Consider the following 72,089-nt stretch of genomic DNA (forward strand, 5'->3'; position numbering starts at 1 on the left):
GCAATGCTTCATTATCTAGCCAAAGTCTATAGACATGAAATGTAACAATAGTAAGATAATGATATTGACTTTTTTAACAAACATACTAGAACTTTTATACAGCCTAGACTTTTATCAATGCCTTAAAACAGTCACCTTAGGAGGCTGAGGTTTTGTTTAATTTTAGCTTTTAGTTTTTAACAGTGGTTTTGTTTTAACACCACAGCAGGAATTGCTACTAAGGCTGCCCAATGCTTTCTGTTGAATATTTTCAATGGAGAAAAATTTTTGTCGCTCGAGGGTGGGTTTTGATTTTTGGAAATAGTCAAATACTATCTGGAGCCAGGGTAACTAGTGAATGGGCAGCTAAGTGTTAGTTTAAATAACATCTTCTTCCCTAAGTTTGGCTGTAGTGACACAAAATGTCTTCTGAGCTTATTTAGTACTTGTTGGCAAATGTAAGACATGTGAAAATTCACACTGCTCCTGTGCCTTTAATCAAAGAACTGTAGCATTAGAAGAAATCTTAGAGGTTAGAAAATTCAAACCCTTAGTTGAGAGAAATAAGAAGGTCAAAATGGTGACATTTCACTTAAGACAATGCTTTTTGCTTGACTGTAGAAGTTTAAGTAATTACAATTTTGTTTAGTTCTTGAATACTGCAAACATTTGGATGTTGTGTGTATGTGGTCAGTGACTGTGTTTGTATTAGTAGGACCTACTTCCAGAGAGTCTGCCCAGCTCTCAAGTAATTTCCGTACTGCGCAACTGTCCTCTTGCTCCACATCAGATTCTTGAAAGCGCAGATGCACGACCCTGCTATCCGTGTTGGGAGGGTAACACCTGCCCTTGGAGATGGCTGGCTGGACCAGCAGTAACACCTGACCCAAGACGGACCAGTGAAATCCTCTCTTCTGGGAATTTGAAATTGGCACTTAGGAAGTCATTCAATACAGCTGGATCTAGAAGATACAGTGTCAGGAATTAAAATTTTCCTCCTGGACCAGAGAGCCAAGAAAGCTGGTCTAGAGAGAAAGAAAAGCAATACAGAAGACATGATGAAAAAGGTAAAAATAGGATTAAGGCTCCCAGTTAGAGCCTTCATGAAGCTTGATTGTATTATTGCCCTTAAGTCTTTGAGTTAACACTTCATCCTCAAATGATGTGGTTTAAATGTCTATTTTTAAGTTATATTGAACTGGTTTGCTACTTGCAGCCCACTAGATCATACCCAACAGATTGCAAGTAAAAGTCGTTCAGTTGTGTCCAACTCTTTGAGAACCCATGGACTATACAGTCCATGGAATTCTCCAGGCCAGAATACTGGAGTGGGTAGCCTTTCCCTTCTCCAGGGGATCTTCCCAACCCAGGGATTGGACCCAGGTCTCCTGCATTGCAGGCGGGATTCTTTATCAACTGAGCTATCAGGGAAGTCAACAGATTATGTTTATATATCAACTCCCAAGAGGGAAATGAATCCTCCAGCCCCTCTCAGGAACTGAAGGTCCTTTGATGAGGACCTGACGACTTTTCTGAGAGAAAGCGGAATGAAACAAAGGGTCAGGGCCTAGGCCAGGAGACCTGAGCTGTCTGCCATCTGCAGCTTTCGAGAGATGACCAGGGGTGAGCAGGACTCCAGGTGAGGTATGAGAGAGTTGAGGCATCTGGACCGTGGCACACCGATGGAGGCTGTGGGAAAGGGACAGCTTTGAATGTGACCTGCGTGAACCTGTGAAAGGTCCTGTCTGATGGAGCCTGGGGAGAGAAGGAAAAGCGACTATAACCCTGCCATTCTCAAGCATTCAACTCATTCAGAGGCAGCCTCCTTACCCCCATTGCTTAGGAGATAGAAACCCAAGCTCTTAAAGCAGATGAACGAGAAGTAGGGCCTGATCTCCATCTCCACTCACCTTCCAGCACATTCATGCTTTCTGATGCAGAACCACGAAGCTACTAGCATGCCCCCCCCCTCCCCTGCACACCTCTATGCCTGCGTACGCCAAGTTTCCTCTGCTTGGACTGCCCTGCATGCTCACCTCTCCTTCTCCATCCTAGCAGCCCACTCCCTTAGCCTAGAAAATTCCTATTCAACTTTTCAAACTCTCTGAGACAGTCAACACTGGGAGAACTTCTCTGGCCTTTCTCTACCACAAGGTGAAATTAATCCCTCTTTTTCCTGAACTACTTCAGTGCCTTATAAAACATTTCCACAACCGTCCTCTCCTGCACTCTGTTGTAATGATTTGTTGATATTTTTTCATCAACAAATGAAATTGTTTGTTGTTTCATTTGTTAAATGAACTGCTAACCTGTGAACAATGTGAAAACAGGAACCATGTCTCATTCACTGTTTTTTTTTTTTTTAATATTTATTTTTATTTATTTGGCTACCCCAGGTCTTAGTTGCAGCATGCAGGATCTTCTATCTTCATTGTGGCATGCAGGACCTTTTCATTGCAGCATGTAAACTCTTAGATGCGGCATGGGGGATCTAGTTCTCTGACCAGAGATAGAACCTGGGCCCCCTGCATTGGGAGTGTGGAGTCTTAGCCACTGGACCACCAAGAGGTTCCTCTCATTCATTTCTGAATGTCCAACAACTAATAGTGGAGTCCACAATTACTACCCTGTAGCTGGTAGCTAACACCTTTTGTGTGTTCTGTATACATGGAGAGAAATGAACGGAAATTATGTAGTCATTTTCTGCAGAGGCACTAAGATATTTGTTCTAGAGACCTCCCTTACCTTAGTGAAAATGACTTTTGAAACTTCCTGCATTCTTAACTATGCTGCCTGCTGCTTTCCCAGGAGGTTAAGTGGATGTTCTATACATGAGAGCTATTAGAAGCTATGTCGCTCAAGAGGTTTATTTGTGTACAAGGGGCTCATGCTAACCCTGGGGACCCTGAGAGTGAAGGCAAATGGCAATTATTTCTCCCTGGTTCCTATGAACCCTCCTTAATACAACTGGAAGAGGTTCTGCACTGGCATAACTCTAAAAACTCTGTGAAGCAGTAATGATATCTGTTTTCTATTCAACATTTTAGGCATAGTATTCAGATACTATACGTATACAGTATACAGATACAAATGAGGCAGCCAATAAATATGTATTAAAAATAAAGGATGGGAGGAGTGGAGGGAAAGGGGGGGGGAGGAGGAAGAGTAAGGAGGAGGCTTTATAAGGAGGGGGGCTTTATAAGGAAAGGTTCTAATTATTGGGGAAAAACTAAATTCACCCTGTAAAACAGACTACAAAGAGCAAAATCAGTTAAGTGTAAAACATTCACAGTAAATGATAAATATTGTACAGCAATAGTCCCTAGCCTTTTTGGCTCCAGGGACTGGTTTCATGGAAGAAACTTTTTCCATGGATGTGGGGAGTGGGATGATTCAGGCGGTGATACAAGCCGTAGGGAGCAATGGGGCACTGCTCACCTCCTGCTGAGCAGCCCTATTCCTAATGACTGCCCTATAGGGGTTGGGGATTATGGACCCCTGTTGTAGAGAATGGCTTCATTGTTTAGTGTACACTATCCCTTCCATCTAGTCAAAGCTATGGTTTTTCCAGTAGTCATGCATGGATGTGAGAGTTGGACTATAAAGGAAACTGAGTGCCAAAGAATTGATGCTTTTGACCTGTGGTGTTGGAGAAGGCTCTTGAGAATCCCGTGGACTGCAAGGAGATCCAACCAGTCCATCCTAAATGAGATCAGTCCTGGGTGTTCATTGGAAGGACTGGTGCTGAAGCTGAAACTCCAATACTCTGGCTACCTGATGCAAAGAGCTGACTCATTTGAAAAGACCCTGATGCTGCGAAAGACTGAAGGCAGGAGGAGAAAAGGACAACAGAGGATGAGATGGTTGGATGGCATCACCGACTCTATGGACATGACTTTGAGTAAGCTGCAGGTGTTGGTGATGGACAGGGAGGCCTGGCGTGCTGCAGTCCATGTGGTTGCAAAGAGTAGGACATGACTGGGCAACTGAACTGAACTGATCCCTTACCAAGGCGATGGTAAAGGTTTTCCTTTAAGTGGTGGCATCAGCCTAAAATCAAGATCCCTGTGTGGTCCTGTATCTCCAACCCGAGTTTCTTCCTTGAAGATCCCACCCTGGCCCTGGTACTTTGGTGTTGATTTCAAAAACTTTTCATTCATCAGTTGGAATAACTGAGCAGTCTGTCCGTAAGTTCCAGTCGTTCCTTATCCAGTGCACAGAGTTCAGTAACTATACGTGTGTTACTCATACAAGGGTTACGTCACTTAACCTTGTTCTACATCCAAGGGCTTCCCAGGTGCCTCAGTGGTAAAGAATCTGCCTGCCGATGCAGGAGACCCAGGAGATGCAGGTTTGATCCCTGTGGGGAGGCTACCCTGGAGGAAGAAATGGCAACCCACTCCAGTATTCTTGCCTGGAAAATTCCATGGACAAAGGAGCCTGGCTGGCTATAGTCCATTTGACACAAATAATTAGGTTATCTTCCACACCACCTTCTCAGCTGGAATCGTCCATGATTCCGTTTCATGATCTAATGTGTATGTAGCTACCACAAAACACTTAATTGGAAAAGACTTATGGCATAGTTTTATTGAATTATTATCACTTTAAACTGTTGTCACTCTAAAGCTGAGATAAGATTTGAAAGTGAGTTAGGAAATAATTATAGAAGAAAGAGAATTTCAGTGAAGGGGACACTCTCAGCCTCAAAGGTATTCTGTATGGGCATGTATCCTCCAAAGCCATGAATGTCTAAGCCACTTCTTTTGCACAAAAGCAGGAAATTTTTTAGAGAAGACAGCTCTTTGACAACTGTATAGCTTTGTGGGACTCCCACTGCTCTGGTGTTACATGGTTTGGGGGAAGAATGCGCGCGTGTGCTCAGTAGAGTGTAATAAGTGTGCCTACCTCAGACAGCTGTTGTGCAATCTAAATGATAATGCATGTATGCAGTTAGCACAATGTCTACACATAGTAAATAGACAAAGTAGCAGAATTGTAACTTACATTGAACTTGGCCTCATCCTATGTCCTCAACAATTGATCAAGAAAAAAGAGAATACAAATAGTTCGCTTGTGTGGTCACTAAATGAGTGAGTGTGCAACCTGAGGGGAGCAGGAGAAGGAAGCTATGACTCTGTGGGCCCTGGGTCAGTCTCAGCGCCTAAGTGCCTCTCATATCACGAGCATCTCTTTGCCCCTCAGTTGATCTTTAAAGTATGCATTTGTTCATGCCATGTACCTTAAATGTCAGCCAGCTATTTCGTCTGGTGCACACACTGATGAAACACCAATCTGCTCTGATGTTGGAAGAACAGATAGACATGTTAAGCTCATTCAGAGTTGTGGTTTCCTGGACTCCAGAGTGACTTGATAAGAAATCAAAGACAGTTCTGATGAAATGTCATTCTTGCCCTAGGCTTTGCCTTGCTATTCTAATTCCTTCCTTGGATACACTGTCACCTTAAACATAGTCATCATGGTAGTCATCATCATCATCATCTCTAATGGCCTGTCACAAGTCCCTGTGGTCAGTCTGGAAATTCCATCTTTGGGCGTGGTCCTCAGTTGTTGTTCAGTCGCTGAGTCGCATTCGACTCTGTGACCCCTTGGACTGCAGCACACCAGGCCCCCTTGTCCTTCACTATCTCCTGGAATTTGCTCAAATTCATGTCCTTTGACTCAGTAATCCTATCTAACCATCTCATCCTCTGTCAGCCCCTGCCCCTGCCCTCAATCTTTCCCAGCATCAGGGTCTTTTCTAATGAGTTGGCTCTTTGCATCAAGTGGCCAAAGTATTAGAGCTTCAGAGTTCCCCTCAAAAGATTATAAAATCTCCCTACTTCACACACTATACAACAGAACTCTCCCTAGAGTCTCTTGGGGTGGGATGCAAAGGGTCTTTCAGGCTCTCTCAGTTGATCAGCACATAACTTGGGGATCAGTTCTAAGGTCCCGTGCACCTACTCAGGACCAGGACTAGGGAGAGGCTAGTGACATCCTGTCTCAAGCACAAATTCAGGGGGACACAAAATCTCAGTAGGTAAATCATATCTTAATGCAATATTTTTTAAAATTAATGCAACATTTTTTTTAATTAAGCAAAAAATCTATAGGGAATAAAATTTTATACAAAGACCAGATTGGTGACTTTTTTTCCTTTTGCCTTGTACTCAAAATAACTTGGCCTGGCACTGACCCTACTTTCCAGGGTCCCTCACCCTCCTCAGCCATACACCAAAGATGTGTTGACCCTCAGAGCCCCTTTGAATGATTGCAGAATCATAAAATCAGCTCAATTTTGTCATATACTCCATACACTGTATTTCTAAATGGAAGGCACTATTCTAGGTGCCTTCAATATCACAGTAAATAACCAGATACAACTTTTGCCTCCGTGGGGCTTGCATCTAAGTTGGGGAAACAGCAAAGAAAGAAATGAAAAAAAAAATACAAATGATGTTAGGTGCAGTAGAGCAAGAGAATCAGAGTTCTATGGGTGGAGCTAAGAAGTGAAAATTTAAATAGGATGGTCAGGAAGAGTGAAGAAGCAAGTGATGGGGTATCTGGAGGGAAATCAGCCCATGCAGAGGGACCAGCAAGTGCAAGCTTTCTGGAAATGGTTGTTCTGGGTGGGGGTGGAGGTTAAAATAGCAGCCTCCCTGCCAGAGCAGAGGGCTTCATGTAGATAAATGGTAACGATCCATGCCTGGCAGCACTGGCAATAGAGATAGCAAACTCAGTGACAAAAGGAAAATCTTTGGTTTGGGTGGATGGGTGGATATCTGAAAAAGAATGAGGGCTCAGAAAGGGGGAAGGGAAGTTGGTGGGTGTCTGCCTTAGGAGCTCACTTTTTAATAAGGACGTGAGATGAAGTGGACTCCTAGAAGCAGAGGTCTTCATACGGAGGTGAGAGTGTTGACAGGGGAGGAATAAAAGCTTGAGGAAAACATGAACCTCTCCTCACTTTTTGGCCCTTCTCGGTACATAGAAAGTGGTGTCAAGGCAACAGTCAGAGGTAGAGCAATTCTTGGTCTGCACTTCAGTCTTATAACAAGAAAACCATTAATTACTCTAATGGCTAACAGAGCTTTTCCTTGTGCATGTAACATTGGTCCTAAGATCACAGTATGGAGTAATGGACATGGAGTCCAGTTGGAATGCCTTGAGGCTTATATCAGCAAAATGGTTAACACAAGCAAAGCTGTGGTTGTCATTCAAGCTCTATTCAGCTGCAGACACCAAATTCCGAATATGTGGGTGATAAAAATTGCAGTGATGGGTACTTAATCATTGTTCCAGGCCCTTCATAGAGCAAGGACTACAGAACCCTTCTGGTGATTAGGCTTCTGATGAATAGTCTTCTTTCTGGCTTCTGATCAAGAAATGCTATAAAGGTTGATAAAGAAACCAATATCTGAAACAGTACTGTTATACTCAGATACTTGGTATAGAATTCAATCATGGTATAATTGCTTTTTATCAGTTAATAATAAACATTCAGAATTCCATGTAGGAGTATCAGTCGATAGCACTGTCAAAGATTTTTGAAGATGTTTACAAGTTTAAAGGATCCTACATTGTTCATTTTTGCTCAAAACAATATTATAATTCTTCTTAAGAGTTGATTTATTTCTTGACCCAGAAGATGAAAGAACACCGCTAAGATTTTTTCTTGGGCAAACTCTTGGGTTTGTGTTCAAAAGACAGAAACCTCTAAGCTAAAGACAAACCTTAGACTGAGGAGACAGGAGAGATCTAATAGCCTGAACCAGTGCTCCCAGCAATGGCAGAGAGCAACTTTTTGCAAAATAGCTTTTCTTCAAAAAATTATTTTGCAATGTGTAGATACTTGGATTTAATTTTCAGTTTATATAAAATATCATCTCATGAAATTCTAAAATCTTTTTTCGTCTTACACATAATTTCTACTCTGAGATAAAAATAAAAAAGAACTCTGCCTGCCTTCTCTCCAAATTTGCTAGACTTGAGAATTATCTCAAAATTTCCCATATTATGAATCTTCTCTGAATAGGAGAGAATATTAGCCAGAATAGATTAAGTTATGATACAGTTACAAATATACCCTAAAGTCTCCATGGTTTCATTCATTCCATAAATGTTTATTTCTAGCTATTGCTTAGTTCAATGTGTGTGAGGCAGGCTTCCTTCATCTTATCAGTACAGCATCAGGAACATGAGGATCTAAGACCCGTGTGGTCACCATGGCAGAAGGAGAGAGCTGGAAAATTAGATGGAGTCATTTTACCTGCTTCTAATGACCAGACCCCTGTCACATGACCCCAACCTACTAGGGAAGCTGGTGAGCAAACGCACTAGAGCTTATGCATGATATAGTGAGCACCATCAGCTCTGCTTCAGCCTGATTTATGCTTCCGAGTACCTCTTTTTCCCTTGCTCTCACATGCAGAAACCAGTCACACCACCCCCACCTCCTGGAGTCAACCCTAAATCCACTACATTCAGCTTCAAGTTCAGGGTCTCTGTGTGATGGGCAATAGTCTCTATTAAGTTTGCACATGGTTTCTCCCAGTCCAGAGACCAGTGAATTCTAAAAAAGGATTATCTCTCTAGCCAGTAGGAATTTGCTGTCTGACTCAGGGAGCTCAATCCTGTGCTCTGTGACAACCTAGAGGGGTAGGATGTGGTGGGGGGTGGGAGGGAAGTTCAAGAGGGAGGGGCTACATGTATACCTATGGCTGATTCATGTTGCTGTATGGCAGAAACCAGCACAAAATTGTAAAAATTAAATTTTACTATTAAAAATTTTTAAAATATGACACAAAGAAAAGTACAGCAAAAAAAAAAGATCATCTTGTCCAAAGTACAATGGTGTAATAAAGACAGAATTACCACAATCAGTTCAGTTCAGTCGCTCAGTTGTGTCTGACTCTTTGCGACCCCATGAATCATAGCACGCCAGGCCTCCCTGTCCATCACCAACTCCCAGAGCTCACTCAAACTCATGTCCATCGAGTCGGTGATGCCATCCAGCCATCTCATCCTCTGTCGTCCCCTTCTCCTCCTGCCCCCAGTCCCTTCCAGCATCAGGGTCTTTTCCAACGAGTCAACTCTTCACATCAGGTGGCCAAAGTATTGGAGTTTCAGCTTCAGCATCAGTCCTTCCAGTGAAGACCCAGGACTGATCTCCTTTAGGATGGACTAGTTGTATCTCCTTGCAGTCCAAGGGACTCTCAAAAGTCTTCTCCAACACCACAGTTTAAAAGCATCAACTTTTCAGTGCTCAGCTTTCTTCACAGTCCTGCTCTCACATCCATACATGACCAGTGGAAAAACAATAGCCTTGATTAGATGACCTTTGTTGGCAAAGTAATGTCTCTGCTTTTTAATATGCTGTCTAGGTTGGTCATAACTTTCCTTTCAAGGAGTAAGCTCTTTTAATTTCATGGCTGCAATCAGTGATTTTGGAGCCCAAAAATAGATGCTCCTAGTTAAAAGAGCAGAAGAAAGAGATACAAAGTAACCACATATCTGGGGTTCTGAAATCCTGCTGGCCAGGTTGTAGAGACTCCACCCAAGGAGAGGCTAGTTCCTTGATTAGCTCACTGACTCAATGGACATGAGTTTGGGTAAACTCCGGAAGTTGGTGATGGATAGGGAGGCCTGGCGTGCTACAGTTCACGAAGTTGCAAAGAGTTGGACATGATTGAGTGACTGAACTGAACTGAACTGAACTCTCCTCTAAAGGGACTTGTATATCCTCTTCTCTGATCACTCTGAAACGGGGATGAGAAATCATCTCCTCCTCAAGGCTGTGACTTTCAACATTTGCTTCTGTTCATGGAAGGCTGGGAACCAAACATTATAGAACTCAAAATACTTTTCCCTCAAAAATTCAATAGAATTTTGATCTATTTGGTTCTAGTCATCTCCATGTAGTAGTAAATACAACCAAAGATATCTTTTAGTTATTGTTTTCAAGTCTACTCTATTTCTTTGTTTCTTCTCTCCATTCCTATCTTTTTCAACTTAATGGTGACCACCTTTCAAGTTTGGAAAGTCACTCCTGTAATCTGATCTATGCTCAGTCAGTTTACATTTTATTGGGTGTTTGCTGCTCAAAGCATTTTTCTACTTCTTGCCTTTTAGAATCTGGAAGCAATAAGCTTTTCCAATCCTGCAGTGCCTCAGATTTCTGGAATCAATTTTTGTTTGTAAACTGGTCAGTTCTCTTCTGAGTTCATCTCTTCTTTATCTCTTCTTCCACTCCAACCCCCAAAACATAGCCAATTGTAGCCAACACACAATACTAACATGCTGTTTTCCAGCATTTTCTCCTAGAGATAACAGCTCACTAAGCACATGGTTTGTCTCCCAAATTATTGTAGATAGTAAGTTTTCCAAATGTTTTGGCTTGTATAACATGAATCAAGATTTTTCCAGACTTCAGTGTTAATTTCTTCACCATCTATTGGTCATCCGCTATTCATTGCCACATACTAATACCTTGTGACTTAACAAAAGTGACTTAGTGGTTTTCAGTGAGTTAACAAAATATTATTTCCAGCTCATACAATGTATGATCCATGACAGATAGCCCTCTCCTGTATTACAGCTATAACATCCTGATTCCTGGCCTCCAAGGTCACTGGATCTGGGGGATAAAAAGGCTGGATAACCACACTAGAAAACTTTAAGGGATGTTCTAGAAGTGGTTTACATTATTTCATCTCACCTTTCACTTTTCATGGGTCAGATCCCCATGAAAAACCCTAACCTAAGTGAAGAGTAACTTAAGAAACATAGAGCACATGGGTTTAGAGATGGAGCACTCTGTCACATATAGCACCAAAATACCAAATCCAAAAATAGCTACAAAAGAAATCTGAAGTTTGGGCAGGTTACTTTACCATCAAGTCTTTGTTCTCGTTATAAAATGAACTTTATTTCATTTAACTATAAAAGCATGATTGTGAATATTTAACACCATAACATGTAAAGTTCTAGCATAATATCTGGTTAGAATAGTGTCTCCAAAAAAGGTTTGTAAAAACCCAATAGAGTATTTCTAGCTTATTAAGGTTTCATGCATTGGGATATCCTATTCTAATTCAGGACTTTGCATCCTTTATAAAATAATTACAGCAAGCAGTTTTAACGATTGGCAGCCATGCAAGTTCCCTTTCAGATGTCTGTTGATTGCAACTTTAAAACTAGGGGCTTTCCTGGTGGCTCAGTGGTAAAGAATCTGCCTGCAATGCAGAAGAGGAATGTTTGATCCCTGGGTTGGGAAGAACCCCTAGAGAAGGAAATGGCAACCCGGTCTAGTATTCTTTCCTGGGAAATCCCATGAACAGAGGAGCATGGCAGGCTACAGACCATGGGGTTGCAAGAGTAAGAGATGACTTAGCAACTAAACCACCACCACCACTTTAAGATTTAGGGGGTTTTGTTGGGAATCTTAGCATTCCTTATGGTTTTGCTTTCAAAAGCCCCAGTCTACGTGTAGATTGGATAACTTCTGAAGGATCTGATAGGAAGGATGGACTGATGGTCCAAATGAGGTGATGTTCTCTTTGGACTGGCTACTTGAGACAAGGATAGTTTATCTGAGAGGTGACTCCAGGAAGCAGGATAAGTGAGAAGGGAACTGAGGAAGGAACTGAAGACAGTAATGGGTATGTTGTGACTGGGTTACCACAGTGGGCAATGGGGAGTTCTCTGGGGCTTTCCAGGACATTCTATAGAACATGCTTTATATTTTTTCCATGAGAGCTTGGAGAACCTGGATCGACTCCTGTCTCTTAATGTTTGACGATCGTTCTTGGGACGTTACTCTCCATACCTCTATCCCTCCTCCTGCACAAGTGGGCATGTCCTCTAGCCAGAGAGCTCCCCCAGGCAGCAAGAGAGAAGACACCATTGGAGCATCTGGAAATTGTCCACAGGTGCCCTCTGGAGTGGAGATGGTGCTAGAGATGAGTGGGATACAAACAGCAAAGAGTCTGTATTAAAGTAATTCCCCTTGGAATCTCTGAATCGCCAGGCCATGTAGCCACAACTCCTTACCAGCATCTCTCTCTTTTATTATTATTGATAACTCTTCAGTGTATCTTCAAATTTTCAAATTATGGTTTCTCCCAAGAAATAAAGAAGTTATACATTGTAAAATTTGCTTCTTTCCCCGTGCAGGGCTGTCTTGCCACTCTCTACTGGATTTTGCCACTTTCTCCTTCTTGTTATATTTTATAAGTGCCAAATTCTCCCTTTTGTCACAAAACAATGCCCTTTTTTCCCCACAGAACAATGTTGAAGAGCTCTTGACTGCCAAGCTGGTAGTTATTGAGAAGTGGAGGGAATTTTTACTGAAACTGAAGAGATGGCTACCATCAAGGTAGAAAACAGGTTAAAGCAGAGTCACACACATAAGCCCAACAGAGAAGAGGAGGATGGGTGAGTTACAAAAACCAGAGAGGGCAGCGAGCAGCTACTTTTGAGGTAGAGTCCAGAACCCGGGATCAGGAAGGCCAGAGGTGAGCAAGGATTGGTTGAGTATCAGTAGGAAGAGCAATTGCTTGGGAATGCCTGCTATCTTCAGCTTGTGTTTAGAAGTCAGGCTAAGTGAGCACCTGAGGTTAAAGTCCAGAATGAAGCAGACAACAGAAACCCTGATACAATTTCTAGACTTTGCCTCCCAAACCACCCAATCTCAATCACTCCAATTTGCCATTTTTATTACATTTGAACTCATTTTTGTTATCTTATTTTTCAGTTTAAAATGTTTCCCTGGGTTAGAGTTCCCTTTTAATTCTGGATTAAAAAGTTATACTCTTCATAACTCAAACAACAACAGTTTGGCAGGAAGTTAGCAGGAACATATGGGCCTCAGCATTTTGATGCCCAGACTGGCTTCTGCCAAAACACTGCTTTGCTGTCATATAGATAGCAGCAATGTTTGGGACTGTTGGGGAATCATCCCACACATCTCGGGCTGGGGAATGCTGCCTCCTGACAGCCTTTGTGCATAGCTAAGGGGCTTCCTGTCCCTAAGTCTGAGCACCGTCAAGGGTGAGAGAGTGGAGGAGTCAGTTAGTGTCCACTGGTTAGAGCTTCACGAGCTCCAGGCAATGCTCCCCTAACTTCAGGGATCCAACAACACTGACAGGAGGGCTGGGACAGGAATGCAGAGGGTATTGGTCAGAATCCAAGTCAGAAAACAGAAACCACTTTCTTTTTAAAAAGAGGGGATTTAATCAAAGTGATTGGGTATACAGGTAATGGAAGCACTAAAAGTCAACCAGGAGATAGTAAAGCAACCCAGAGATTAGCTGGAAGAGGAGGCCATTAGCACCTTTGCATGGACGAGTCAGTGGAGCTCAGTGGAAGCTAAAACTGTGATGGACTTATCCCATGGGATCTGGAACTGGAGAAGAAACTCAGTGACTGCAGACACCTCCTGAGGCTGCCAGGTAGGGGGAAATATCCTGACTTCTCTGCTTCCCACACTCCAGTTTCTTCTGGTGCCTTGTACTAAATGAAACAGAAGATAGTAGGCATGGGGACCTGGGACACTCTCCTCAGGGAGTAGACCCCTGGAAATATGGAACTGAACAAAAAAGAGCTAGAGTGGATCTGAGAGCAAATAGGCTAGGACTGACTTGCATGGGGTATGAAATATTAATAGCTGGAATGGAATAAGCCATCCAATCCCACAGTCTAATGTCAGTCAGTCTGTTCAGTCACTCAGTCATGTCCGACTCTTTGCAGCCCCATGAATCACAGCATGCCAGGCCTCCCTGTCCATCACCAACTCCCAGAGATTACTCAAACTCATGTCCATTGAGTCAGTGATGCCATCCAGCCATCTCATCCTCTGTCATCCCCTTCTCCTTCTGCCCCCAATCCTTTCCAGCATCAGGGTCTTTTCCAATGAGTCAACTCTTTGCATCTGGTGGCCAAAGTATTGGAGTTTCAGCTTCAGCATCAGTCCTTCCAATGAAGACCCAGGACTGATCTCCTTTAGGATGGACTGGTTGGATCTCCTTGCAGTCCAAGGGATTCTCAAGAGTCTTCTCCAATACCACAGATCAAAACCATCAATTCTTCAGCACTCAGCTTTCTTCACAGTCCAACTCTCATATCCATAGATGACCACTGGAAAAACCATAGCCTTGACTAGACAGACCTTTGTTGGCAAAGTGATATCTCTGCTTTTTAATATGCTATCTAGGTTGGTCATAGCTTTCCTTCCAAGGAGTAAGCATCTTTTAATTTCATGGCTGCAATCACCATCTGCAGTGATTTTGGAGCCCAAAAAAATAGTCTGACACTGTTTCCCCATCTATTTCCCATGAAGTGATGGGACCAGATGCCATGATCTTAGTTTTCTGAATGTTGAGCTTTAAGCCAACTTTTTCACTCTCCTCTTTCACTTTCATGAAGAGGCTTTTTAGTTCCTCTTCACTTTCTGCCATAAGGGTGGTGTCATCTGCATATCTGAGGTTATTGATATTTCTCCTGGCAATCTTTATTCCAAGTACACCCAGACCCTCACCAATTTTTCTTGGATCAACTCAGGACTCAGAATATTGTCACAAAAGAAAAATAACAATCACATCATCGTCATCTGATATTTACACTAGTTATTTGATGTAACCCTTCTCTGTTCTGATAGACTATTATTTCTCCACTAGAAAACTCAGGCAGAGAGAAGTCATAGATTTGTCCTCGGAAGCAATGGAACCAGTGTTAGGACAGAGGTTGTCCAGTCACAGAGCCCGTTCTCCATCCGCTCCCTCACCTCCCCCATGCTTCCTCAACTCTTCTACCTCCGCTCAATAGAGATCTGACCCTCCTCACATGCTATTCACAGAGGGTCCTAAGGGGCCATGACTTAGAAGTCTGTGAGCCTCTTCTGAGATTCCCCACGAACAGCTATCTCAGAGTAACTTGTAGAAGTGCCCGAGGATAGGATGATGTTTCTTACCTTATTTTTCCATTGCTTAAAGGTTGCTCATTCATTCTTGGCTCCTGTCCTTTGGTGGCAAAGATAAATGATAGGTTTAGTTTTTCCATTTGCTAATTATAAATCCACCTTATTTTCTCTTAAAATCTATGCCAACAATTTCTTTTAGATATGTACTGGCTATCCTAAACCCCTTTTGTCACGATCTTTGTGTTATTTTATTTCTAAGCTGCTGGGGACCCTACGCATAAATTGCCATTAAGGTAGCAATGGCAGGCTAGTAGGTGACAGAAGACACCACTTTGAGCAGAAGTTAACTCTTGAAACTTGTAGCTAAGGGATCTCCAAGCTGAAATAAAACAAAGAGAAAGTGAAGCTTGAGTCTGGAGACTATAGGCGTTGGAGTATGGTGTACAAAGAGGCCCAGTCTATCCCCCAGTGCCTAGTTCTTCAAAATACAGAAGGTCTATGGCAGTGGGTGATAGAAAGTCATGTAGGGGCCATAGCGAGACTGTTTATATATATGATTAAGCCAGGCCACAGAGGACTGGAGAAACACTGGAGCACCATGTTGAGGCTTAAAAATCCCCAAAAAATAACCAGAGTAGGCAGTCACAGTATCAGAGTACAGAGCTCAGCTGTGGAGAATGTACTTCGTTCACCTATTTGTAACCAAAATTTTTGAGGCTGGAGATGCTAAAGCCAAATTATACTTGCCTCTGAGGTATCTACAGTGTAACAGGGAAGGCCTGAAGTAAACACATAAAAAAAAAAAAAAACTTAATAAGTAACATAATAACAAAAGGTGATGAGGACATAAAAGGAGAAGCATCCTAATTCCAAGGAAGAAGCAATAATATGCTAGAAATCTCTGAGATAAGAGAGAACATGGCTTGCTTAGGAAAATGCAAATGGTAAGTCATGAGAAGTGCCATTAGAGAGATGAACTGGGGGCTACTTCACTGACTAGGTTTAGAAATCGTGTTAAAGGATGTGTTTTCTTTTTCCCAAACTCAGTTGGAACGGGTTTTAAGAAGGGGAGGAACATGAAGAAATGTGGGTTTAGAAAGACCATCCTGACATCATGACAGATGATGGATTGGACAGGAATCAGGCTAGAGGCAGGAGAGAGGTTAAGGGATTGTTGCAGTAATAGGGAAGAAATGGAAAAGTTCTGGAATAAGATATTAACAGTGAGAACAAATAGAAAGGGTGGCTATAAGAGACTACTTAAGAATGTGTAAGAGATAATCATTAGTAACTGCTTGAAAGCAGGGGTGGGAGAGAATTATGATTATGGCCAACTTTCAGGCTTGAAAACTTTCAAATAGTTCCAGTCTCTAAACCAGACCACACAGAGATGAGGTCAGTTTTGGACAGGTTGGGTTTGGGCTTCTGTGAGGTAATTCAAGTAGAGATCCTGCCATAAATCTAGCAAAAGTATCTAAACTAGTAGTAAATATTTGGGGGAATCATTAGCATTGGTTTGGACCACTGGAATAGAGAAACATCATCACCCAGGAAAGACATTGGCGATAAGAATGTTGTAGTTGGCTCTCTGGGGAATACCCACACCTAAGGAGATGGGAAAAGAAAACTGAAAAGGAAGGACCAGAATAAAAGAAGGAAGAGTTCAGTGTCACAAGAATCAAAGGGGAGAATTAAAAAAAAAAAAATTTAACATGGCCAAAATACTACCAACAAGATGCGGGCTAAAGTGTTTCTGTTGGTTTTGACAAGTAGATAACTGACACTTTTACACTTCCTCTGGACATTTCCTCATTTCCTTTGAGTTGTGTGACTTTAAGAAAGTAGTTTAATATTAATCCTACTTCACAGAGTTTTTGTGAAAATTAAATGAAATCTCTGCCTAACTAGGACAGGCTTGTCTCTTTCTAGAATTTACTTCCCTTAGGCATATATGCATCCACGGTGTTCCAATATGTTTTTAAAAATACATGACCTTGAAGAAGAGATAACCTTTTCAATAAATGATGCTGGAGCAACTGGACATCCACATGTAAAATTTAAATTAAAAAAAAGAATTTAGACACAAACCTTGCACCCTTCACAAAAATTAACTCAAAATGGATCACAGACATAAATGTAAAATGCAAAACTATAAACCTCCTAGAAGATAGTATAGGAAAAATTTAGGCAACTTTGGCTATGTTGATGACTTTTTAGATAAAATACCCAGAAGGTACAACGCATGAAATAATTGATAAGCTGGACTTCATTAAAATTAAAAACATCTACTTTGAAAAAGATACTGTCAAGAGAGTGAGAAGAAAGCCACAGCCTGGGAGAAAGCATTTACAAAAGACATATCAAATAATATGTCTTTGCAGAAGACACATCTAATAAAGTTCTTTGTATGTCCAAAATACACAAAGAACTCTTAACACTGAATGATAAGAAAATGAACAATCAGATTTTTTAAATGTGCAAAAGTTTGAATAGACACCTCACCAAAGAAGATACACGTGGAAGATAAGCATAGAGAAAATTCTCAACATCATATGTCATAGGAAAATACAAATTAAAACAACAGTGAGATACCACTACATACCTATTATAACAGCCAAAATCCAAAGCACCGATAACACCGAATGCTCATGAGGATTTGAAGCAACTGGAACTCTCATTAATTGCTGGTATGGCCACTTTGGAAGACAGTTTGGTTTCTTACAAAACTCAGTTCAAAATTGTTGCTTTGAACTGTGGTGTTGAAGACTCTTGAGAGTTCCTTGGACTGCAAGGAGATCAAACCAGTCCATCCTGAAGGAAATCAGTCCTGAAAATTCATTGCAAGGACAGATGCTGACGCTGAAGATCCAATACTTTGGCCACCTGATGCGAAGAGCTGACTTATTTGAAAAGACCCTGATGCTGGGAAAGATTGAAGGCAGGAGGAGAAGGGGACGATGGAGGATGAGATGGTAGGATGACATATCAACTCAATGGACATGAATTTGAGCAAACTCTGGGAGATGGTGATGGACAGGGAAGCTTGGTGTGCTGTAGTCCACGGGGTCACAAAGAGTCAGTCACAACTGAGTGACTGAACAATAACAAAATGGAGTCAATAAAAAGATTATCAGTTGCTAGGAGGTGGGAGGGTGGGGATGAGAATGAATAGGCAGAGCACAGAGTAATTTTAGGGCAGTGAAATTGTTCTGTATGGTACTACAGTGGTGAATGCATGTCATTATACATTTGTTAAAATCCACAGAATATGCACACCAAGAGTGAATGTAAATGACAGACTTTGGTTGATTATGATGTCTAGATGTAGTTAATCAGGTATAACAAATGCACCACTCTAGTGTTAGGTGTTGAAAATGGAGGAGAGTTTAACAGGGAAGAGGACCAGAGGATATATGGGAATTCTCTGTACTTTCTGCTGAATTTGGGCGTGAACTTAAAACTTCTCTTTTTAAATGATGATTTATAAAAATCATCTATTAAATATATATATATAAACTTTAAAAATTTAATTTTAATATATTCTATATAAAAATATTTAAATTTAATTTTTCATTTTCCCCCTAGAAATAATGATTTGCCAAAGTCTCCTATATCTCAACTGAAAGTAGAAATAGAGACAGAATACATCACATTTGATAATATTGCTCCAGCTGATTTACTATATGACCCATCACGTCTTTCCCTTAAATTTGGAAAAGTATTCAATATTTAACATGAAGTATTATCTTGATAAATTTGTTAAAATTGGAGACAAGTCAATGACTTTCACTCTCTTTATTTCCAGTTTATGCTGAACTTGAGGTCCTAGCCAGTACATATCTATGTATATAAATCAAGAAAAAATATGTAGAAGATATAAAACTGTTTTTGCATATGATATGATTATATACTTAGAGAATCAAAGGGAATCTACTTTCTAGTAAAATGACCAAACTGATCTATAGACATCATATCATCCCAGTCAAAATCCCAGCAAACTATATATATATATATATATACATTGAGAAGATGATTTTAAAATTTAAATGAAAATTCAAAGGACTTAGAATGGCCAAGATAATCTTGAAGATGAAGAAGTTTGGAGTATTTATACTGTCAGGTTTTAAGACTTCTTCTAAACCTATGCAATTAAACAGTGTGCTGTTTGGATACAGATAAATCTATGTAATAGAATACAAAGTCCAAAAATATACCAGCATGTATTTAATTCTCTTGTTTTCAACAAAGGCCTCAGTGCATTTCAAAGATGAAAGAAAATTCTTTTCAATAAATGATGCTGAAGTGACTGCCTATCTCTATGCAGAAAAAATGAACTTTGACCACTAACTCACTCTATACATATGAAGTAACTTGGGATGGGTCACAGACATAAATGGGAAAGTATAAACTATAAAGTTATAGGAAAAGTTATAGGAAAATATCATTATAACTTTACAGTAAAGGAAGATTTCTTGGACAGAACGCAAAAAACACAAACCACAATAGAAAAAAATTAGTTGGACTTTGTCCAAATGGTCCACTTCTCATCAAGAGAAAGGTTTAAGAAAGTAAAAAATGCAAGCCCAAGGCTTTGGAGAAAATATTTGCAATATGTTTGTCTAACAAATATTTGCAATATGTATGTATCAAGACTATGCAAAAAGACAAATTTCAATAGAGCAATTGGTAAAACATCAAGTACTTTACCAAAGAAGATATTCAAGTGGCCAATAAGCATATGCAAAGATACTCAACATCATCGATCAATAGAGAACTGAAAATTAAAACCACAATGGGAAATTAAAAACACAAACATAAGAATGGCTAAAATTGTTTAAAGATGGACAAAACCAAATTGACAAGGGTCGAGAATAATTGGAACTCTCATGGGTAGCTAGTGAAGATATAAAATGGTCCACCACTTTGGAAAATTGAGAGTTTCTAAAGAAGTTGATACACACTCATTGTGACTAGCAATTTCATTCTCATCTGTATACCCAAAATGAATGAGTACAAGTTTCCACAAGAAGGTTGATCTAAAAATATTCATGGAAGTTCATTCATAATATATCCAAATGGGAAACAGCCTGAACATCCTTTAGCAGAAGAATAGATAAGCTTATTTTGGTGTATCCATTTGCTGTGTATCCACAGCAAAATACTACGCCACAAGAAAAAAGAAGCAATTACGAAACATGAAACAACATACACATACTTCAAAAGCAACATGTTGAGTCAAATAAGCCAACATAAAAGTACATGTACTATGATTTCATTTATATGAAGTGATAACAAGTTGAATTAATGTATGAAGATAGAAATCAAATAATTGCTACATTTGGGGGGATGGGATACTTACTGGAAAGGTCATGAAAAAATTTCTGGGAATATCCTTGATATGAGCCAGTCTGAGTCATGATTACTTCGTCTATCTCTCTATCTCTGTCTCTCATGTATATACAGGCTTCCCTGAGAACTCAGCTGGTAAAGAATCCACCTGCAATGCAGAAGACCCCGGTTTGATTCCTGGGTCAGGAAGACCCACTGGAGAAGGGATAGGCTACCCACCCCAGTATTCTTGGACTTCCCTTGTGGCTCAGCTGGTAAAGAATCCCCCTGCAATGTGGGAGACATGGGTCCTATCCCTGGGTTGGGAAGATTGCCTGGAGAAGGGAAAGGCTACCCATTCTCTAGTATTCTGGCCTGGAGAATTCCATGGACTGTACAGTCCACGGGGTCGCAAAGAGTTGAACATGACTGAGCGATCTTCACTTTCACTTTTTCACATATATATACACACACATATATATATACATAATAATATTTTAAGATTTATACTTTTTACTATATGAAAAAAATTAAAATGAAGAAATAGTGCTAAAATTCATATCTCTTTTCTTCATGGTTGGAGGTTCAAGATGCAGTAGTTTGTCTTTTATATTGGAGGGAGTGTCCTGGCACAATAAGACAATTAGATCCCTAAAAACATCACCAATGTGGGAGGCCCCTAGATCATCATAAGATTTCTTTCTCACTATGGTGTGCACACTTGTTTCAGGACATTAAGAGTACTTGCCATTTCCTGCTAAATAGTTCTGGCTAACATGATAACATTAGTATGCTGGATCAACTTCCTATCTTTTGGAATGTCAAGACTATCAAAACTAGGAAAGCATCATAACCCTGGGGCATAACTGTAGATGAACATGTACTCTTCTCATTCCCAGGTGAATCTGAACTTCTTTTGATCCTCCTTCATTATGGGAATTGAAAAGAATGCATTCACCAGATCAATAGCTGTATTCCAAGAGCTAGAGGCTATTTTGACCTTTTTAAGTAAAGATACCACATTTGGCACAGTAGCTGCAGCTAGGGCTTCCACTTGTTTAAGCTTGTGATAGTTCACCATCCTCTGCCATGATCCATCTGAGTTTTCAGGGACCACACAGTGAATCAAAAAAGAATAGTATCCACCACCTCAGCAACCTGTAAGTCTGGAGATCAGTACTCAGCTCTGCCATTCATCCCGGATGCAATATTGTTTTAATTTTAATTCCTTGCCAGGTGGAGGGTAGTGGTGCAAATTTAAGGGCGTCCTCTATTAGTTTTCTATTGTTGCTATAACAAATTACTACAAATTTCATGCTTAAAACAACAGAAATTTATTATTTTACAGTTTTGAAGTTCTCACTGTGATAAAATCAAGGTATTGGGAGAACTATATTCAGTCTGGAGGATCTGGGGAGAATCTCTTCCCTTGACTTTTCCAGTTTCTAAAGTCTTTCTACATCCCTTGGTTTATGACCTCTTCCTCTGCCTTCAAAGCCAGCATCATATCATCTTCAGATCTCTCTTTAAATCAGATTTTTTATTCTGACTCCTTTTTCCATTTATAGACCCATGATTACATTTGGGCCTCCCAGTTAATCTCGAATAATCTCTTTGGCCGAAGTTCAGCTGGTTAGCAACCTTAACCCTTTGCCATGTCACTTAACTTATTTGCAGGTTCCAGGGAGTAGGACATGGACATCTTTGCAAAGCCATTATCCTGCCACCATGCTTCCACTACCTTCCTCTAACATAACACTCCTCAGTCAAGTAATGGATGTGAGGGCTCTGTCAACCTCTAGGTAAATTCAGCCTAATGGTGCATTTAGGGCTTGAAAAATCATCACTGCATGTCCCACAGATCCACTGTATTCACTGTAAGATGGACTTGGGACTGGACTCTATCACACGACTTCCATAGCCCTGATAGATGATACTCTATCACTATCATCTATAATCCAGTACCCAATAGCCCTTGGAAAATCTGCTTTTCCTGAGTGTGCCATTATCAGGTAAACAACCGTAAGTCCTTTGGGGGTAGATTGGGGAAGTAGCTACTGCTATGACATCACATACTGCTCTGTGATGTCATACTTCTGTGACATCATAGCACCTTTCCTCCAAAGGAAATAACTTTCCCTTCAACTAGTGGATTCTGGGTCTGAGAATAGTGTGAGGGACTGTGATTTTCCAAAATGCAGCATCTGACATCAGTTTTCTGTTGGCCCACTACTGATTTTTTGTCATGTAAGTTGAAGAAGGAATTCATAGGGCCTGGACTCCATCTGAGGCCTGTCCGTGCTGATCGTGCTTGGCCGCCTCTCCAGTGGACTCTGAACTCTCTGCTTAGTGCCTGTGGGAGTGACAATGGAAGGATAAGACCCCCTCCGGACAGGGGAACCTTGAAGATCACATCCAGGTTACTCATCATCTAAGAGAAAACAGACACTGATCACCCCTGCCTCCGGACAGTATGTATCAGAATGTAAGCACAGCCTTATCGGTTATTAACTGGCTGGAATGTAACTGCGGGCTTATTGATTATTACCTGTTTGAACACATAACACGTGAATGATGGGGTTATTGTGATTGTATTTACCTTTCCTTTATAAGCACCAAGGGATTGGGGTGGTGGGTGGTGACATGTACACATGGGGTATAAAAGATTTTCACAAATGCTGGTCGGGGTCCTTGGCTAAGAGGAGACTCTGTCTTGGGTCTGCTGGTGTAATAAACTGCACTCCACTATCTGCATTGTCCTTCTGAGTGAGTTTGTTTCCCGGAAAGCATGGCTATAACAAAGTCAAGAAACACCATCATCAGAGGTTCACTTGTCTTGCCCCTAGGAATACCTTGATCTGTTAGATATCTTCACAGATTCCTGTGGGGCATGGGCTCCTCATTGTTATTCTAGCTGTACACCCATTATGGAAATTATATTCACCTTGCTTCTGATGGTTAAATGCTGCCACCTGGCCTCTAGTGGGCTGGAGGCTCATCATCCCCAATGATGCTAAGTAGTCTGGGTCTGTAATAACCTTCATTTCACCCTGCCTGGCTCACAAATGATAACCACCATTAACTTCTCTCCTCCCCTATTGCAATAGTGAAGGGATATCTTCTGGACCCTCTAGGGAACATAGCTGGTGTTTTTTTTTTTTTACTTTTTTATTATGTAATAAATCCATTCATAGATGTCCACATCTATGATCCTTTTGACCCTTTCCTTAATATGCTGCCAAGACAATTCTGGCATCTTCACTTTATTTACTCTAGGCCTCCAGAAAATGGGAGGCTTGTGAGTTAAGTTGCCGTTGCTGCAGTAGATTAGGCTGGGCTCCAGTAGCCCTTGCCAGGATGTAGATCCTGCCAGCACTCCTATCAATACACTTTTCCTTATCAAACCTTATATTCCTCCTCTCTGAGCAGCCTCAAGTTGCATTCCCAAGCATGTTGCCTTGAAATTTGTTGGTATATATAAGCCCATGTGTGCATACACATGTGCTAAGTCGCTTCAGTCATATCTGATTCTAGGTGACTCCACAGATTGTAGTCTGGAGATTCCTCTGTCAATGGGATTCTCCAGGCAAAAAACTGGAGTGGGCTGCCATGGACTCCCCCAGAGGATCTTCCTGACCCAGAGATCAACCCGGGGTCTGCTGCATTACAGGCAGAGTCTCTACCATCTGAGGCACCAGGGAAGCCCCCATATGTAAGCCCTTTGGTGAATAATTCCCCTTTTCCCATAGTGTTGGACATTGTGAGAAATTGTAATTTTCCAAGGTGGTACTTGACATCAACTTTCTACTCTCCCACTATTGATGTTCTGATCATATGAGTCAAGCAACAGAATCATCAAATGCCCAGTTTTCTTGCCCCTAGGAATAGCATAGTCTCTTAGATACCTCCCCAGAATCCTGTGGTTCATGGGTCCTCATTGTCATTCCAGCTATTTTCCTATTATGGATATTACACTCATCTGATGTACGAACAGTGCTTTGTACTTGCACTATAGTAAGACTTGACCCTAGTTTTTTATATAGACCAAAGGTGGGTCCATGAAGGCCCATGAGCTGGACACTGAAAATTGATGTAAAATTAAAAAGCAGAGCCACACCCATTTACGTATTATCTGGTTATGTTCATGCTACAGAGGCACAATTTAGTAGTAGAAACAAGGGCCCTATGTCCTGCAAACCCTAAAATATTGAATTTCTGACTCTCTTAAAAAGTTTGCCAACCCTAGTCTACATCAGTTATGTCTAATAGACCTTTCTGTGGTGATGAAACTCTCTAACTGCATTGTCCAACATGGTAGCTCCTAGCCATAAGTATTTACTGAGAACATATAATATGGCTAGTGACAGAGAAAAGATTCTTGATTTTATTTCATTTGCATTCATTTATAGTTTCATGAGGCTTGTGGCTGTTAGATTGGACAACACAAATGTTAAAGCAGTGAAGAAGTCCAGAAAAAGTAGAGATCTCAAGGAGGACAAACATCTTGAAGTCATTACTGCAGGAAAGGATCTTGCATAGTCTTCAGAAACTGCAAGGTTGCTTTCCTCCAGCCAAGGGGAAAGGCTCATCTCTACTGGTCCAGGGGTCAGAGAAATCTAGGGATTGACAGAGCTCAAACACCTCCTCCCAGAAGTCCTCATTCTAGGTCTCAAGTCATGGATGACTTCAAGAGGCTGACTTCATAGTTCCACCACTTATATCTAAATCTTGGGTCTGATTATTAGCACAGCCTTCTGGATCTTTTTATACAATGCCACTGATACATTTGGTTTTCAGACCACACCTTGAATTGATAGGTTGTTGATCTGAATCTTTTATTTTCTTCCTTCATTTGCATGTTAACAACAGCAACTAATTTCCCAGTCCTTGTATCTTTCAAGCTTTGGAGCCACTGCATAAACCAACACATCTCCTTCCACAGGATGCCCTTCTCAATCCAAAATAGGTGAAATCTAAGAAACAAGAACTTTGCCATGCCAAAGGTAATCATAACCTGACTTAAGTGGGGCTAGCCCGTCTTTCCCACCCGTGTCTCATTCTGAGTGTCTGTTTCCTATAACAACTGTTGGTATCAATATCCTTAGGCTGGGCTCTCCCAGAAGCAGCCTCTGAACAAGGATTTGAGTGTATGTGGTTCATGGGGGGCTGGTTCTAGAAGGGAGGGGTCAGAGAATGAGACAGCGAGACAGGAAAGGGTAGGAAGCCAATAGAAGGTACATTAATAATCAAGTCACTGTGGAGGGCAACTGGGGTTCAGCCCTGCTGGGACCTCCGGGAATCGTTATAGAGCACATCTCAGACTTGTCCTTCTCTAGCCCTGACTGAGAGAGGCTCCCAATGTGTCCATTTTCTGGCACTTCCTGCCTGTCCTATTCAAAAGATGAGATAAAAATCCTCAGGTGAAGAGTTGCAGGTGTTTGCCATCTTCCTATTCAGGAATGGTGAGTGTTGGGGTGACGTGAACAGGGGGGCATCAATGACATCTGCTGCAAGACTGACCACATTGAAAAGTTTGTGAGTTCATAATGGAACTGAAACAAAGAGGAATGGTCAAAGCAATAAAAGCAAAAATCAAAATGCAACGCACACACACACCCTCCTTGGTCCCCACTGGACGTCATCAGCATACAATACTTCACTCTGACAATTGGCCATTAAAGGGGAAAATGAAGCATTGAACCTAACTTTCCTGTATGAATTGTGTTTCAGCGTAATCAGCCCTGGTCAATGAGAAAAAAGTTTAAGAAAAATTATCATTTTCACCATTGTTTTGTAGGAGCAAAATAACATAAAGTCATTAATTCCCTTTAACATATTTCAGAATAAAAGAGGAGATGGGTAAAACAAGTAATGAGAAACCTTGACAAATGCCGAATAAATGGTGGTTCACTATACATTTTTTTTTTAACTAAAAGAGAAAGTCCTTTTCTTTTCTTTTCCCTTCCAGCACTATCATTAGCCTTGGGTTGAATACACATTCTTAAAATTCTGATTACCATTATTAAGATAAACAAAGCACTAAATAATGAACTGCAATTGACAGCTTTTTTCCTAAGATGCAAGTTCCAAATCATGGTGCCCATCCCTGCTTCGATCACACTATAACCTTCAAATTTCCCTAATGAACTGATTCACTTACACAAAACATGTTAGGATATCTTTCCCATGTACACATCTCAAAGGTTTGTTGTGTGGATTTTAAAAACAGTGACTATGGAGCTCCCATCAGAGAGTTTGGATCAAGGGGAAGGTCCTGAGCGTTGACACTAAATGTCTCCCACCATCTCCTCCCCTTCCCAAAGCTAAGAAGGAAAAAGATCCTTTCAGTTCCTTCCAAATGTAAATATATTACCTGAGAAGGGCACTAAGTTAACTTATTAGCACCTTTTAACACATAAGCAGAGTTTACTTTATCAGATTAACTGCAGCAAACAAAGTCCCTAGGCAATGGGTCTCTGGCTGCATGAATGGCAATGGGGACAAGGTAATGGGGAAAAGGAAATAAATAAAATTCTATCTTACATTTGTTTATGTATACGTACTTTCTGATCTTTCCCAGACTCTGATGTTGCAAATGACTGAGGGCAAGAGAAGGGGACCACAGAGGATGAGATGGTCGGAAGGCATCAGCGACTCAACGGACATGAGTTTGAATAAACTCTAGGAGATAGTGAAGGACAGGGGAGCCTGGCGTGCTACCGACCAGGGGGTTGCAAAGAGTTGGTCACAACTGAGCAACTGAGAAACAGCAACAGTGTACTTTCTGGGTGGCTTTTGTTGTCAATCGCATTTAATCGCTCCAGACCTCTGTTTAACAGAGATGGCTACAATAAGCTTAAATCATGGTCCCAGGTTCCAACAGCTAATAAGAACAGGTAGCATGAATCCTCTGACTCCACAGTCCAAATGAAGAGTGGATGTCTGGAGCCCAGAATGAGAACACGGAAGAAGAGCAAACAGCAGAGTGAGGACTTCTTAGACAAATATTGTATTTTAAAGCATATATATGGAATCAAGAAAAATGGTGCAGATGAACCTATTTGCGGGGCAGAAAAAGAGGGGCCGATGTAGAGAATGAGCATGTGGACACAGAAGAGAGGGAAAGGGAGGGTGGGAACAAATTGGGAGATTGGGATTACATATCTCCACCACCGTGGATAAAATAGGTAGCTAGTGGGAAGCTGCTATAAAGCCCAGGGAGCGCAGCTCACTGCTCTGTGACCTAGAGGGCTGAGATGGGGAGTGTAGTGGGAGGGGGCCTTAGGAGGGAGGGCATGCATGTGTACATACAGCTGATTCACAGTGTTGTGCAGCACACACTAACACAACATTGCAAAGAAAACATTTAATAAAGCTTTGTTATGCTTAAAAAAGGGAGAAAAGGTGGGATATTTGTCCCCTAGGCAAGGGGGTTCCCTTAGGCCTCTCTGATGTATCTGGGATTTCAGTTTCTGTATTTGTCTCAAGTTAGTCAATCCTAAAGGAAATCAATCCCAAATATCAATGAAAGGACTGAAGCTGAAGCTTCACCTGATGCGAAGAGCTGACTCACTGGAAAAGACTCTGATGCTGGGAAAGATTGAGGGCAGGAGGAGGATGGGGTGACAGGATGAGATGGTTGGATGGCACACTGACTCAATGGACATGAGTTTGAGCAAGCTCCGGGAGTTGGTGATGGACAGGGAAGCCTGGTGTGCTGCTGTCCATGGGGATGCAAAGAGTGAGACATGACTGAGCAAATGAACTGAACAGCTAAAAGCAAAATAAGACATTTCAAAATTTCTTAAACAGTTTCCAAATTATACCTATAGAATATATTATGATTCTGAAAAAAATCTAATTTCAGTTTTTGTGTTTTTGACTTCGGGCATGTGTGCTCAGTCACTTCAGTCATGTCTGACTCTTTGCGACTCTACGGACTGTAGCCCACTGTCCATGGGATACTCTAGGCAAGAATACTGGAGTGGGTTGCCATATCCACCTCCTGGGGATCTTCCCAACCCAGGGATCGAACCTGAGCCTCCTATGACTCCTGCATTGCAGGCAGACTCTTTACCATTAAGCCACCGAGAAAGCCCTCTTAACTTCTTATATGATATTTGAGATATCTGATTTTTTTTCTTGAAAAACTGTTGATAATTACCCCTATTTTAGTCATTTGAAATCCAAGGCACAGTGAATTTTAATGGCAAAAGACTGCCTATTTTTAACATCCTTTCCTGTGGAAAACACTTTAAAAAGGAAAGATTCTTGCATATCTTGCTGATTTTATAAGCCACATGTATTTGTAGCTTTAAAAATTCAATCATTAGAAAACTCTATAAATGAGACAGTTTCCCCCACAATCCTATTTTTCAGCAGGAACCCCAGTTAACAGCGATATGGCTCTTCTTTCAAACTTTTTATTTTGCAGTTTACAAAGCACTTTCACATACTTCATCTCACTGAAACCTCACAACAGCAGTATTCAATTATAAATGTGAGATTGTGGAAATTGTTTTCCAGTGAACTTTAATAACCTTCTCACAAAAGGGAGCTACCATGACTGACTACCTTCTATTCACATTTTTGCAAACCCAGGCCAGGATTTATTTACTGTGACCTTTCATGCTCCATTCAAACAGCAAAGAGCAAACTGGGTGGTAGAGAGCAGAATCAATCCAGAATCTGCTAAGCGTTTTGGTTCTATCAGCTACAGCCTCAACTAAACACAAAACGTTTGCATGGATCACAGATAAAGATGAAACAGTGTTCCAAAACACCATCAAGGATGCTTCTTCAGGATCACTCTAACAAAGAAAAATCTGGGACCTGCCAGTCTAAACTGTGGTATAAAACTGAGTCCAAATTACAGTAAACTGTATCTCCTCCCACATAAGCAGGTACAGATAGCCTCAACACACCAATTACCACTGGAGATAAAGTAACAGGTCTCAAATTAATGGAATAAAACAAGTCCCCCCGGGTTAAAGGCACAGTCTTTGGGTTAGCTGCTTAATTAGTAGGCTCTTTGTTCTAATAGATCTTTTAGACAAGATCTTGAAATCAAGTTGGGTCATGGGGAGGAGGGTATTAGAGAGAGCTTGAGAGTCTTAGCTGAATCTGGCCACCATATTTTTAAAATAGACTAATAGAAAGATAAGGACCTTGATTCCAGAAAGAGACAAATCAATCTCATCTCTTGAATTAGTTTGTACGTAATGAACTGTTTCCTTTAGCCTAGGAAGTAGCTTCAATGAAACCATTATAATGGCAAGGACTAACCATGATTAAATTTCCCTCCAAGGACAAACAAAAAGATAGTTAATTTTTTTTTTTTTAGTCTTAATCCGTTTTCTAAATCATAAACAAAGCCATTTACTAGATTAGTCATTTTTAGTATTGTGGCTTTAACCCTTGATGCTTGTGTATTTCTCTTCAACTCTTTGGTTTCAACTGGAAACAGCAGGAAGTAGTGCTGAAATGGATTTGATTTCCACTGAAACAAACAGGCAACAGCAAGTCTCTGAGCTCCCTGGCCTCAGAGCAAAATGTAGAGTGATCTGGAGTACTGTGACCTAGCTTGAAATGTTGTAATGGCCCTGATGGTGATTCATGTCTGCACAAGACAAACCGCTATCTCTCTAACCCATCACAGCTTAGGTGGGGCCTCCACCACAGAGCTGCCTTTGGTCAGCTCTGCTGGATTTGATGATGAGAATCTGGCAACCCGTCTAAAGAAAAGACATTCAGGGAATTTTAAGTCGTTAGGCTCAGCAGTTGTCATGTACAAATGATGTTCATTTATATTTTACTAGCCAAAATCTAATGCCACCCCAAATTGGGAAAGAAATATTTCAAATACTCATCAGGCCCAATCCTGCTTTAATGTAAAAAATGAGCTGTCCTACCTTTTTCCATCCTAGTCTCAGAAGGGAGATTTAATATTTCCTGACAGTGCTTTAAATACTTTGCTGTTCAGACTTCAATGAATCCACAATAATTATATCAGTTAAACCAGCTTGGTTTTTCCAAAGCTGTTTTAAGCTTAGGGTATTTTGAACTCCGTATCATGACATTCTTCCTTTGATATTAGGTTTAATAGAGAAAGAACCAGTACTCAGATGGGTCACTGCTTAACCATTTAACCCATTTACCTATCACCTATCTTTTTGTTTGTTTGTTTCTTGTTTTCATCTGTCAGTTCAAAGGTCTACAATTTCCCTGTCTCCTCCTTTCCAGTAACTTAATTGCACAGACTCTAGGAGCCATATGCTATTCTCAGTGGAGGGTTTCAAGGAAGGCCCAGTGGTTTTTAATTCCCAGGAGATGAAGCAATAAAGACTTCAGTAGATTATCATTAAGAATTGACTTAACAGTTAGTGTCCAACTAAGCCTTTTATAGGAGCTTTTGTTTTGTTGTTGCCATGAAGGAAACTGAAGAATTATCTTTGTTTCACAGATGGACAAAATGTGAGATAGTATACCATTGTTTTTGTTTGTTTGTTTGTTTTTGGTGAGGGAGGTATGGGGAAGTACCAGATTCTTTGCTGCTGCTGCTGCCAAGTCACTTCAGTCGTGTCCGACTCTGTGTGATCCCATAGACGGCAGCCCACCAGGCTCCCCCATCCCTGGGATTCTCCAGGCAAGAACACTGGAGTGGGTTGCCATTTCCTTCTCCAATGTGTGAAAGTGAGAAGTGAAAAGTGAAGTCGCTCTGTCATGGCCGGCTCTTAGCGACCCCATGAACTGCAGCCTACCAGGCTCCTCCATCCATGGGATTTTCCAGGCAAGAGTACTGGAGTGGGGTGCCATTGCCTTCTCTGATCAGATTCTTTAGCTGTAACTTAATGTTACCTACTCCTCACATTCTGACAGAATGTGGTCCACTGGAGAAGGGAATGGCAAACCACTTCAGTATTCTTGCCTTCAGAACCCCATGAACAGTATGAAAAGGTAAAATGATAGGATACTGAAAGAGGAACTCCCCAGGTCAGTAGGTGCCCAATATCCTACTGGAGCTCAGTGGAGAAATAACTGCAGAAAGAATGAGGGGATAGAGCCAAAGCAAAAACAACACCCATTTGTGAATGGGACTGGTGATAGAAGCAAGGTTCAATACTGTAAAGAGCAATATTGCATAGGAACCTGGAATGTTAGGTCCATGAATCAAGGCAAATTGGAAGTGGTCAAACGAGATGACAAGAGTGAACATCGACATTCTAGGAATCAGAGAACTAAGATGGACTGGAATGGGTGAATTTAACTCAGATGACCAGTATATCTACCACTGTGGGCAGGAATCCCTTAGAAGAAATGGAGTCACCATCATAGTCAACAAAAGAGTCCGAAATGTAGTACTTGGGTGCAATCTCAAAAACGACAGAATGATCTCTGTTCCTTTCCAAGTGAGAGGGTAACAGGCAGGAAGGCCAGGGGTCTCCAAACGGAGGAAAGAGGCTGCAAGTCCCAGACATTTTTCTCTCTCTTAAGCGGCAGGAGGAAACAAACCAGCGATATATTTTTTCCTTCTCTATACAAATTTAAAAGGAGGTTTCTCTTAAAATGCTGTGTTGCCCTGACACCTGGTTTCACCTGAAGCTAACTACTCTCAAACCTTAGGTTAACCAATACATTTCTTTTCTTATGGAAATGTTGTGTTAAGCTATGTTAATGTACCCCAGACTCTATCTTCAAGTTGGTTCTCCCAAACGGCCCAACCTATTTACTCAGGTATTATTCCCCTAATCTATGTAAATGAAACTATTTGTTGGTAATCTGCCCTTCTACAAGATTCAAGTCAATCATTTTATGGCCAGGGATGAATTATCTGGTGCCATTATAAATTTTATGACATCCCTTTCTTTTCTTAACAGATTGTGAGTGACTATATAACAATAATGTATCCTGCCTGAGGACAGTCTTTGGATTAAACCCTCTGGCTAATTCTGTTATCTTAAAACATTAATTATGGGAGTAGGCCTGGTCTTTACAAGGATGTATCCTGCCCGAGGACAATCTTTGGATTAAACGTTCTGGCCAACTCTGTTACCTTAAAATGTAACTTATGGGAGTGGGTCTGATGAGGTCTTTACAACCTCCATACATTCTTTGGATTCATTGGAGAGTATATAACTCCATTGCTAACACTAGCAAAGGGGTACTCTTTTGCCACCTTCTGATGCCTATGTCAGAAGCTTTCTCTATCTCCTTTATATTTTAATAAAACTTTATTACACAAAAGCTCTGAGCAATCCAGCCTCGTCTCTGGCCCCGGATTGAATTCATCTCCTTCGGGGGCCAAGAATCCCGTGTCTTATTGTTCAGTAACAACCTTTCACAAGGCAAACCATTCAATATCACGGTAATCCAAGTCTATGCCCTGAAGAATAATGCTGAAGAAGCAGAAGTTGAACAGTTCTACGAAAACATACAAGACCTTCTAGAACTAACACCCCCAAAAGATGTCCTTTTTATTATAAGGGACTGGAATGCAAAAGGAGGAAGTCAAGAAACACCTGGACTAACAGGCAAATTTGGCCTTGGAGTTATGGAATGAAGCAGGGCAAAGGCTAATAGACTTCTGCCAAGAGAACGTACGGGTCATAGCAAACCCTCTTCCAACAACACAAGAGAAGACTCTATACATGGACATCACCAGATGGTCAACACCGAAATCAGATTGATTATATTCTTTGTAGCCAAAGATGGAGAAGCTCTGTACAGTCAGCAAAAACAAGACCGGGAGCTGACTGTGGCTCAGATCATGAACTCCTTATTGCCAAATTCAGACTGAAATTGAAAAAAGTGGAGAAAACGATTAGACCATTCAGGTATGACCTAAATCAAATCCCTTATGACAACACAGTGGAAGTGAGAAATAGATTTAAGGGACTAGATCTGATAGACAGAGTGCCTGAAGAACTATGGACAGAGGTTCATGACTTTGTACAGGAGATAGGAATCAAGACCATCCCCAAGACAAATAAATGCAAAAAAGCAAAATGATTGTCTGAGGAGGCCTTACAAATAGCTGTGAAGAGAAGGGAAGTGAAAAGCAAAGGAGAAAAGGAAAGATATGCCCAATTGAATGCAGAGTTCCAAAGAATAGCAAGGAGAGATAAGAAAGCCTTCCTCGGTGATCAATGCAAAGAAATAGAGGAAAACAATAGAATGGGAAAGACTAGAGATCTCTTCAAGAAAATTAGAGATACCAGGGGAATATTTCATGCAAAGATGGGCTCAATAAAGGACAGAAATGGTATGGACCTAACAGAAGCAGAAGATATTAAGAAGAGATGGAAAGAATACACAGAAGAATTGTACAAAAAAGATCTTCATGACCCAGATTATCTCGATGGTGTGATCACTCACCTAGAGCCAGATATCCTGGAATGTGAAGTCAAGTAGGCCTTAGGAAGCATCACTATGAACAAAGCTAGTGGAAGTGATGGAATTCCAGTTGAGCTATTTCAAATCCTGAAAGATGATGCTGCACTCAATATGCCAGCAAATTGGGAAAACTCAGCAGTGGCCACCATACTAGAAAAGGTCAGTTTTCATTCCAATCCCAAAGAAAGGTAATGCCAAAGAGTGCTCAAACTAATGCACAATTACACATTTCACACGCTAGTAAAGTAATGCTTAAAATTCTCCAAGCCAGGCTTCACCAATACATGAACCATGATCTTACAGATGTTCAAGCTGGTTTCAGAAAAGGCAGAGGAACCAGAGATCAAATTGCCAACATCTGCTGGATCATCAAAAAAGCAAGAGAGTTCCAGAAAAACATCTATTTCTGCTTTATTGACTATGCCAAAGCCTTTGACTGTGTGGATCACAATAAACTGTGGAAAATTCTGAAAGAGATGGGAATACTAGACCACTTGACCTGCCTCCTGAGAAATCTGTATGCAGGTCCAGAAACAACAGTTAGAACTGGACATGGAACAACAGACTGGTTCCAAATAGAGAAAGGAGTATATCAAGGCTATATATTGTCACCCTGCTTATTTAACTTATATGCACAGTACATCATGAGAAATGCTGGGGTGGATGAAACACAAGCTGGAATCAAGATTGCCAGGAAAAATATCAATAACTTCAGATATGCAGATGACACCACCCTTATGGCAGAAAGGGAAGAAGAACTAAAGAGCCTCTTGATGAAAGTGAAAAAGGAGAGTGAAAAAGTTGGCTTAAAGCTCAACATTCATAAAACTAAGATCATGGCATCCGGTCCCATCACTTCATGGCAAATAGATGGGGAAGCAGTGGAAACAGTGAAAGACTTTATTTTGGTGTGCTCTAAAATCACTGCAGATGGTGATTGCAGCCAGAAATTAAAATATGCTTACTCCTTGGAAGGAAAGTCATGACCAACCTAGACAGTATATTAAAAAGCAGAGACATTACTTTGCCAACAAAAGTTAGTGTAGTCAAGGCTATGGTTTTTCCTTCCCGTGGTCATGTATGGATGTGAGAGTTGGACTGTGAAAAAAGCTGAGTGCCGAAGAATTGATGCTTTTGAACTGTGGTGTTGGAGAAGACTCTTGAGAGTCCCTTGGACTGCAAGGAGATCCAACCAGTCCATCCTAAAGGAGATCAGTCCTGGGTGTTCATTGGAAGGACTGAGGCTGAAGCTGAAACTCTAATACTTTGGCCACCTCATGTGAAGAGCTGGCTCATTGGAAAAGACCCTGATGCTAGGAAAGATTGAGGGCAGGAGAAGAATGGGACGACAGAGAATGAGATGGTTGGATGACATCACTGGCTCAATGGAAATGGGTGGGTGGATTCCAGGAGTTGGTGATGGACAGGGAGGCCTGGCGTGCTGCAGTTCATGGGGTCCAAAGAGTCGGACACAACTGAGCAACTGAACTGAACTGAACTGAACTCCTCACCACTCCCTCAAGAAATACAACAACTTCATCATAGTTTTGGCTTCAGTTGATGTGCTCATGTTTACTGAACCTCATTCTCCAGTAAAACAAGACCCTCTCAAAAATTTTATTGGCAATCTCCAGCCTTCACCTCCACAACCATCAAGCAAACATAAGCTCACAGTTAAGAATGATTTACTTAAACATGAAAAGCCAAAGAACCCTAAACACATTTACATATAGTCACGACGCACATGTAGGAACTGAAAGGCTTCCCCTCTGTGTGAGCTTGGCCCCTCTGGATCTCTGGGCCCAGCTTGGAAGAAGCATAGGAATGGCAGGTGTATACCCTCTTTATTTCTTCAGATGACCCCTGAATTCCCACAGCATAATCTGTCTTGGCTTCTTCAAAACTATAAACCTAGAATCCCCACCCCCTGGGCCACAGGCCAGTACTGGTCTTTGGCCTTTTAGGAACTGGGCTGTGCAGCAGGAGGTGAGTGACAGGGAGCAGCAAGTGAAGCCTCATCTGTATTTATAGCCACTCCCCATCACTCGTATCCACCAGCACACAGGAGGGATCTAGGTTCCTGGTTCCCCTGGTCCATGGAAAAATTGTCTTCCACAAGATTGGTCCCCGGTGCCAAAAAGGTTGGAGATCACTGGTGTAGACAATACCACTACAAACCAGTAATCATATTTGGGAACTCTTTGTTTTCCCAGAATTTCCTCTGGAAAAATAAACTAGCAACCATACATAGTGTAGTCACTTATTAAAAAAAAAAAAAAAAAGCTATCAAAGAGGTTAATATAAATGGTTATGAAATCAGAGTAGGCCTGCAAAATACAGACACCAGTGTCAAAATAGAAGAAGGATGATAGAAATACAAAGTTTGCTTTGAACTTGTCATCAATGTTTATCCTGTTTTCTCTTATTTTCTAATAGTCAATGATTTGTTATTTTACATTTGACCACATCTTACAAATCTAAACTTTCATTACCTGATGCTCTGTTTTTTAAATTCTACCTTAATGCCATTTACAATGATGCTCCAAGATAAATAGCAGCTACAAAATTTGCTATTTTTACTTTAAGTAGAAAAATTTTTGATAATAGGCTAACTTAGAATAGGCTACTTCTTAGGGTTATGAGTGTGGACTGTTTGTAGAATTAATGTCAAGTTGGGATACAATAGTAGTAAGAACTTTCAAACTGGGGAGTCGGAGGAGCCAATCTGATTTTGTCCTTTATTAGTTATATGAGTTGCTTAATAGAATGTGTGTAACTTAAACATCCTCTTTAGTTTATAAGGAGTATAAAGTTAGGATTTGTCAGTTAGCTTAAGCTACACTTGAAGGATGATCATTTGCCCTAATCAAAATGTCAACCCTATGTGTCATTAGTCTTCTATTCAGAAATTTCACCCCCCAGGGCTTCTTCCTAGCAAGGATTTAGCTATCTTAGCCTTCCAAGACCACTACCAGAGTATTCTTAATTAGTACAATGTCTGTTAAAAATGGATTTTCATTGGTAAAATTAATGACTTGTCTATTTGCATTAGGAATATTAGAAATGGGTTTTAACTGGTGCAAATACTGAATTTAAAGATACATGGATTGTATAACATAGTCTAAAGACTCTCCCTCCCACTGTATAAACAGTAAAAGTCTAGAAAACCCTGTGACCTGTACCCTTAGAGATATTGTTCCTAGATTGTCCTGTGCCTGGCCATTGGCTTAGTCTTCAGGATGCCAGGGCCTGATATCTACTATAAGGTTAATGGAACTCTGCCTCTAGAAAATGGTCATTTCTGCTTCAAGTGAACATTGCATGCAACCTAAAAGGCCAATAGCTGAAATTTCATTAAATTTATAAACTAGGTTATATGTGCTGTTTTGTGCCTGCTTTGTAATAAATGTTTAATATACACCTTTATGTATGACTAAATTTGGTAGAAAATTATTTTTAATATAAGCTGGTGAGGAGATTGTGTTCAACACAGTCACTCCTCATTCATCTCTAGTGGCGGTTACATTATCCACAGAATAATCCTTGCAACATTACCCTTTGCTCAGCATTGATCTCTTTTTATCCCCCTGGTAGATATTCTTAAATTCACCCAGGTGTTTTTGGTATAAACCTCACAGATCTCCAGACTCTATACCCAGAGGGATTCAGTGGGATTCAATGGATACACAAGGCTCTCCTGGGTGAGTAGTCCCCTCAGGACTCTATGGTTTGTTCTGACTACTGAATAGTCCTTGCCCCCAAGTTCCAGAGGCAATCAAGGTTCCTCCACTGCCCTTATGAGAACTGAAGACCCAAGGAGTCTTAAGCAATACTTTCTACAGACTAAGTTTCTTCCATGGAGCCTCGATCAAGCCCTTTGGTAATTAACACAGATGTGGGCATCCTAGAACCATATAGACAGAGATGATGATGATGATGATTGTTAATGCAATTTCCATAAAGTTAAAATCAATGTCATTATGGATTGTGCTAGGCAGCATGTAAAGTAAAACTTCCAGATGTTCAAGCTGGATTTAGAAAAGGCAGAAGAACCAGAGATAAATTGCCAACATCTGTAGGATCATCGAAAAAGTAAGAGAGTTCCATAAAAACATCTACTTCTGTTTTATTGACTATGCCAAAGTCTTTGACTGTGTGGATCACAATAAACTATGGAAAATTCTGAAAGAGATGGGAATATTAGACCACTTGACCTGCCTCCTGAGAAATCTGTATGCAGGTCAGGAAGCAACAGTTAGAACCGGACTTGGAACAACAGACTGGTTTCAAATTGGGAAAGGAGTATGTCAAGGCTATATATTGTCACCCTGCTTATTTAACTTATATGCAGAGTACATCATGAGAAATGCTGGGCTGGATGAAGCACAAGCTGGACTCAAGATTGCCAGGAGAAATATCAGTAGCCTCAGATACGCAGATGACACCACCCTTATGGCAGAAAGTGAGGAAGACCTAAAGAGCCTCTTGATGAAAGTGAAAAAGGAGAGTGAAAAAGTTGGCTTGACACTCAACATTCATAAAACTAAGATCATGGCATCCGCTCCCATCACTTCATGGCAAATAGATGGGGAAGCAGTGGAAACAGTGAAAGACTTTATTTTGGGGGGCTTCCAAATCACTGCAGATGGTGACTGCAGCCATGAAATTAAAAGACACTTACTCCTTGGAAGAAAAGTTATGACCAACCTAGACAGCATATTAAAAAGCAGAGACCTTACTTTGCCAACAAAGGTCTGTCTTGTCAAAGCTATGGTTTTTCTAGTAGTCATGTATGGATGTGAGAGTTGGACTATAAAGAAAGCTGAGTGCCGAAGAATTGATGCTTTTGAACTGTGGTGTTGGAAAAGACTCTTGAGAGTCCCTTGGACTGCAAGGAGATCCAACCAGTCCATCCTAAAGGAGATCAGTCCTGGGTGTTCATTGGAAGGACTGATATTGAAGCTGAAACTCCAATAATTTGGCCACCTGATGTGAAGAGCTGACTCATTGGAAAAGACCCTGATGCTGGGAAGATTGAAGTTGGGAGGAGAAGGGGACGACAGAGGATGAGATGGCTGGGTGGCATCACTGACTCAATAGACATGAGTTTGAGTAGGTTCTGGGAGTTGGTGATGGACTGGGAGGCCTGGTGTGCTGCAGTCCATGGGGTCACAAAGAGTTGGACATGACTGAGTGACTGAACTGAACTGAAAATAAAACTTGAGAAATATTGGTTTAAACCACTAAGGTTTTTTTCTTTTCATATAATACATCTAGAATTGGGCAATCTAAAGCTGGTACTAGGCCTCAGTGATGCAATCTGGGAATGAAAGCCTATCTTCCTGCTCCATCATCATTTGTTTGTGGCCCTTGCCCCCATATTTTCAAGATCAGTGTAGTATCTCCAGGCATCTGATGGGGAAGTACAGAGAGCAAAGAGCTTTCACAAAATATGTTTTTGCCTTTTTAATCAGAAGGAAAAGTCTCGCTAGGGAGTTAAATTTACATTGACTTTCGCATCCCCTAGCTGCAAGGCAGTAGGGAAATGGAAAGTGACAGGCGACTAGTAGTGCTTACTAATCTTGCTATTTATCGATCAATTTGTCATATACTCAGGACTTCCCTGGTGGCTCAGTGGTAAAAAATCTGCCCATAATGCGGGAGACCTGGGTTTGATCCCTGGGTCAGGAATATCCCCTGGAGAAGGAAATGGCTACCCACTCCAGAATTCTTGCCTGGAGAATTCCATGGACAGAGGAGGTTGGTGAGCTACAGTCTATGGGGTCACAAAGAGTCAGACACAACTGACTAACAGTTGTCATATGCTTTACATACTTACCATCTCTTACATGACCCAGTGACCTTTTTCTAGATAATGAAACTGAGAGTCAAAGACTTTTCATAACTTAACTAAGAAAATGGTATATCAGTGATTTGAATCCAGGTCAACTTGATTAATAGCAGCAACAACAATAACAATAATAGCTAAAATCAATCTAATGCTTGCTATGTATCAGATATCCCTCTATGTGTTTTATATGCATTGACTTACTTCTTCCTCATAGAAACCCTCTGAGGAAGGCATTTTTATTATCTTTATTGTCATATGAGGAAACCAAGTTTCAGAAAAGTTAAGAAACTTGGGTAGAGTCACTCAGGTTATAAGAAGTGAAACTGAGTTTAACCCAGTTCTGTTGTGAATTCTGTTTTTGACTGCCTGCTATGCAGCTGGTGAAAAATCAGATCCTTCAAACTGTGAACACTGCCACCATCCTATGTGGGGAATAGAGATAGCAAGCAAGCAAGGCAATAGTTAAATGTCAATAAGGCAAATATCAGTACTCCAACTTGGGAGAATTAAATAGAGGAGACCTCTGAAAATGGAGACTGAAGATTCCAGAAATAGTAAGAAAATGAGTAAGGTCCAAGATGGTGTTTAAGCATATGCCAGAATATCCACTTAATATTTTTCCCTGATAGGAAGGCCTTCTTTCTCCACACTGGTGTGTACTCTTGATGAAGTCACAAGGAAATATCTACCACCGGAGATGACCATTGCTCATTGCCTGCCCAACAACCATTCTCTATTTTTACTAACAGAACTTCCCATTTTACCAAGGGCAGGAGTAGGCTCAGTTAAGATGATTCACTTCCATAGACTTCCTTGCCTCTATGGGCTGGCCATATGACCCAAGATTGTCCAATGATGTGCAAGTAAGCACAGTCTTTTGCTTAGGCCTTCCTGAAAAGTTATTGTTTGTTGCTAAAAAGATACAAGCTTGGGCTTGCTCTGGCAATACTAAAAATGCAACAATATAGAGAGTAGCCTGGCCCTTGTGCAAGGGTGACATACATATTTGTGAAGTGTTCTATATTTTGCAGAGTTATCAGAAGATTTGCTATTTCATTGGCTAATACCAAGAGAACAGATGAGTCAGAGCACAATGTATAGAATCAAAATATTAAAACTGATTTTTTTTTTCCTCACCAAAAGAAGAGAGAGACAAAGACAGAGGGAGGAGGGAGACAAGTTCTACTGGCTCACGTGTGCATGCACGCTCAGGCACTTCAGTTGTGTCCAACTCTTTGCAACCCTATGGACTGTAGCCCTCCATGCATTTCCCCTTTATTCATTCTTCTTCTCCCTGCCTGAATGTAGTTGTGATGTCCAGTGGGGTAGCAACCATCTCATGAGCCTGGGGATTATAAGTTCTTGCTAAGGATGGCACAGCAGAAGGATGAACAACTGCTTAACTGCCAAGTCCCTGATAGGTTTAAGAATTCTCTGTACCAGCCTAAACTTGTCTATCTCTGGATTTGTGATGATTTACAAAAAATAAACCTCTATTTAATTAAGCTGCAGTAGCTTTATTGTTGCTGTTATTGTTACAGGAAGCTGAAAACAATACCAACTGATTCTGCTATTCTCCCCTTCGATCAGGTTTATTCTTTGTTTACTACCAAAGTTATCTCCAGCATAAGACATATCATTTTCATTGACCTAGCTTCAACTGTATCAGAGACCAGGTGTGATGTTAATAAGCCTGGAAGGAGGACACTTATGGCTCTGGGACCTTGTACTAAAGAAGGCCTCAAAGTAGCAACATGACATTGTACAGAGCATGGGCTTTGGTAAATCTAAACTTCACGACAATTTTCACTCCTCCACTCTGAGCCTCAGATTCCTTACCTCTAAAATGAAGACTGTACAAATCGACCTTCATTGTTTACTGAGAGTTGCATGGAATGCCAAACTCAAGTGTTAACATATGTGCATATTTTTCATTATTATGAAGTCACCTCTCTTACTAATACAAATATGGAACAGATCATCTCACCCTCTACTACTCCTTCCTCAATGCATCCTTCTGTATTCTTTTTATAATAAGAATGGTTTTTGGAAAAGGATCTGCCCCTGGGATTTGGTCTTGGTTTTCATTTTATGTACTTTTTGAGGCTAAAAAAAAATTTGGTGGGGAAGGAAGTGGAAAGAAGAAAAAGGTCTTTAGAGTTAATAACTCTAGGCATGTATGACTCTGCTTTCAGGGAGAAGAGACCCCACAAGAAGAGGGCAAACATCTCCCCTTTCCCCAGAACTTGCCTTTTTCCCAAATGAAAAGGAGATCTGAGTTTGTGACCAGTATCCTTAAGCTCATAAAATATAACTGTATTTTTAATTAGGATTTTCCTTGAGAGCTAAATCTTCCAAATATGCTCTTGGTATCAAGTCATAATCATTCGTACTATATATTTGTAATATGTTCATATATACATACCACATACATATTTATATGTAACATTAGAGTCTGTTACCATGACAACTATTACAGTACTAACAAATTAAGCATTGTGACTCCCCTGTAATAAGAAAAAAGGAAATTCAAATGAAACACCAAGCATTTGCTTAAGTACAAATAGCTTTAGCAATTAAATACACAGAGACAATACAAAAAACCCACAAATTAATATTTAGAAGCCTTTTCCAGTGTGAAAATCAGCTTTGATGTTATTTTCCCTTTTCCATTGCACTGCATTGTACATCTTTATAAATTAAGTTTGGCATTGGGTTAATGAGAATAGATCTGCTGTGTTCGAGCCCTCACCCACCCCAAAGCTCAGCTCCCATTCTGAATAGTGACACCTTCCACAGTCAGTGAGAAAGATTTTATGGCTCTCTTTATTCATCAGAAAGAGGACTTTTTAAAAAGCAAGCTTAAATGTGAAGTTGGTCTTACATCTCCTGTTTCACTCAGACAACATGTAGAACCACCCCTGGGGTTTTGAATATATTAACATCCTTTTACAATTAACCCTAATGGGACAAGTGTAGCATTTTTCCAAGTAGATATATTCAAAGCTGGAAAATACATAGTGTTTAAATAGATCTCATTATATCAGCTACACCAAATCTCTCCTCTTTATATACAGAGGATTGTACCTCTTTTCACTGTCATGCAACATTAAAATAGGAAGGCATACACAAGGATGACATGGATTTGACAAAAAATTAATGATTTGTACATCACTTTAATGCTTCAAATCTGCAATTCATGTATGCTAATTAGTTCATAATGGGCTGTTGAAGAACAGAGCTGTCATCCTGCTGCTTCACAGGTTTCTGGAAGCTCCGATTCAGCACAGACTTGCCTGGTTGGCTGCTGGATTCTGGGCTGTAACATGGCAGATCTATGAGAGCATCCCCTCCCCCCAAACACAATTGTTTCCTGGATGTGGTGCTTTAATCTATCAGAGTTACGATGGCACATCTCAAATAAGTGATTCCTGGGTGCCGCAGTACATACCAGGAGCAATAGCAGAGCATCGCTAGATCTAAATGATTGATTTCTGGATTTTAGGCTGTCAGGCTGTGCCTCAGAGGGCAGCTGTCAGCCTCCTAAATGTATGAAGTTGTATTATGCAGCACATTTTGAAAATGTGTGTATAACTTTAAAGAAAAAAAAAACAGATAAAAAGAGCTGTAAAACTTGGGGAGAAGAAACCAAGGGGGCTAAAAAGATCAGCTGTCTTTTTTTTTTTTTTTTTCTGTGAAACCATGTCTGTTTTCTCCAAAGCAAGGAAAGCAGCTACTGGCCCCATTTTCCTTTGGTATTTGTGCTGCTAGGGCATAGACAAAGCCTGTCGCAACAGCAGGAGAGGGTGAGCTTAACTGCTTCACAGACCAAATGGAGACACTAGGGCTTGCTGGGAGCTGTGAGATTTGAAAACACGCTGCTGTTTTTACTGGCGAGAATACGGATTTTCCTTGATCTCATGATAGAGGCTTGACCCAATGTGCTTCTCATATCACCTCTGCTGATCTGAGAACCCAGCTACTGTGCATGTCTGAAGACGAGTTTGCATAAACAGAACAGGCATTGAATTCATCTTCAGGTTTGACATATCAGTCAGGTTCCTGCTAGCTGAAATTTTGTCTTGAAGACTCTAAAATGAAGATGTATTTAATTAAAAATAGCTTTTCACTGGAAAATATGAATCAGAGATGATAATGGAAGAACTGAACTAGGCTAGGAAAAAAAATGTTTCAAATGTAGTTGCACTATTAAAAGATTTTTAGATGATGATGAATAGACAGTTAATAAATGTGCAAAATAATGATATACTGAAAGGGAGTTTAAAAGTGATCAAATTAATAAAGAAAAAAAAACATTTTGTTTAGAGCTTTAGTTAAGATTTTTATGCCTCCTTAAGTTTGGAGGACCAAACATTTACTACTCAGAATAGGTATTTAATAGAAGTTGAATGAATGAAGGCTACTCTTCAAATAATGCTGTGATTTAGGAAAGATATAAAATTATCTTTCAAACTAGAGGCTGTATATGGCTCTCCAATCAGCAACAGGAAACCTCACATTGACAGGAACAACAATGTCACATTGGCAGAATTTTATCTATGTCAAACCTCTGAAGAACACTTTCTTGTGAAGGAAACTAAACCACAAACTTGAAGCTCCCTCCAAAGTCTGGGTTACCCAAATGTGCAGATTTAAAGTTGTGTCTTTGTGCACCCCAATGTTCATCGCAGCACTATTTATAATAGCCAGGAAGCAACCTAGATGCCCATCAGCAGACGAATGGATAAGGAAGCTATGGTACATATACACCATGGAATATTACTCAGCCATTAAAAAGAATTCATTTGAATCAGTTCTAATGAGATGGATGAAACTGGAGCCCATTATACAGAGTGAAGTAAGCCAGAAAGATAAAGAACATTATAGTATACTAACACATATATGTGGAATTTAGAAAGATGGTAATGAGAACCCCATATGCAAAACAGAAAAAGAGACACAGATGTACAGAACAGACTTTTGGACTCTGTGGGAGAAGGCGAGGGTGGGGTGTTTTGAGAGAACAGTGTCAAAACATGTATATTATCTATAGTGAAACAGATCACCAGCCCAGGTTGGATGCATGAGACAAGTGCTCGGGCCTGGTGCACTGGGAAGACCCAGAGGAATCGGGTGGAGAGGGAGGTAGGAGGGGGGATCGGGATGGGGAACACATGTAAATCCATGGCTGATTCATGTCAATGTATGACAAAAACCACTACAATATTGTAAAGTAATTAGCCTCCAACTAATAAAAATAAATGGAAAAAAAAATAAAGTTGTGTCTTAGCAACTATGTAAGTGTGGGACAGTAGATGTGTACTTAACTTCTTGAGAAACTGACAAACTCTTTTCCAAAGTGGTTGCACCATTTTACATTCCCACCAGCAGCTTATGAGGGATCCTGTTCTTCCACCTCCTCATCAATACTTGGCATAGCCCATCTTTTTACCCGTAGACATTCTAATAGGAACATGATTATATCTTGCTGTGATTTTGATTTGCATTTCCCTAATGACTAATGATCAGCATTTTTTCATGTTCTTATTTGCCATCCAATATAATGGCTTTCTTCCATGAAGTGACTGTTCAAATCTTTGCCAATGTTTAACTTGGGTGTTGGCTTTTTATTTTAAATCAAGTTTTGAGAGTTCTTTATATTCTGGATATAGGCTTTTTATCAGATACACAATTTGTAAAATATTTTCTCCTATTCTGGGTCTTCTCTCTTCATGTTCTTAGCACTATTTTTGGAATAGCGGCCATTCTTAATTTGGTGAAGTTACAAGATGTTATGGAAAAACCAGAATGAACTTTATGGCCAACCCAATACATATATATATATACATATATACAGACACATACATATGTGTGTGTGTGTGTGTGTGTGTGTGTGTGTGTGCGCGTGCACACTATTGGTGTTTTCTTTTCCCATTAGTCTGTTTGTCTGCTAGAAGTTTATTTTATTATCTTCTGAAAAACCAAATTTTGTCTTTATTAATTTTATCCATGTTTTTCTGTTTTTAATTTCATTAATTTTGGCTCTCATCTTTACCCTTTCTTTTCAAATGTTCATCATGGATTTCATTTGCTCTTATTTTTCTATATCTTAAAGTGGATGCTGAGGTCATTGATTTTAGACCAAAGAGAAATGAAAACATATGTACATGCAGAGATTGTTATATAAATAGTCATTTGATTTATTTTTAATAGCCAAAACCTGGAATTTGCTCAAATGCTCATCATCAGATATATAAATACCTAAGTCATGCTATGTTTATGCAGTGGACTAGTACTCAACAATAAAAAAAAGAAAAAGAAATATTATCATGCAAACTATGTGGATGCATCTGAAAATACTTATGCTAGTGAAAAAAAGCTTCAAAAAGATGTAATACTTATGATTTTAGGTATATAAAATTATAGAAAATGCAAAGTAATCTACAGTGACCCAAGAAGATTGATAGTTGCCTCGGGATGGACATGGAAGAGTAGTAAAGCAGTGTTCAGAAAGGGGTAGCAGGAAACTGTTGACTTTGATGGAAATGTCCATTAGCTTATTGGAATCAGTGTTTCCTGGGTGGACACACGTGTTGAATCTGATCAAACTGTTTATTTAAAAAATGTGTAATTTGTTGTGTGTCTATTATATCTCAACAAAGCTTTTTAAAAAGAAACCATTTTAAAAATGATAAAGGTCAAGATGAGGAGAAAATATTTGTAATACTTATATTTGATTTATAACTCTTACAACTTGATAATAAGCAGAGAAACAACCAATAAAACAGTAGGGAAAAGATTTCAAAAGACATTTCATAAAGAAATATATATGAAGGGCCAATAAGCCTATGACAAGAGGCTCAACAATATTAATCATCAGGGAAATACAAATTAAAACTGCAATGAGATATCACTACACCAACATTAAGATGGCTAAAATTTAACTGTGATAATGTAAATAAATTGGCAAGAATACAAAGGAACTGGGATTTAATACATTGCTGGAGTGAGTATAAAATGATAAAACAACTTTGGTAAATTATTTGACTTTTTTTTTAAGTTGAACTTACATGATCCTTAGGACCCAGCAGTTTCTCACCTAGATGTTGTACCCAAGAGAATTTAAAGCATACCTCCACATATTATATAAATATTCATAACAATTTTATTCAAAATAGATCAGAACTGAAAATCTCTCTTCTGCTTTGGGGGCTCCAATTAGATATATGCTTGATGTTTAAAGTTGTCCGCTCTGTCACATGATGCTCTGTTCATTTTATTTTTCAATTTTTAAAAAATTCTCTCATGGTTTTATTTTAGATAGCTTCTATTGCTATGTCTTGAAGTTCACTCATCTTTCTTTCCTCCAGTGTTTAATCTGCTATGTTTTTTATATCAGATATGGTATAAGTTTGACCTAAAATTTCATTTGGGTTTTTCATAAGCTGTTAAGGAAAACTCTAACGAACTTTTTGGCCAACCCAATAGTTTTCCTCTTTAGAAGATAATTTGGGTCTTTTGTGTCTTTTTTGTGACTAGTTTTCATGTGCAATCTTTCCTCTAGCCTCTTGAACTTATGAGATACTGTCATAATAATTTTTAATGTCTTATCTACAATACTGATTCTATTATATGTATACTTCTTAGATCAATTTCTATCGATTGATTTTTGTCCTCATTATGGGTCATACTTGACCTCTTTTGAATATTAATTCAGAATGTTAATTCTGTTCATTTCTGAATGGATGTCAGACATTGTGAATTTTACCTTTTCATTGGCTGGATATTATTATATTTCTGTAAGTATTTTTGAGTTTTGTTCTAGATGCAGTAGAGTTACTTACAAACTACTACTCTTTCAGAATTTGCTTTTGAGCTTTGTTATGTGGAACTAGAGCAGACTTTATTCTAGGGTACCTTTGTCTTAAAACTTATGCTAAGCCTCTGAGAACTCTACCTGATGCCCCATGAACTATGAGGTTTTCTACTCTATGTGATGGGAACAGGAACCATTTCTGGCTTTGTGTGAGTTCCTGGCACTGTTCTAAATCTTTTCAGAGAGCTCTTTCCCCAGACCTAGATAGTCTCCTCACAAACCTGCACTCATCAGTACTTAGTGGAAGACTGAAGCAGGACCCTCTGCAGATCTCTGTTCTCTCCTCCAACTCTCTGCCCTGCAAACTCTGTCCACACACACTCCATCAATGTATTCTCCCTGTTATCCCCTTCTCTCTGCCTCAGACAGACACCCCCTCCAGGGAGCAAATCAGGGCAAGATAGGGCTTAAGCACATATTTCCCATTTCTCAGGGCTCAGTGTCTCTTCACTACTGTGGTGCTATATATACTGTCCAGTTTTTTAGCTGTTTCAGGAAGGAAGGTAAATCTGGTCCCTGTTATTTAGACATCACTGGAAGCAGAAATTCCATATAATTTTGCCCCACTACTCGATGATGTCTTTCAATGAGCAAGTTTTAAGTTTTCAGTAAGTCCATTTTATTGACATTTTCTTCGTCATGCTAAGGACTCCGAAGAATACAATAATAAGTAAGTAGAACACAGCATCTGCTTTTTCAAAAAGCTATCATGTAAAGGAGCAGGAAGCTACAGATAAATACTTTGGGGACAAGAAGGCTCAGGTGGTCAGTTGAGATGAGTGGAGCAAGAAGAGTTAAACACAGAAATGTCCAATAACTTCCAGTTTGTACATAGAAAAGGGTATTGCATTTGACAGAATAACAGCCTCCAGAGATGTCCAAGTTTTAATCACTGAAACTGTGACTGTATTACCTTACATGGCAAAGAGGATTTTGTACATGTGACTAAATTAATGATCTTGAGATGATCTGGGTTATCTGAGTGTGCCCAATGCAATCACAAGGGTCCTTATAAGAGAAAGAGGGAGACAGGAAGGTCATAAAAGGAGATGTGACAATGGATGCAGGTGTCAAAGGTGTGAGATTGCTGGAAGAGGCCATGAACCAAGGATTGCGGGCAACTTATAGAAGCTGAAAAAGGAGATGAAGTGTATCATGTTGGCCAAAAAGTTTGTAACATCTTACAGAAAAAAAACTCAAATGATCTTTTTGACCAGCCCAGTATTTCCTCCTAGAATCTCCAGAAACAAAATAACTCTGCTGAAACCTTGATTTTTTTTTTTCCCCTCAAAGAGACCGATTTTGGACTTTGGGACTCTAGAAATATAAGGCGCTAAGTCTGTGCTTCAAAACCTGTAATGGTGGGGAAATTTGTCTCAGGAGCAATAGGAAAGTAATACAGGTATTGATTAGAAGGGTTGATTTCTGCTCTAGGCACAACAAGGAGATAACTTGGGTGAGTAAACTTCTCATATGGAGACTCCTTCACACACTGGTGATCATTGCGTACCTGTTGGTGTATGAAGGACTAAGTTCAAAATGATGGTCAGTTTCTGTCAGCCTCCATTGCTGGAGTAAATATTCGGACTTAAAGTGATAGTTTTTTGGCAGATACTGATAGTAACACTGGCTTCCTACCCTCATCCCCAAAAGTGATCTAATCAAATAAGGACTGAAGGGAGGTAAGATTTTACAAGACCTGGATTTAGAAATTTTATAACAATTTTAGCACTCTAAATGTAACAGTCTTGTTCTTTTATGAAACTTAAGTTCTATTCTTCAAACTTCTTGCTTATATTCAGAAACACGGCCTTGTGTATGTGCTCCGTTATGTCTGACTCTTTGTGACCTCACAGAGTGTAGCCCACCAGGCTCCTCTGTCCATGGAATTTTCCAGGCAAGAATACTGGAGTGGATTTCCATTTCCTACCCCCGGGGATCTTTCTGACCCAGGGATTGAACCTACGTCTCCTGAGTCTCCTGCATTGGCAGGCAGATTCTTTACCACTGCGCCACCCAGGAAGCCCCACGTATGACTCTCTTGGCCATATTTCTCTTCATCTTGATTTCCCTTTGCTTGAAGGAATTTTCTAGTATTGATCCAGTGAAGTTCTTGTCATAATGTTTGGATACCTTTGTGCCCACTTGAGGTAAAGTCAAAATGCTTCTTTATTAACGAAAATGCCTTAATAACCAGCACAAGATGTCTGTATAAAGAGTACAAGCAAACTCAAGTCTTTTGCTCAGATAAATGCTTTAGAGGGTCAGCAGCCAAGGAGATAGAAGGCAGAGAGCAGACAAGTCTCCTTCCTGTCCCTGGTGGGAACAGAGCCAAGGACAAACGGTTGTCACTTTGGATTGTGAAAGTCCTCCCTGAGTGTGGGGATGTGCACAGACAAGCAATGAGCTGAATGTGCACAAGCATTGTACTGGATGAGAACCTTGCTCCTGGCCAAATAGCAAATAGCAGGGTGCATTGTTGAGGCTAATCCCGACTCACTTGGCCTCTCTGTGAGCAGTGAATAACAATCTGCAGCCTCATGTGTCCAGGCATTGTGCTCTGAGTCTGGGCAAGGCTGGGAGGAGACAATGGGCTTAACAACTGTATTGCTCCATTTTCTGGGTGCGGGGCAGGGGGGATGCTTCATAAGGTCCTCGTGAAACAAGCTAAGACAAGATTTCAAATCAGAACAGGTGAAACAAGATGTTTGTGAGCAGAACTAAGTTTAACAGTGCTCAAATCTGTTTGGTTCTTTTGAATAATACTTTCAAATCAGACTGTGCCTATATAGGATCAAGACAGCTGTAAAAAAATTTTTTTAGATAACCAATTTTCCCTTTCTTGATGACATGACATTGAGGAATTGGTTTGACTGATAATTTTCTCTTTTTTATTTTAGTAGATTGAAAGTGTTCACTTATTTCACTCACGAAAGTTTCCATTTAGAAATGGGTTCAATATGCAGTTATAGTGTGTCCCTGCTTTAAACACACACACACACGCACACACGCGCACACACACACACACACACACACCCCTTTCTCTCACCTCTTCTTTTCCTCTCCTGCCCTGAGAGATTCTCAATATGGCAGAAGCTAAAACAATACTCATAAAATTGAGTTTAAATTATTCTACTTTTTTGTACCATCATCTGGCCCTCAGAATAGTATTATCAAAGCCCACAAATAATAAATTCTAGAGAGGGTGTAGAGAAAAGGAACCCCTCCTACCCCTGTTGATGGGAATGTTCATTGGCAAAGTCACTATGGAAAACAGCATGGAGGCTCTCAAAAAACTAAAAATATTGTTGCCATTCATTGCAACACTATTCACAATAGCCAAGACGTGGGAACAACCTAAATGTTCATTGACAGATGAATGGATGAAAAGATGTGCCATATGTATCATACTATGTGCAGTCAGTCAGAAAGAGAAAAACAAATACCATATGATATCCCTTATATGTGGAATCTAAAATATGACACAAGTGAACCTATCTATGAAATAGAAACAGATTCACAGACACAGAGAACAGACTTATGATTGCCGAGTAGGAGAGAGCATAAGGGAGAGAGGAATTGGGAGTTTGGGGTTAGCAGATGCAAACTAGTATACACAGGATGGATAAACAAGGTCCTACTGTATAGTATAGAGCACTACATTCAATATACTATAACCATAGTGGAAAATAATATGAAAAATAATGTATAAATACACACACACACACACACACACACACACACACACAACAGAATCACTTTCTTCTGCAGCAGAAACTAACACAACATTACAAGTCATCTACAGTTCAATAAAATAAATTTTAATAAAGAATACTGATATCAGGTATTCCATTTGTAGAGTTGCCAATAAAATGGTCTGTTGAGGTTGGAAATAGTGTTTGAAGAAATCTGACTTGGAAGCAAGGTGAAAAGACAGCCCTCAGATTGGGAGAAAATAATAGCAAACGAAGCAACAGACAAAGGATTAATCTCAAAAATATACAAGCAACTCCTCCAGCTCAACTCCAGAAAAATAAATGACCCAATCAAAAAATGGGCCAAAGAACTAAACAGACATTTCTCCAAGGAAGACATACAGATGGCAAAAAAACACATGAAAAGATGCTCAACATCACTCATTATCAGAGAAATGCAAATCAAAACCACAATGAGGTACCATTACATGCCAGTCAGGATGGCTGCTATCCAAAAGTCTACAAGAAATAAATGCTGGAGAGGGTGTGGAGAAAAGGGAACCCTCTTACACTGTTGGTGGGAATGCAAACTAGTACAGCCACTATGGAAAACAGTGTGGAGATTTCTTAAAAAGCTGGAAATAGAACTGCCATCTGACCCAGCAATCCCATTTCTGGGCATACACACCGAGGAAGCCAGATCTGAAAGAGACACGTGCACCCCAATGTTCATCGCAGCACTGTTTATAATAGCCAGGATATGGAAGCAACCTAGATGCCCATCAGCAGATGAATGGATAAGGAAGCTGTGGTACATATACACCATGGAATATTACTCAGCCATTAAAAAGAATTCATTTGAATCAGTTCTAATGAGATGGATGAAACTGGAGCCCATTATACAGAGTGAAGTAAGCCAGAAAGATAAAGACCAACATAGTATACTAACGCATATATATGGAATTTAGAAAGATGGTAACGATAACCCTATATGCAAAACAGAAAAAGAGACTCAGATGTATAGAACAGACTTGTGGACTCTGTGGGAGAAGGCGAGGGTGGGATGTTTCAAGAGAACAGCATCGAAACCTATATATTATCTATAGTGAAACAGATCACCAGCCCAGGTTGGGTGCATGAGACAAGTGCTCGGGCCTGGTGCACCGGGAAGAGCCAGAGGGATCGGGTGGAGAAGGAGGTGGGAGGGGGGACCGGGATGGGGAATACATGTAACTCCATGGCTAATTCATTTCAATGTATGACAAAAACCACTGCAATGTTGTAAAGTAATTAGCCTCCAACTAATAAAAATAAATGGAAAAAAAAATAAGAAGTGAAAAAAAAAAAAGAAATCTGACTTGGAGAAATACGCAGGGGCAAATGTCTCTTCGAAGCCTTTTGGGCTGGAGGATGCAAATGAGTCATGCAAAATGAGGCATTCATGAAGGCCGGGGAGGACACTTTTAAGTAGGAGGAGCTCAAGGGAGTTTGGGCCTAAAGTGTTAGACGAATTAGTCGAGATAATTTAAAGTAGAAAAACTCTATAGATAAAAGTACTGAATTACCAAGTCATGGAGCAGGTGGGTTTTAGAACAATTTTGATGTGAGGCTAGAAGGTCTAGGTAGAATGGGCCCTCTTTCCTTAATGGTTACAGAGCTACAGAAGACAGTCTAGTCTTACACTTGGAAAGAAAACTGAAAATGGAATAATAAAATCTAAGCCAATTGCCTGAGAGTGGCTCCAATGCTGTCACTTTGTGCAGCAAATGCATTATTTAGCACTTTAATGTGCAAGGCACCTGCTGGTAGTCCAAGGGCAGCAGTGGACAGGACAGGCCTGGTCCTTATCTTCAGTGCGGCTTCATATTTAGGGAGAACACAAATGTGCTAGGGCAAAGAATGACCCCCCAAAATTTCCACATCCTAATTATTGGACCTTGTAAGTATGCCTTGCAAAACAGTCAAAGGGACTTTGTAGATATGATTAAGTTAAGGTTCTTCAGATGGAGAAATGAGCCTGGATTATCCAAGTGGGTCCAAGGCCATTATCAGGTCCTTAGAGAGGTAGGAGGACAAGACTCAAGAGAGACATGATAAGAAAACAGATTTGGGAGAGAGAAGGGGCCACAAGCCAAGGTGTGCACATGACCTTTAGCAGCTAGAAAGGGCAAGGAAATGGGCTTTCCTCTAGAGTTTCCAGAGGGAAAGCAGCCCTGCCATCACCTTGATTTCAGCCCAGGGAAACCCTTTTTTAGCTTTTTAACCTCCAGAAATGCAAGATAATAAATTTGTGTTATTTTAAGCCACTAAGCTTGCGATAATTCATTACAGCTGCAATAGGCAAATAATCACTCAAAACCCTGTTTCACAATCATTGTGAGGGCTCCATGAGGGGAAGCACAGGATACCACTAGTAGGGGTGACAGAGTCACACTCTAAACTGGGACCTAAGCCCACCTCCCTCAATACTGCCCCTCCTGGAGTAGACAGAGGAGTCACTTGAGCAAGAGAAGATGGTGAAAGTGAAAGTCGCTCAGTCAAGTCCAACTCTTTGCAGCCCCGTGGACTATACCATCCATGGAATTCTCCAGGCCAGAATACTAGAGTGGGTAGCCTTGTCCTTCCCCAGGGGATTTTCCCAACCCAGGGATCAAACTCAGGTCTCCTGCATTGCAGGTGGATTCTTTACCAGCAGAGCCACAAGTGAAGCCCAAGAATGCTGGAGTGGGTAGCCTATCCCAGGGGATCTTCTCAACCCAGGAATCTAACCAGGGTCTCCTGTATTGCAAGTGGATTCTTTACCAACTGAGCTCTGAGGGAAACTCCTTAGAGAAGATGGTGAGTGCTGTGTTTTGGGCAGAACAACCTTGGCCAGCTCCCAATGCATGAACAAATTTGACACTTTGGAGGGGAGGGGGCTGCATCACAGTGACCAAAGCCAGAAGCAGGAAGAAGGAGGAAGGGAGCAGATTCTCTAAGGCTTGGGAGGCTTCGATGGCTCTAGATTTAATCCAAGAGGAAGGGTCACAGTAAGTGGGTTCCAGGATCAGAGTCATGTTTTGGAAGATCACTGTGGCTGCGTGTAGGAATGAAAGTAAGGAAGGAACAGCATAAGAGGGAAGAAGCCAGGTAAATACTGGTGCATTCCTCAGGGTGAAGGATGATAATGGGAATTTAGACCAACTTGGTGTTAATGAGGGGAGGGAAGCAGGTAGATTTTAGATAGTACAATCCAAAGGACTTGGTGCTTAATTGCTTAATCAATAAATTTTTTTATTTGCTAACATGGGTTCCATTACATGATTCTATCATAATAGATTTGTCAATTCTCCTATGGATGAACATTTGGGATTTGTCCAGTTTGGAGCTATTCTGAATAACATTGGTCTAAGGATGTGGTATGGACCTAACAGAAGCAGAAGATATTAAGAGATGGCAAGAATACACAGAAGGACTGTACAAAAAAGATCTTCATGACCCAGATAATCACAATGGTGTGATCACTCACCTAGAGCCAGATATCCTGGAATGTGAAGTCAGGTGGGCCTTAGAAAGCATCACCATGAACAAAGCTAGTGGAGGTGATGGAATTCCAGTTGAGCTATTTCAAATCCTGAAAGATGATGCTGTGAAAGTGCTGCACTCAATATGCCAGCAAATTGGGAAAACTCAGCAGTGGCCACAGGACTGGAAAAGGTCAGTTTTCATTCCAATCCCAAAGAAAGGCAATGCCAAAGAATGCTCAAACTAACACACAATTGCACTCATCTCACATGCTAGCAAAGTAATACTCAAAATTCTCCAAGCCAGTCTTCAGCAATATGTGAACTGTGAACTTCCTGATGTTCAAGCCGGTTTTAGAAAAGGAGAGGAAGCAGAGATCAAATTGCCAACATCCACTGGATCATCAAGAAAGCAAGAGAGTTCCAGAAAAACATGTATTTCTGCTTTATTGACTATGCCAAAGCCTTTGACTGTATGGATCACAATAAACTGTGGAAAATTCTGAAAGAGATAGGAATACCAGACCACCTGACCCCCCTCTAGAGAAACCTGTAGGCAGGCCAGGAAGTAAGAATTAGAACTGGACATGGAACAACAGACTGGTTCCAAATAGGAAAAGGAATACGTCAAGGCTGTATATTGTCACGCTGCTTATTTAACTTATAGGCAGAGTACATCATGAGAAACGCTGGAAGAAGCACAAGCTGGAATCAAGATTGCCGGGAGAAATATCAATAACCTCAGATATGCAGATGACACCATCCTTATGGCAGAAAGTGAAGAGGAACTAAAAAGCCTCTTCATGAAAGTGAAAGAAGACAGTGAAAAAGTTGGGTTAAAGCTCAACATTAAGAAAACTAAGATCATGGCATCTGGTCCCATCACTTCATGGGAAGTAGATGGGGAAACAGTGGCTGACATTACTTTTCTGAGCTCCAAAATCACTGCAGATGGTGATTGCAGCCATGAAATTAAAAGATGCTTACTCCTTGGAAGGAAAGTTATGACCGACCTAGATAGCATATTAAAAAGCAGACATTACTTTGCCAACAAAGGTTAGTCTAGTCAAGACTATGGTTTTTCCAGTGGTCATGTATGGATGTGAGAGTTGGACTGTGAAGAAAGCTGAGTGCTGAAGAATTGATGCTTTTGAACTGTGGTGTTGAAGACTCTTGAGAGTCCCTTGGACAGCAAGGAGATCCAACCAGTCCATCCTAAAGGAGATCAGTCCTGGGTCTTCATTGGAAGGACTGATGCTGAAGCTCAAAATCCAATACTTTGGCCACCTCATGCGAAGAGTTGACTCATTGGAAAAGACCCTGATGCTGGGAGGGATTGGGGGCAAGAGGAGAAGGGGATGACAGAGGATGAGATGTTGGATGGCATCACCAACTCGATGGACATGAGTTTGAGTGAGCTCTGGGAGTTGGTGATGTACAGGGAGGCCTGGCGTGCTGTGATTCATGGGGTTGCGGAGAGTCAGACACGAGTGAGCGTCTGAACTGAAGGATGCCTGTACAACCCTTATTACGAACATATAATTTGGTTTCTCTTTGGGTAAACATCTAAGAGTCAAACTGCTGGGTCAAGAGGGAGGGGTATTTTAACCTTTTAAGAAACTAATTCATAGTCCCTTGGATGATTAATTGGACTGTGAAGGTGGTACAAAAACGTCAAGCCGGGTCTTTCAAACTGAACAATATGCCAAGCTCTTTACACAACTCCTTTGATTTGAGTGTTTCTAGAGACAAAGAGGTGAAGGTCATTGTTCTATGGGCATCTTCCCTGAAATACAGAATTCCTTGTTTCCTCCGGTAAAGGAGGAAAAAAAGCTTCTGAAATTGTCACCAAGTCACTCAGGGAAGTATTTTGCTTGCAAGCTTGTGAAGACCATATTTCACCAAATCAAATACTAAGATTGGATCAGAGGCTCAAATTTCAGAAGCTAATTGCTCTTAGACTATGTCAGACAGGGAAGCTGAGACCGGGAGCTATTAGGAGATGCTGACATCCTCCTATTAGTCAGTGAACTAAAGTCTGGTCTTGATCTATACTGTGACCTATTCTGTGCACGCCTTTCTGTTTCAGACCGTCCCCACTCCTGTTTTAGCTTCCAAATGTACAAGCTCAGACAAAGACCTCTCCCCTTTCATCACTCATCACACACTAAACAGACTGCTATCTGTCAGTTGTCCTTCAAATCCTCCTTCCATAAAGGAAAGTGATCCAGCGAAGGGGTATCATCCAAACCAAGATTTTGACAGTTAAACAGTGTCCCACCCAGAAAGGACACTGAAATGAACAGGCTCAAACCAGGACTGTCTCAGACAAACCATGATGTACAACCACTGGTCTGGAAAGCTAAATTGAGCTACATAGTTAAGTAAAAAAAGGAGGTTTATGAAAGGTATACCTACTAGAATGAGAGCTCAATATGTAAAATCTTAAGGACAAATGGACTGTGAGTTTCAAGGAAGATCTGAGAAGTAGATCACAAGTGAATGATGCTCTTAAACAGTTTTGGATTATGAGAAATTGGAGAGGCAAGAAAAAGTATCCTACAAAATGCCTTGGTGGGTTGTGAATGTATTTCTTTCTGATTGATTGCTCTCTTACCTAGGGTGTAAGAAATCTGAATTTAGAAGAGGTTCAATGATGGCTTCCCACCAATGGATGTGTCTACCCCAAACCTCTGGTGGGATGTTATTCTGAAAAAGAGTCTTCGCAGATGTCAGTAAGTCAAGATGATCGCCGGATGAGATCATCCTGGATTATTTGAGTGTGCCCGAAATCCTAAGACAAGTGTTCATATGAGAGAAAGGCAAAGGGGGAAGAAGAGAAGGCCAGGCGAAGACGGGTAAAGGCTTGAGTTCTGTGGCTCCAGGTCAGGGAATACCTGGAGCCACCAGAAGCCGTAAGCGGCCACGAGGGATTCTCCCTTATACCCTTGAATGGGAGTTCAGTCCTGCCAACACCTTGGATTTCAGACTTCTGGCCTCCAGAACCATGAGAGAATGAGTTGCTGTTGGTTTTAAGCCTCCCAATTTGGGGTAATCTGTTACACAGGAAACTAATGTTGGGTGGAAGATAGATTCTAGTTCAACAGGTCTAAGGAAGGTGGGTGGAGGCGGAGGTAATGAATATGTGGGTATGAATGGGTGTGAAATCCCAGATAAGTTCCAGACAGGGTGGAATCTAAGGGCAGAGCAGGGGAAAAGCAGAAATTGTCTACATGGCCAGCTTCTCTTGAGGGGCCACAACAAGGGTGACCCCAGGGCCGCCCTCTCACTCCTTGTTCTTATATTATCCACCCAGTTTGGGAACAAAATCCAGTAAGAGATTGGGAGGAACCTACTTCCCCCAGCTCTCCTGTTGGTTCCATAAATACATGCAACGTCTTCACTTAGTTCAGGCTCATTACCAGTAAAGCAAGCCACACAATTCAGTTCTTTTAATCATTTTTCTCATTATTTTTTGTTCTCAGTTTTAGTTGTCTCATATTTCTTCACTTCTGTCAACCACTCCCTTGGTTATACATTTTTCTTGTCATTTGCCTTGGAAAAACAAAACTAAACAGCATAATTAGTATTGCTTGCATGACTTTTTTTTGGGGGGGGGATGGGGAATGTTACTCTTAATTGCTGATTCACATTGTAAACATCTTTGGTTCCTGTGAGTGTACTGGATTTCTGGTGCCCACAGGGCCCTCCATGGGGTCCACAGACTGTCCAAAAATGGTGACTCAGGTGTGGCTATAGCAGAGTGACCTGGACATGGGGATACAGGGCTAAGACTAGGGTGGTACATGGTAAGAAGAAACACCTATTCTCAGCCAGCACTCCTCCAAACTGGCTGTCTATGTTTAAAACTTCAAACCGAGGATTTTAAAAAGGAAGGCATTTAATCCCGAAAAGATAACAACTCTCTTTGAAATGTATTCTCTTTAATCCAGTAACACTTGATGTTTGCATATGGTTTTCTTCTGCAGAGCCTAAAAAAGAAAACTTTCCGAAACCTGTCTCTTGAACCTCACCCTACTTCACCCCCCAACATCAGAGGATTAAATTGTTAAATTTGATTCAAATTTAAAATTGGGTTTAGAGTTGGGAAAAGTGATGTAAGGGGATGGCTAAGCCTGAGCTTCAGGTACAGGTGGATCTGTGTTTTGAAGTGCAAACATGTCCAGCTTTGAGACCTGGTCTACATGATAACAGGGCTGTTGCAAGCACCAAAGGAGAAATGTCTGCAAGGGCCAGACACACAGTCAGCATCCAACAAACATGTCCATTTCAACAACACTGGGGTGGTCTTGGGGGCTTCCCAAGTGGTACAGAATCCACCTGCCAATGCAGGAGACATAAGAGACATCAGTTTGATCTCTACGTAAGGAAGATCCCCTGGAGGAGGGCATGGCAACCCACTTAAGAATTCATGCCTGGAGAATCCCATGGACAGAGGAGCCTGGTGGGCTAAAGTCCATGGGGTCTCAAAGAGTTGGACTGAAGTGACTTAGCATGCACCCATGGGGTAGGCTTACCCCACGTATGTGTGAAAGTGAGATCTACTCCTTTTCTTTTTTTTGGCATCTTTCATGAATTCTACAGTTTAAGTAATTAAGAAAAGCCTCAGGGAGGGGTCCCAGCAATCCCTCCCGGGCTTTCTCCTGTAGCCTTTGCTGTCCAGTAGAAGGCACTGTGCTTGGCCTCCACTGCACCAGCGCTGGGCTGTCAGGCTCTTGACTGAGAGTCCCAAGGTGGTACGCAGCTTCCGGCCTCCCTGGGACCCAGCAGCCAGCCCTATGTGGGTCCCTCCTACCCTGCACTGGTCCCTAGTGCTCTCAGCGACCATGCTCTGAGAAACTCCTTGAGAACGCCCAGTATCAGGGGCCTGGAAAATGACAGATTCTCAGTTCTTTCCCAGATCCAGGAGCCTGTAAGGCACTGGGTACAAATCCAGGCCACCCTTCCAAGAGGGAGAAAGCATCATTTTCATCACATTCAATTGGTCAGAGAAGTTATAGACTCAGATGAGAGGGGAATGCTCAAAGGCTTGGATATGAAAGGCATGGTTCTTGGGGTCATCAAAGAAACAGTCTATCATATCTATTTTGCAGGTTCTGTTGTACTTACAAAATAATACTAGGTCTCATGAATACTGGGCTTTCCTGGTGATTCAGACGGTAAAGAACCTGCCTACAATGCAGGAGAGATGGGTTCGATCCCTGGGTTAGGAATATCCCCTGAAAAAAGGAATGGCTACCCACTTTAGTATTTTTGCCTGGAGAATTCCATGAACAGAGGAGCCTGACAGGCTACAGTCCATGTTGGACATGACTGAGCGACTTTCACTTGTGTATATTATTGAGCTGAACATATATTTATGAATGCTATCAGTTTCAACTAACTATACTAAGTTTTGTTTTGGGTTCTGTTTTTATTTATGGAGTATATGTTTGTTTCTACCTTTACTTAGGGGTCTCACAATTGAACAAACATAACAAATACACAGGTATACAAATTCCAGTGGAAGACATATTATGAACCCTTGTGATTTAAATAAAGAAAGATTATTCTGCAATACAGGATTATGGGACAGTTCATAAAAATTGCTGAGAATATGCTTTAGAAATTATAAACCACAATTTAAAAATATAAGATATTACCATCATTGCTATAAAATCACAGCCTCTTCAATAACTATATTTAGGAGCTCCTGCTTCCTCAAAGTCTGGTGGACCAATCTGTTCACTTCTCACAAGCATACTGGTGAAGAGTGTGGCCTCTGGAGTCATCCCACCTGGGTTAAAATCCTAACTGTCTGACCTTGGGCAAGTTACTTAACCTCTCTGTGCCTCAATGTCATGACCTTAAGGTAGAGAGAATAATGTCTTTCTCATAAGGGTTTTATGAGTTAATGTGTTTGAGGTCGCTAGAATGGTGCTTATCACACAAAAAATGCTCATGTTAAGTATTGTCGATGATTGTGATGGGCTGAATAAAACCCCTCCCCCAGAGATGCCCACGTCCACAGGAACCTGTGAATATGTTACCTTACAAGGCAAAAGGGACTTTGCAGAAGTCACAAAGGGTTTTGAGGTGGGGAAAGAGTATCCTGGATTATCCAGGTGGGCTGATGTGATGTGATGACTACAAGAGGGAGGCAGGAGGGATCAGAGTCAAAGGAAATGATGTGATGATGCAAACAGAGGTCAGACAGATGCAGAGAGTCATTGACCAAGAAAGGCTGGCAACCTGTGGAATTTGGAGAAGGCAAGGGATGGATTCTCTCTTAGAGCTTCCAAAAGAAAAACATCCTGCTGACCCGTTTCGGACTTCTGATCTCTAAAACTACAAAATAATAAATCTGTGTTGTTTTCACCAAGTTTGGGGGGATTTGTTACAGCAGCAACAGAAATTAATATGATGATGATAGTAATGACAATGATCATCTGAAAGTCAGTGCCTCCCACACACAGTCGACAAACAGAATCTAACCAGTCAGAAAAGGGTATGCTCTCTAACACTGGGGAAAGATATTAAGTAGGGAGCTTGATAAGACTGAAGTGATTCTGCTCACTGGATTCAATCAAGCTGTCACAGTGGTTTTTTTCTGTTCAGATTTTGAAATCACTAGTTTGAACATCAAAACAATGCTAACTACTTTGTATTTATATTTTATGACTTGTTTTTGAACATTTTCATTAATATCTTATCATGAAGTCATGAGTTTTTCTTTAATGACATATTTTATAAATATTTTCATCATGCTGGAGTATGATTTTCTTATGTATTAGGATCAATTGGGGGTTCTTTTTGCGTTTGGGTTACACATCTCTAGGCACATTACAGCAGGTAAAGAGAAGTGTTCAGCATTCTGAAGTTACTAACAATTCACCTCTGCAGGGCACTTTACAGTTTACATGGTTCTTTTGTCAACCTCATCTCACTTTCCCCTTACAACATTCCTGTGAGTGATAAGCAAGACATACGAAGGTCGAGGATGAATAATGGGAATGGTATGGCTATTAAACAGTAGAGACAGGTTTTAATACAGGCCTCTTGACTCAAAGATTACTATCCCTCGGATATCTTCAAAGAGTTTTAGGAAATATTTCAGAGACTTATTGACTTGGAAAAGAGAGTTTCCCGTCTCTCCCTTCCTCTCCCCCGCTGCTCATTTAGTTTGGAAGGGCCTAAAATGTTCCAGATGTGAAGATACACGCATGACATGCAATACAGCTGTCATGGTTAAGTCCAAGTTTTGAACACTGGTCCATTAAAGCATGTGTATTCCCATAATTGAAAGCAAGACTTTGGGGATTAAGGGCTAAATATTTGTTAACACTACCAATGGAAGACACATATCTTAGGGATCTGGGGATGTGAGTGCGGGTTGTGGAGTAAAAGAAGACAATAAGACTTTTTGGCTACCAGCCAGTCTTTCAGAAGCATTCTAAGTTCAGTTTCAACCTAGTAAGCCAAAAGTCTAAAACGTTTAATGAAAAACTTGGCTGTTGTCTTCCAACATAGTTCCTAGTAAGGAAATCGGAATTTAGGTCTTAGCTGTTTGGATTTGGGAACAAAAAATGTTATTGATTACCATTAAGAACACTGTGAGCAATGCTGGAGATGTTTTAGGAATTTTTGATGCAACGCTTACTCAGCCTATCATATAATGGAAACTTTGGAAATAATTGTGCAAGTAGGAATTAAATAATAATAAAAAAAAAAAAACCACAGAGGAGCCTGAAGGAAGCAGAAATAGCCTGTCACTAAAAATAAACAGATTTAAGATATTCCGACCAGAAAAATTAGTCTTAAATAATGATAGCAATGAAATCTCACCCCTTTCATGAAGCTTTTCCTTTGACCTTGACCAAGTATCACCTTCCAATTACAAAGTTCTGTAACGCCTAATTTCTAGCACTTTTAGAGCTGAAATGGGAATCCTAGAAAGCATCTAAGGGAAATAATCTAGCTAGCTAGCTGAATACAAAATCAAGTTAATAAAAAATATAATAGTTTTGCTACAAACTAGCAAAAACCAATTTGAAAAGGTAATAGGGAAAAAATCCCACTCACAATAGAAACCAAATAATATATAGCAATAAGTTTAATAAGAATGTGCAGAACTTATGTAAATAAAACTAAAACTACTGAAATAAATATGAAAAATCTAAATAAATATGGAAGATCTAAATAAAGGTAGAACTATGCTATGTTCTTAAATGGAAATGCTGAAAATTTTAAAGATTTTCATTCTTCCCAAATGAATCCATAAATTCAAAGTAATCTCAATCAAAATTCTACTGAATTTTCACAGAACTTGACAAGCTTTTTTTTTTTTTTTTTTTAATTCATAGGGAAGTGAAGATGGACAGAATTAACTAAGGCCTTTAAGAAAAAAACAGAGGCATTACTCTAACAGATTGCAAAACATACCATAAATCTATAGCTGTTAAAAGAGTGTGATTTTATCATAGAAATGTATTCTAAAAATCAGTGGGACAGCTTAAAAGTGTAGAAAGAGAATCATGTATCTATGGGCATTTGGTACATGATATAGGTGGTATTTAAAATTGATGAATATAAGTTATGAATGCATTCTGTAGCAAGTAACAGACACCTGAAAAATAGTGGCCTCATCACCAGGGATTTATTTTCCTCACATGAGAAGTGGAGGCTCAGAAGATCCATGTTCCCTTCAGCTTTATATTTCGGCCTCCTAACCACATGTTCTTACCTTCATGTTCATTGCCTCCAGGGAGACCAGCTGCCCAACCTTCAGTTTCATGTCTCCATTTTAAGCAGGAGTGCAAAATAAATAAATAAAAGAAACAAGGAATACTGGATGTTTCTTGATAGCAGGACTTTCCAGAAGTCCCAGTAGGCTTCTGCCTCTAACTCATTCGTAAGAATTCTTGTCCTGCCGTCACTTCAGCTTCAAGGAAGGCTGGGGCACAGGGATGCTGAACTGAGAACTCTGACACTATGAACAACAGCAAAAAAATAATCCATGTTTTTTCCCCTATAAAGAAGAGGCTGGCTGCACAGACGTTCAGAATTTGGGTTTTCACACATGACTTTTAGGATGCACAATCTATGAAACTAGCTTAGCAACTATAGTAAAGCATAAATTGAATAGACATTCCAGTCAAAGGAAATGACTGGCAGAATGAGTTAAAAAAATTTGACTCAAATATATACTATCTACAAAAAACTTACTTTAGATTCAAAGACACAGATACATTGAAAGTAGAATAGTGGAAAAAGATATACTGAAGGTAAAGTATAACAGATAAACAATGATCATTAAGAGAGCTGAAGTGGCTGAAGATAAAAGACTTGAAGGCAAACATTATTACCAGACACAAAGAAGGACATTTTATAACAATAAAAGGGTCAAGAAAATATTGCATCTATATATGCACCATATATATGTATTATATATTACATACATTATATAGCTATATTATATTGTAAAATATATATGTGTTATATAGATGTATATAATATATATTGCACAAATAAATGCATATATCTTTGTGTGTATATACATATATGTGTGTGTGTGTGTGTGTATATATATATATATATATGATGTGTATGTGTATGTTGCTAACTCGCTTCAGTCGTGTCTGACTCTGTGTGACCCCATAGACGGCAGCCCACCAGGTTCCCCCATCCCTGGGATTCTCCAGGCAAGAACACTGGAGTGGGTTGCCATTTCCTTTTCTAATGCATGAAAGTGAAAAGTGAAAGTGAAGTCGCTCAGTCATGTCTGACTCTTTGCGACCCCATGGATCACAGCCTACCAGGCTCCTCCGTCCATGGGATTTTCCAGGCAAGAGCACTGGAGTGGGGTGCCATTGCCTTCTCTGGTGTGTGTGTGTGTGTGTGTGTGTGTGTGTATGTACACTTAACAACAGAGCACCCCAAATACATGAAGCAAAAACAGGCAGAGCTGAAGAGAGAATTAGACAATTCAACAATAATGGAAAACTTCAATATATCACTTTCAGTGATGGATAGTACAACTAGCCAAAAGATTAGCAAGGAATTACGCTTGAATTACTCTATGAAAAAACTAGATTTAAAAGACATTTGTATAAAACTCCACTCAATAATGGCAAAATGCATATTCTTCTCAAGTGTACATGGAACATTCTCCAGGACAAGCCATATGTTAGGTCATAAATCTCAAAAAATTAAAAAGTATTGAAATAATACAAAGCATGTGTTTCCCAATCACACTGGAATGAAGTTAGAAATCAATAACAAGAAATTTGGGAAATTCACAAAAATGCAGAAATTAAGCAACACACTCTCAATAACTAATGGGTCCAAGAATAAAACCACAAGGGAAATCAGAAAATACTTTGAGATGAAGGAAAATGAAAACACACTCACCAAAATTTATGGGAGGAAGCTAAACCAGTGGAGAATTTTTGTTCTATCAGTGTTAGTTGAAATTCTTAAGAATGCATGCAAGGGCAATTAATTTTTTAAAGTTTGTAATTGCTGAAAGCTTGTCAATTCCTCACTTAACAGTTGGATACCCAGGGGCTCGGAAAGGCTGAACAACTTTCTTACAGTCACAGTGCTTGTTATTGGAGACTCAGCAGCACCCAGGACCCCAAGTCCCTGCATTAATTTTGGATCATCACATATCTCTTCCTTCTCCATCACACACTTCTTTTTTTTTTTCCGATTGGAGGATAATTGTTTTAGAATATTGTGTTGGCCTCTGCCATACATCAACATGAATCAGCCACAGGTATGATTCACATACCTGTGAATCCACAGCCATAAGCCCCTCCCTCCTAGGCCCCCCTCCCAGCTCCCACCCCATCCCACCCCCCAGGCTGTCCCAGAGCACTGGGTCGAGCTCCCTGTGTCCCACAGCAAACATATACCTTACCATGTGTAAAATATATAGCAGGTGGGATTTTGCTTCATCATACTTCTGATATCACACTGCTAATATTCAAATCATTCTTTCTTTCCTACCACAGACTACAATTCTTTGTTCAGTTCAGTTCAGTGGCTCAGTCGTGTCCAACTCTTTGTGACCCCATGGATCGCAGCACACCAGGCCTCCCTGTCCATCACCAACTCCTAGAGTTTACTCAGGCTCATGTCCATCATCCAGCCATCTCATCCTCTGTCATCCCCTTCTCCTCCTGCCCCCAACCCCTCCCAGCATCAGGGTCTTTTCAAATGAGTCAACTCTTCGCATGAGGTGGCCAAAGTACTGGAGTTTCAGCTTCAGCCTCAGTCCTTCCAATGAACACCCAGGACTGATCTCCTTTAGGATGGACTGGTTGGATCTCCTTGCAGTCCAAGGGACTCTCAAGAGTCTTCCAACACCACAGTTCAAAAGCATCAATTTTTCAGCACTCAGCTTTCTTCACAGTCCAACTCTCACATCCATAGATGACCACTGGAAAAACCATAGCCTTGACTAGACTAACCTTTGTTGGCAAAATAATGTCTCTGCTTTTTAATATGCTATCTAGGTTGGTCATAACTTTCCTTCCAAGGAGTAAGCGTCTTTTAATTTCATGGCTTTGTACTTTAATCCTCTAGACTATTAATTCATCAAATACAAAGACTTCCTTGTGTTTCTCTGGGTGCATTTGCATGGCACTTTGAATAGGAATTATGAAAGCATATCTTGGACACCCATTATATTGCAGGCACTAGGCTACAAGTGCCTGCAATATAAGGCACTTTCACTGAACAAGGCACAGCCCTCTCTGCTGAGGAGGTCAGTCATAGTCTAGTACATGCTCAATAAATTCTTTGCTGATAAAGAAAATGGATTATGAAGCCACCAACTGGACCATCTTGCCTACTAAACAGCACTTGCTAGATTTACTGCAATACTTTAAACATCATATTAAAAAGCTCAGAATGAAGAGCTACTCAGATACTAACTTCTCCAATAATATATTAAAACCACTAGTGAGCATCCCAAACTCAGAGTTTTTCAGATCAAAACGGTCTAAAATAAGGTCTGAGAAAAGCTTTTCCCATTCAGAAAGGTGATTTCTGCCAACAAATGAGATCATACGCTTCCAAGCAGTAGGTCCCTGGGGATAATTCCTGCACTTTGAAAAATAAACTTAAAAGAGATTTCTTTTTAAAATATTGACAGCAACAATTTAAAGTGCATTCCTAGTTTGGAAGGTAAATTAAATTACGGATGTGATGTTAACATACACACACAGAGAAAGAAGCCTGTAAGAAATTGGGTTGCATTGCAGACTGGATGTGGTCGGGTTCAGGTCTTTCTAGAGAGCAGCAGGTCCTGGGCCTTTCCAAGCCTTGTAATCAGCGGACACACAAGTGCTACAGGCGGGGCTGTGCCAAGGCCCTGAGGAGCGGGCAACACTGGTTTTACTCCTCTGGGGCCTGAGTGTCAGGCTGCTGCCAAATGTAGCCCTGGAAAGACCTTGCTAGTCTGCATTCCGAAGTCACGCTCTTTCTTGATGCTTGCTGGATCTTTTCCCTAAGTGAAAAGGAAAGCTCTGTTATTGACCAGTTCAATAAAGGATACAGACCAGAAAGGCAGAAGAATTCATGGGTAACAGCAGGTTTCAAAAATGGGATCTAGAATCAGAGTCAGGGTGACCCAGAACCTAAAGAAGCATTTTCACTGCTGCTTTTTTTAAAATTAGAGTATAATTGCTTTACAATCTTCTGTTAGTTTCTGATGTACAATGAAGTGAATCAGCTGTATGTACACATATACCCCCTCCCCCAGGTACCTCCCTCCCACCACACCCCCGTTCCACCCCTCGAGGTCATCACATAGCACCCAGCTGAGCTTCCTGTGCTTTGTAGCAAGTTCCCACTAGCTGTCTATCTTACACAACATAGTATATATGTCCATCCTAATCTCCCAGTTCATCCCTCCTCTTCCCCTCCTCCCCCATTCCACATGTCAATTCTCTACATCTATGTCTATTTCAGCCCTGAAAATAGGTTCATCTGTACTATTTTTAAACTGATGGCTCAAATCACTGAATTCAGATTTTTAAAAAAATCTTAACTTAGTATTTATTAGTATTTAGTGAATATTTTAGCCAGACTTGGTTAGGTTACGTTGTTGTTCAGTTGCCAGGTCATGTCCGACTCTTTGCTACCCATGGACTGCAGCAGCATGCCAGGCTTCCCTGTCCCTCACCATCTCCCGGAGTTTGCCCAAGTTCATGTCCATTGACTCAGTGATGCCATCCAACCATCCCATCCTCTGTCTCCCTCTTTTCCTTCTGCCTTTAATCTTTCCTAGCATCAGGGTCTTTTCCAATGAGTTGGCTCTTCGCATCAGGTGGCCAAAGTAGTGTAGCTTCAGCCTCAGCATCAGTCCTTCCAATGAATATTCAAGGGTTGATTTCATTTAAGATTGACCGGTTTGATCTCCTTGCTGTCCAAGTGACTCTCAATAGTCTTCTCCAGCATCACAGTTAGAAAGCACCAGTTTTTCAGCACTCAGCCTTTTTCCATACATGACTACTGGAAGGACCATAGCCTTGACTGTATGGACCTTTGTCAGCAAAGTGATGTCTTTGCTTTTTAGAACAGTGTCTAGGTTTGTCTTAGCTTTCCGGTCAAGAAGCAACCATCTTTTAATTTCATGGCTGAAGTCACTATCCGCAGCTATACCGCAGTTTAAAAAGCAAAACAAACGTAAAAAACCTCTAAATAACTTAGTGGGTTAGTAGCTATTAATAAAGTTTTATTTTGTTCTCATAACATGTCTATTATAGGTTGGCACAAGCCTCTGCCCATTGTAGACACTCAGAATTCTAGACTAATGGAGCTGTCACCATCTCAAACACTGCTGGTCATCATGTCAGAGAAAAGGTGGATCTGGGGGGTCTTTTTCTGGCAGATATATGATCTTGCCCAAAGTGACAGATGTCCCTCCAATGACAACACATTTGGCAGAATTAGTCACCTGGCCCCACCCAACCGCATGAGGGCAGGGAGTGCAAGCCTACCACATACCCAAAGTCAGAGAGCCAGAAATAGTCAGTGAATAGAAATGACCTTCACAGGCAGGATACTGATAATCAAAGCAGAATAGAAGCTCCAGCATTTCAGCTAGTAAAGCTCTCCCTGTGTACCATCAACCCTTCATCAAAAACATTTAAGCTTCTATGAGGGACCAGGCTCTGTATTACTGTATTCCAGACACTTGTCCCATGATTTTGTGATTGGCCTGGACCTGTCATGTTCAGCCCATCATTTATCCACCAGCAGGCAATTTGGCTCCTACCTTCTATGCTTCCATTGATTGCAGAACCTACCATGTGGATAAGCTGTGACTAAGTAATCAGTTCAACTGAAAATTGCAGGAGGAATCATTTCAGAACAGATTCTGCTACAGTAGAATATGGGGTTTAATACAATTTGGAGTTTAATATCTGAAAAGACAGGGTTGCAAACTCCACTGCCTGCAGGGGACAGACAGGTAATATAATGGCGTGGAGAGGCTGGGTGTGGGAGGCGAGGTGTGGTGGGGGCTAAGCTGAAACTGGAAAGAACGTGGCCTATCTGAAAGGGGCAGAGATTCTCATCTGGATTCTTAGGGAAAATTTTGGTTTGGGATTTTGTTCTCCCCAAAATCAATTTTTCAAAATTACACTCCTATGAACCAAATAAAGCATATCATAAGCAAAATTTTGCCTGCAGGCTACCAATTTGCACTCTCTGCTGAAAAGGTTAGGGTTATTAATATGTGTCCCATGACTATACAGTGGAAGTGAGAAATAGATTTAAGGGACTAGATCTGATAGACAGAGTGCCTGATGAACTATGGACGGAGGTTCATGACATCATACAGGAGACAGGAATCAAGACCATCCCCAAGAAAAAGAAATGTAAAAAGCAAAATGCCTGCCTGAGGAGGCCTTAAAATAGCCATGAAAAGAAGAGAGGTGAAAGGCAAAGGGGGAAAGGAAAGATATACCCATTTGAATGCAGAGTTCCAAAGGATAGCAAGGAGAGATAAGAAAGGTTTCCTCAGTGATCAATGCAAAGAAATAGAGGAAAACAATAGAATGGGAAAGACTAGAGATCTCTTCAAGAAAATTAGAGATACCAAGGGAACATTTCATGCAAAGATGGGCTCAATAAAGGACAGAAATAGTATGGACCTAACAGAAGCAGAAGATATTAAGAAGAGATGGCAAGAATACACAGAAGAACTGTAGAAAAAAGATCTTCACAACCCAGATAATCTTGATGGTGTGACCACTCACCTAGAGCCAGACATCTTGGAATGTGAAGTCGGGTGGGCCTTGGGAAGCATCACTATGAACAAAGCTAGTGGAGGTGATGGAATTCCAGTTGAGCTATTTCAAATCTTAAAAGACGATGCTGTGAAAGTGCTGCACTCAATATGTCAGCAAATTGGGAAAACTCAGCAATGGGCACCATACTAGAAAAGGTCAGTTTTCATTCCAATCCCAAAGAAAGGCAATCCCAAAGAATTCTCAAGCTACCTGCACAATTGCACTCATCTCACACGCTAGTAAAGTAATGCTCAACATTCTCCAAGCCAGGCTTCAGCAATACGTGAACTGTGAACTTCCAGATGTTCAAGCTGGTTTTAGAAAAGGCAGAGGAAGCAGAGATCAAATTGCCAACATCCGCTGGATCATCAAGAAAGCAAAAGAGTTCCAGAAAAACATCTATTTCTGCTTTATGACTATGCTATAGCCTTTGACTGTGTGGATCACAATAAACTGTGGAAAATTCTGAAAGAGATGGGAATACCAGACCACCTGACCTGCCTCTTGAGAAACCTGTATGCAGGTCAGGAAGCAACAGTTTGAACTGGACATGGAACAACAGACTGGTTCCAAATAGGAGAAGGAGTACATCAAGGCTATATATTGTCATGCTGCTTATTTAACTTATAGGCAGAGTACATTATGAGAAACGCTGGGCTGGAAGAAGCACAAATTGGAATCAAGATTGCCGGGAGAAATATCAATAACCTCAGATATGCAGATGACACCACCCTTATGGCAGAAAGTGAAGAACTAAAGAGCCTATTGATGAAAGTGAAAGAGGAGAGTGAAAATGTTGGCTTAAAGCTCAACATTCAGAAAGCTAAGATCATGGCATCTAGTCCCATCACTGTCATGGGAAATAGATGGGGAAACAGTGGAAACAGTGGCTGACTTTATTTTTCTGGGCTCCAAAATTACTGCAGATGGTGATTGCAGCCATGAAATTAAAAGATGCTTGCTCCTTGGAAGAAAAGTTATGACCAACCTAGATAGTATATTAAAAAGCAGAGACATTACTTTGTCAACAAAGGTCCGTCTAGTCAAGGCTTTGGTTTTTCCAGTAGTCACGTATGGATGTGAGAGTTGGACTATAAAGAAAGCTGAGTGCTGAAGAATTGATGGTTTTGAACTGTGGTGTTGGAGAAGACTCTTGAGAGTCCCTTGGACAGCAGGGAGATCCAACCAGTCCATCCTAAAGGAGATCAGTCCTGGGTGTTCATTGGAAAGACTGATGTTGAAGCTGAAACTCCAATACTCTGGCCACCTGATGTGAAGAGCTGACTCATTTGAAAGACCCTGATGCTGGGAAAGATTGAGGGAAAGAGGAGAAGGGGACGACAGAGGATGAGATGGTTGGATGGCATCACCGACTCAATGGACATGGGGTTGGGTGGACTCTGGGAGTTGGTGATGGACAGGGAAGCCTGGAGTGCTGCCGTTCATGGGGTCGCAAAGAGTCGGACACGACTGAGTAACTGAACTGAACTGAAGCAAAATTTTGCCCGCAGGCTACCAAATTGCACTCTCCAATGAAAAGGTTTGGGTTATTAATATATGTCCCATGAGGCTGATTACTTTCTTTTAGGCGCCACTTCCTGTTAGACATACAGGTTCCTACTTTAAGTGCTTGCCACTGGGTTAATGAAGGAAGGGGCATCTGAAATCAGAGCTGTGAGTGATGCTTCAGTGTTCAGTTCTAATTACTGAAAGAGAGGGGCAGAGAGGGTACGAGGTTACCTTGATGAACTAACAATCATTCTGCAGAAAGATCAGTCTAACAAATTGAAAGGACATCGTTTAGTAATAGCTAATATTTCCTTTTAAACACGGAGTACTAAATACATATTCAAATAAACAGCATCCAGTTACAGGAAATACATGGCTCTCATTAAATTTTGCTTCCCTGGTGGTTCAGACAGTAAAGAATCCGACTGCAATGCAGGAGACCTGGGTTTGATTCCTGGGTTGGGAAGATCCCCTGGAGAAGGAAATGACTACCCACTCCAGTACTCTGGTCTGGAAAATTCCATGGACAGAAGAGACTGGCAGGATACAGTTCATGGGGTCGCAAAGAGTCAAATATGACTGAGCAACTTTAACTCACTCACAACATTTTATTATTACTAAATTGTATTGTAATAAATTTCTGTTTCATCCAGTGGACCCTCTCAAGATTTTGCCTCAGGTCCCCCTCAGATTATACATGTAGGATTGTTTAGTGGTGCCAGAACTTGGAACAT

General features: G+C 40.6%; 1 long non-coding RNA gene and 1 pseudogene across 1 annotated transcript; both read left to right on the top strand.

The window, feature by feature from the left end:
• Window positions 1-21,807: 21,807 nt before the first annotated feature.
• LOC139032132 (uncharacterized) lies at window positions 21,808-26,923 on the top strand. The gene is made up of 3 exons (XR_011484656.1): window positions 21,808-22,695; window positions 25,094-25,227; window positions 26,805-26,923. It is a non-coding gene; the product is annotated as an uncharacterized lncRNA (long non-coding RNA).
• A 13,471-nt stretch (window positions 26,924-40,394) lies between these two features.
• LOC139032300 (U6 spliceosomal RNA) lies at window positions 40,395-40,495 on the top strand (annotated as a pseudogene).
• The last annotated feature ends 31,594 nt before the right edge of the window (window positions 40,496-72,089 follow it).

The sequence above is a fragment of the Odocoileus virginianus genome, chromosome 30, assembly GCF_023699985.2.
Source record: "Odocoileus virginianus isolate 20LAN1187 ecotype Illinois chromosome 30, Ovbor_1.2, whole genome shotgun sequence".
Classification (NCBI taxonomy): domain Eukaryota; kingdom Metazoa; phylum Chordata; class Mammalia; order Artiodactyla; family Cervidae; genus Odocoileus; species Odocoileus virginianus.